A 72089-nucleotide genomic window follows, 5' to 3' on the forward strand; every position below is an offset into this window, starting at 1 on the left:
CAGATTTCCTTGTTTAATATTATACTGAGAATAATTGTCATATGAAAGCATTTTCACGTTGGAACATAATTCCTATTAATTTGGCTTTGTACAAATAAGAGTCACCTCCCCCCCCCCCAAAAAAAAAACTATAAGCAAAATTTTCTAAATTCTTCTTCTAAACTATTAAAGAGATTAACTGCATCTGTGCCAAATATAGCATGAATTCTTGGACGTTTGATTCTAGTTGTACATCCTACCCTAAAGAAGCTGTTTTATCATCTTCCTACCTTCTTGTATTATCTTTTTCCCTCTTCATTGATTATCCCTTTTGTTTTAGTTGGCTTTTGTACTGCTATGAGAATACCCAGTAAGAACAAGTTAGAGGAGGAAATTTTATTTGGGACTCAGAGTTTCAGAGATCTTAGGCTATAGTTGGCCAACTTCATTGTTCTGGGTCCAAGGTGAGGCAGCACTTCATGGGGGAGGGCCCAGTAAAAGAAAACTGCTCAGCTTATAATAGGATCAGACAGCAGAGAGAAAGATTAAAAAAAAAAAAAACGGGTCTCAGAAAGAACAACACTTCCAGGTCTTGCTCTCAGTGACCTACCTGCTCTAACGTGGCTCACTGCTTATAGTCACCACCCAACTCAGTTCATTCAAACTAGAACTGACTAGATTACATCTCAGATAATTAAATAATTTCACCTCTGAACATTTCTAAATTAACAGGAGCTTCTGGGGAATAACTCATATCTAAACCATATCATATCACCTCCATTGCTTTAAAATTGTTTACTCACTCAATAATATGAAAATAAATTCAAATTTTGCTTCAGTAAACCACATCACTATCAGTGAATATCATTATGTCTTTTTTACCATCATTTCTCACTATCCATAATAGAATAATGGACTCAGGACAAAGAAAAAAAAATTGTCTCACTTCATGCCTATAACATTTACCAGGAAGTAGCAATTTAGGAATTCTTCTAAAGTTTGTGTTGTTAGGAAATAAACTTGCTCATAAAGCACCTTTTCTTCTATTAATATAGTCCTAAGTACTGGTTCATGGTTACTAAAAGGGCCGATGTTTAAGTCAGCTTTATCACTACTTTGACAGAAAAACCTGACCAGGAAATTGTAGGGAAGGAAAAGTTTATTGGGAGGCTCACAGTTTCAGAGGTCTTAGTCCACAGAAGGTAGGCTCCATTCCTTGGGGCTCAAGGTGAGGCTGAACATCTTGGTGGGAAAAGTGTGGTGAAGGGAAGCAGATCACATCATGATCAGAAAACAGAGAGAGGGAGACTCCACTCTCCAGATACAGAATATATACCTAAAGCTGCACCCTCCAAAGTCCCACCTCATCCAGCCACACCCTACTAGCCTTCAACTACCACTCAGTTAATCCCTATCAAGGGATTAATTCACTGATTTGGTTAAGGCTCTCACAACTCAATCATTTTCTGCCTGAACCTTCTTGCGTTGTCTCAAATGTCAGCTTTTGGGGGACATTTCACATCAAAACCATAACAGCCTACCTTGTTATTTCTAATATAGTCCTGCTTGTGTAAATCTTTTAGTAATTAAAGAAGTCTAAGGGTATTCTTCCTTCTAAGAATTATCTTAATATTCTTTGTTCAATGTCTTATCTATAGATCTTCTTTTTCTTGGTGGTTCTGTGGATTGAACCCAGGGCCTTGTGCATGGGAGGCAGTAGTACTCTACCAACTGAGCTATATCCCTAGCCCCCTATCTATAGATATTCTTGAAAGTTCCATTTTCTTATTTTTTTAATTCCTTCATGGCTAAATGGATTCCTATAGTGAACTTATTCATTCTTATTTTTTAAAAAAATGTGTCTCCAGCTTCATTTCCAATTTCCAGCATCACTATATAAATATTACACCAATTCATGGTGTTGAAAATAGAATTCATAATCACTCATCTTTGCCCAGATAAAATTTCAATCGTAACTCTTCACATTTATTGCTGTGTGAGTAGTTGAGATAATTTCCATATGTGTTGAGAATTTGATCCTAAACAAGGCAATGTTAAAAAGTATAGAGTTCTCTAAGGGTTGTATTCTAGTGGATGGTCATTAGGAGCTCTGGTCTTGGATGGGATTACCATAGTTTTCTTGTGATCCTAGTGAGTTCCCACAAGAGAGTTTCTTATAAAGGAGCATGACTGACCCTTCCCTGATCTCTGGCTTCCTGTCTCCCCAAATGTGTCTCACACACATGCCATACACTCCATACCATTACAGAAAAATCGGCCACTGTATTCATGCCCTAGAGTTTTATGAAGCACCAAATCTAAAAATGATGAAAAAATGGTGGAAGAAATTTCTAATCAAAATTCAGAGGGATTATGTCTTCTCTTTTGACTGCTTTCAACATAATTTGAGAGCAAAGGGAAATAGAGCAGAGATACTAGAAAAATCTTTAACCTTTCCAGGGAAAGAGCCAAAAACCCCAAAACCAAAAATCAAAACAGGTGGCACGTTTGGGAAAATAAAACAAGGATTTTTCCAAAGAATCCCTTGGTAAAGAAATTAGCATAGATAGAAGGACACGTGCTAAATAGTAAGGCAATAGGAAAAAAGACCTTAGGGGCATCTCCCACTATGTTTAGAGAATTATAAATATGATTCAGAGTGAACCCAGGTCACCTTCTACGCTTCCCAGGGCCACCTTATGTATTTTTCTCCCTCCTGTCTGATTGTAAAATGCTCCAGAGCTTCAGCCATGATTCAAGTACTCTCAGGTACTGCTCACGTTAGTGGCAGAACTTGGTGGCATTCCCATGGTGCTGGTTTTGCAGGTGCACAGAATGCAAGAGTTATTGTGTCATTTCCCACCAAAATTTCAAAAGAAATCCTTGAAGTCCAAGCAGAGATTTGCTGCAGGGATGGAGCCATACCCTTCTCCTTAAAAGGTAGAGTCATGAGCAATATTTATTGCCCACTAGAGAGAGTTGCAGGTACTTTATAAAGCTATCCAAAAAAAGTAACTGTATGGCCTACTATAATGAAAGTCCTAGGGCCAGCGCTACCCAATGCTTTGGGGATTCACTCCCTGCTTCATTGTGCACAGGATGTTGAACTTGGAGCTTCACGGCTTAATAGAGAGTTTTAGGATCTGTTCTTCTGGGTTTGACCTTGCTTTGAGTTGGTTACTTCTATTTCCATATTTCCATTTTTCAGAATAACTATCCTATCCTTGTCCTAGCATTTCACCTTGGAAGTATGTAACTTGTTTCTTTTATTATTATTACTTTATAGGGATTTGTAGTTGAAAGAATTTGCCTCAAGTCTCGGAAGAGACTTTGGGTTTGAACCTTTGAGTGATGCTGGAATGTGTTAAGATGTTGGGGACTACTGAGGATAGAATTAACATTTTGTGAGATGTCATGAATCTCAGGGACCAGGGAGGAAATGGTATTATTTGAGTATGGTTGATTGTGTTCTCTAAGGGATCATAAGTGGCAATATTAGAGGGGCATGAGCCTGTTATACATTTATTTCAAACTTCTAACCACCAAAATAGAATAAATTTCTGTTACTTGAATTAATCCAGTTTGTGGAACTTTTGTTATAGAAACCTAGGATAACATACAGTTCTACTTAAAGCCTCCAAAAAGTCAAATTGCATAAGGCCAAATTCTATAACCAAACTTTCCTAATAGTCTCTTACTGATACGCTGCATGACTGCATTGACTTTGCGGCAAAAAGACAATAAACTTAAATTTGTCCAATGACTTAGTGGACTTTAACTAATGGAAAATGAGAAATCTTTCCTCTCATTCATGAAACCTTTTACAATTAAAATTGCAGTTGTAATTTTACACAACTAAAATGTTGTAGCAGCTTATATTATTATGCCTTAAGTTTTGACTGCATTACTTTTCTAATCTTCCTATTGATTAATCTTCCTAAGTATGTTCTGCAGAGTTCTGGTGTCCCTGAATGGAACATAACTCATGCACCAGTGTAATCTTCTCTCCCTGAATCAGTTCTGGTCCTGAGATGTGCTTTAATCAATAGAATGTGGCAGAAGTTATGCTCAGTTCCCAGGCTAAGTCTCAGGAAGATTTAGCTTCATCTAACTCTGCATTCTGAGGGAAATTGGCCAAGGTGTGTGCAGTCTGAATTCTCAAAAGACATCATTTTTGTGGGCAAGAGATATAAATCAGAATAAATGAAGACTCACTTGCTACACTTTTAAATATTTAAAAATTATTAATCAAGCTAAAATACATTAATAAAATATGTCTAGCCTCCAAGATGTGGAAATATAGCTTAATTGTGTATTGGAAGGCCAATTTTTAATTTTTTTAATTTTCATAATTCTTGGATTTCTGTACTGGAATTGGGTGATATGGGATTCCAAGAACTTGGCTGCTGATCATTATATCCCTAGCACTGGGCCTTTTATCTTCCCTTTTCTCTTGACATTGTCAGTTTTGTCCTGCACTGCAAAAGGCCTCAGATACAGGCAAGAGACTTCCCTGTCCCTGTAAAAGAGTTGCCATATTGGTCAATGACTGGCAACACAGCAGGCTCTCAGGAGGATGGGGAAGGATGAAGCATGTGGAGGCCTTAAAACAGGCTCAGCATCATTTGGATGCTCATCTGTATGTTCCAATTATCTGTTAGTTTGGTAGTCTCTAAAGTCTGCTAATAGGAGTCACATTCTGAATCAGTGGTCTGCTTCGAATGTGAATGATTCATCATATAGAACAGTAAATAACTGAAGGAGAGACAAGAAAATGACTCCCTAAATTTCAAATCTCAGGGCTAGACTCTTAATAAAGGGTATTAGGCAGTACTGAGTGTACTTTTCAAATTGACATGATAGAAAATATTACCTTAGTGATTGTGTAAAATTTTCTTTTTTTCATTTTTATTTATGTAGTTTGCTTGACAGAAATTTTGTATTATAGACTTAATATAAATTTTAAATTATAGACTGAAATGGATTTAACAAACCCTGAAATTTGTTCATAATATTTCTTATTTCAGCATAAGGATTTTTATTATTTGCATAAATATACTTATTTATGTTGTACAAAGTCATATTTTGATTCATATATATAGGGTGGTGATCAACTGATTGTAGTTAACATACATTTCAAAGACTATCTTGAATTACATATCCTCTTGGTTTCTTAAAATTATAATTTAAGTACATTATTAAACAACTAGTATGCATTAAATTAATTTTACATGTGTTTAAATGATTTTCAATATTAATATTAAATATAAAATAACATTAAAATTATTAAGAATTTTGTCAGAACATAAGATTACATGGTGTCAGATATTGTTCAAGGTATATGTGCTCAGTGAATAATAGATTGCCTGATGCATAAATTTGTTTTTTGTAATCACATCTTTGTTCTAACTCCCAAATCAGTCTATAAAATTGAACCCGAAATTAACTTTGTCAGTGGTAAACATGGTGTCATTTGAGGCTGTGCTATACTTTTCTATTTTGCGGGGGAGGTGTCATGCATTCTCAGTGATAAATGAAACAAAAGTTGTTTCATTTCATTCTTCCTTCCCACATAAAACATATTTGCCAAGAGGTGACAAAACACAAGCTAGCTCAAACTCTAGATAGAAATTGCTCTTGCAAATTGTATGTTGTTACTTTCAACCATCAAACATACAATTTGGTAAAGTTATTTTTCTAAAACTTTATTTTGTTGTATTATTTCCCCAAATATATTAGGTGTTATTCACTTTGTAGATAGCACAGAAGCTTTTTAGAAATTACCTTTATCTTACATTTCAAATTTTTCAAATGTATGTGAGAGCATTTATTTCATCACTTCTTTCGCTGGGACCTCCAAATGATCTACAGCACATTTGGTGTGCTTAGGATCAAAACTTTATTTTTCCCCAAAACTTTGCTGTAACCTAAAGATATTAATATAAACTAATAATAGTTGACACAATTTAGATTCTATACATTTTTAATACTGTCCTAGAAAAATTAAAATTTGAAACATGTAAGAAAAACTACACACAGTTATATTTGATACATTTGTATTTAATCTTATGTTGAAAACACTCTTACTAAAATAATGAATTATATACCTAAAGAATACATTTCATTATTATGTGTTGCAGAATTTAAACTTTATTCATTTATGTATTTATTATTTATTGGCTCTGTGTATTGATCCCAGGGTGCCGCCGTACCACTGATTTCCATCGCAGTCCTTCTCACATTTTTAAATTTTGATTGAGGTTCTTAATGAGTTGCCCAGGATGATCCTGAACTTATGAACCTTCTGCTTCAGCCTTCCAAGTCACTAAGATTAGGGATGTGCCCATTGTGTTCCACTTAATAGAAATAATTTATAAACAACTTCATAAAATATAAAAGAAATTAAATATAATCTTACTTGTATAGAATTATAAATCAGCATTTACCAACATTTTCATATAACAAGTGAAAATCTTGCTGGGCATATTGGCACATGCTTGTAGTAATTCCAGAGTCTAAGAAGGCTGAGACAGGAGGCTCTGAGACAGGAGTTCAAAGCCAGCCTCAGTAATGTAGAGGTGCTAAGCAACTTAGTGAGACTCTGTCTTTAATAGACAAAAATAGGACTGGGAATGTGGCTCAGTGGTTGACTTTCCTGTATTTGAGCCTCATCAATTGAAAAATTCTAAATTAACTACATGGGCACTAATGAATTAAGGACTAGAAGAGTGTGTGGTTTATAATTATAGCTCTATAAGTAACAGGTAGTGTAACTACTATGATTATTATAGTCACTGTAAAATAATCATTTTTAAAATCACATATTTAGATTTGGTTTTGATGATTTGGAACAGCATAAAAGAAATTTTCTACAAGTCTTTCAAAACTCATCTGATCAGAAAGTATAGGGATTTGCAGACACATTCATCTATTATTTCAAGCTCTTATTCATTTTGAGAATGCCAGGAGTATAACATTGATCAGGTGGACATTGTCCATATCACTGTAGAATTTATATTTGAGGATGCCTGTATTTCTAATTAATGAAAACTTTAATTGATTTTTATATGTTAATTTTAAAAAGAGCTTTTTTTCTTGAAAGTAGAGATGTATTTATATATGTATAAAATATCTAGTTGACTGTCAACTGGTTAGGGAAATGTATTTTTTTTCAGTAGTCAAAAAATATTTTTTTCTATTGTATCTATAGTGTATATCAGAAAAATAATAGTTAACAATTAATGAACTTATTCTTCTAATAGTTCAGATCAAATATTATAGCAGACCTTTAAAATATATGGTAGAAAGGGAGGTGAGTCACTCTGAAATATAGAAAGTTTGATAATTGTAAATTAATTTTGGAATTAGCATATTATCCATCTAATATAAAATGCTGCATCAGGTGATGCTTAACATGTTGCTCATAAGTATGAAAGTGAAAGTAAGTACAATGTGCCTTACACAGGATTATACTACATCGAATGACATTTTCTAAATTTCACTTCTAATGTATATCTTTCAAGATAATGATTAAGCAAATTGCATCAAACTCCCAGTATACGTGGCATGATGTTTGATAAAGATGACCATGTCATCTCATTGAATCATAAGCTAGAACTTATAGAAGCAGCATGCTTCTTGATTATGTGCATCTCAGATATCAAACCTAATGTGGTGAAAATGAACATGATTTATGAAAGTTGTAAAATAATAAAATAATTTAAGGTTCCAAGAATAGTGATTGTTATCAAAGACTGTGAAAGAACAGATAGATTTTAATATTATCTGTCTTCCTCTTAAACTCTAACTGGCAGAGGAAAATATATGAAGAATAGATATAAGGAGGCAAAACAATCTAAAATTGTCCTGAAAATTATAAACAAAAATTTTGTAACTAGAATTTGAACTTATTGGTGAACCATAAAATACATTCTAATTTTGACTTGAGTTCACTTTTATAGGCCTTGATATATCATGGCTACATACAAGCCTAACACACTTTCAGAGTTCATTATGGTTATAAGCACTCCATGATATTCTAATACAAAGTACTTTGAGAAATTTCTGTTAAGGTATTCCTACATTGTTTTATCTTGTAATTGTTATCTAGAAGTACAGTGTATGCAATGAGCACACTAAATATTTACATGGAAAAAATAAACGTTTAGGTACCATTTTACCATCTGCAACCAACTACATACATTTCTGCTTCACAAGAAGAATGAGAAATATCATAGTTTTCTGATACCATGAGGAAATATAAAACCAACAAGTTGAAGTGCTTCAAATGGGATCCCTTAGGTATTAAGTATGAGAAGGATCTGAGGGAACACTGATGGGTGTCTTTTATAGGTCAGTTTCTTCCTAGGTTCCTTTATAAGCTTCCTGCTCACATTCTATTGTAATATTTTCTATCTTGTGATCTTGTGTAGAAGAAGAAAAAGGTAGGGAAAAAAACTGGGGCTATTTATGATTTTGACCAAGGAAGTTTAGATCATATTTTGCAAGACACCTCATCAACCATATTTTTAGGATCCATGGTTCACACACAGTGCAGGGCCTGACTACCAAAGTTGTCATGTTGGAAAAGATACATTCTTATCTGTGTTCCAGAGGTCATTATATTTAGTCGAGACTGATTTCACAAACTGAACTCACAAAAACATAAAATATATATTGAAACTGAAATTAATGTACTAATTTATAGAACCGTAACACATACCTACATATTAACTTTATTAGTTTATGTGGCAAAAAAGACAAATCAATCAGAAATTTTCATTGCAATTATTCCATTATAATAAGGAAAGTCATTGCACATGATTCAAATATTAAATAATAGTCTTACAGCTTCATTTATATGTCTGGTTATCTGTCACAAATACGAAGATAATTAAATTTTAGACCACGACTCTTTCTCTGCACACTGCTGAAGCCAAACAGAAATTCTGCTTCCTGTTATTTATTTTCTTATTTCTGACTTTTCTTCCTTCTCCCCTTTGTCCTCATTTTCCTTATGTGTGACCTATTCTCTTATTTATTTGTTTATTTATTGAGACAGGGTCTCAATAAGTTGCTTAGGGCCTTGCTAAGTTGCTGAGGCTGTGATCCTTCTACCTCAGCTTCCGACTGGGATTACAGGCATGTACAGCCACTTCCAGCTCCTATTCTTTTTTTTTTTTTTAAGATATATGAAGATCAACAATTTAATTATTATCATGTCTAATAGTGTCCTATGGACTGATCTAATTAGTCAAAGAAAAAAATCTCTTTATGTGTCCTTTTAGTTTATTTTTCATAGGGTGTAAGATTAGCTTCAGTTTCCCAAAGGCAGGAGAGAAAACGATGGTAGAATGTTTTTGGACATAGGCAATTCAAGGCAGGCACAGTAACTTCATGGGAAAATGAGAAAACATTTTTGTAAATTACTCTTTTTATTGAGGTTTCATCATCAATGTTACTTCATGGCTCACAATGAGTATTAGAGAACTAGTAAGAATAGTACTTTAAAAACTACACAGAGGTGTACAAATTTTACTGTGATATTTGTGTGAAAAATATGGCTTGGTTTAACTTTCCTCAATTTGTCTAATAAGGTATGTTAGCATGAGCTTGGAAGAGGCTATGGAGGTCATTAGGAACCTAAAATTGAGATCAGTCCTTCCACTATAGTTTGTATTAATTGTATAATACTACTTTCATAGCCCCTATGACCTTCAGTTCCCTTTCACTTGTAATATATGAAATTCAACTGTTTAATGAGAAATATTGAGAAAGATAGCATGAAAATCTTTTAAAAACATGTAATGCAAAACAAGGCAAATGAATTTTAACTAGACATGGTTTGAAAAAATTACTTTTATTTTTCAAAAATCTAAAATTTTTTCTGAAGCAGAAAAATGAAATCTTTTTAATTCAGAAAATACTTAGTCATTTTCATAACTAAACTGAGGTCAGAATGTTCCCATCTTAATTTTCTTATTTCAGTTATGACCAAGATGTGGTGCTCTTACATTAATAATTTATCCGTATTAATTAGCATTTGACAACTTTACTTTTTGAGGTATCTAAGGTTTTTGGAGTGTTCAATTTCTCTCCAATTTTTGACCTTCCATGATTAAAGAATCACCTCCAGTATTATTCAGTATCTAACCTCTTGACTCTTCATCCATGTTTCCTTGCTTAATAATTATTACTGCCATGTGATCCACATGTTGTCCAGATAAGCTGGAAGAACTCATTCCAATTCATACCATCCATATATTTATAAGTTATATAGGTCAGGATGTAGATTGCAATTGTAACTAAAAGACATGATTTTTTTCAAAATTATTGTCTGTACCATTAATTTTCAAAATATATTTTGAGACTGGAAATATGAGACCAATGTGAATATTGTGGATTAAATTTAATTTGTAATGTTTTGTGTGTGTTCGCCAGGGTCTTGAGGAGTGATAAGGCAAATGACATGACTGTATGATTTAAAAACATACACTTGTATTGCAAATGTTTTCTACTATATATGTTAAAGATACTGCTACAGAAACAGTAGGAGTAGTACATTATCGGGCAATTCATTATTTTCACTAAGTTTTTAAATTCTCATGACTCACAGACAATAGTTAACCTACTAAGTAGGAAGGTGGGAAATCAAATGTGGAGCTTGTGTGTGCTAATAGCATATTTAGTGTATAGTGTGAATTTATATACACATATAAATGTTTATTAATAAAATGTGGACTATTCATGAAATTGGCACAAAAGCTGAAATTATGGGTTAAGCATAAATTTTAGTGAAAACTGAAATTTTAAAAGCTTTTAACTTACATTTTTCATCTTGTAATTCAAGTGTGAATGGTCCAAAACACCTTAGTTCTATAATATCCCTGTTATTTATCACTGCAAAAATAGCTGACATTGTCCAGTTAGTCCAAATTTTAGGACAGAAAAAGAGTAATGGATAAAATTAATGGAATTGTTTTATCCTTAATACGTATACCCTGAGAATCAATTTTCTCATGCCATGTTATGTTCTGTGATATATGAGCAACTCAGAGAAGCCAACTAAAGAAATAGGAATATTTTCTCTGTTCCCCCTTCAACACAAAAATGAAAAGTTTCTTTTATATCAGGGCAACATTCTCAATTTCCAAAATCTATCAAATGTTTAAAGAACAAGATCAATCTAGTTTTTCCCACTGCCTGTCCTATTTTGAAAACTAATTCTTAAGGCACAGAATTAGAAATATCAAGCTCACATAGGTGTGAACTAACACTGACATTGTAAAATGAGTTATTGCTAATGTCATACGAGGCTGACCATCCAAACAAAAAGCTTTTATTCTTTTCTTTTTTTGAAGCATTAATAAAAACCTTTATGTATATATGTATACAACATTTACATATATATGTAAAACATTTATAAATATTAATAAAAATTAATACAAACATATATATATGATATTTGAGTGTGTGTGTGTGTGTATATATATATATATATATATATATATATATATCAATGTCTACCGTGTGTGTGTGTGTGTGTGTGTGTGTGTGTGTGTATATATATATATATATATATATATATATATATATATATATCAATGTCTACCAGGTACCTTATCACTGAAAGTATTAAAAAGAATATATTTTCTTATGCTACATCTTAAATTTATTTCTTAAGATAATTTGAATTTATTATACTTACAAATAAAAGCCTTAGGTTATAGAGTTTGTGCAACTCACATGAAATTATTTGTAACATGTTATGTGTGTGTGTGTGTATGTGTGTGTGTATATATATGTGTATATATATATAAGTTTTAATAAGCTGTCTCTGATTCTCAAATAGTTTTGGGACTCATGTACTCATGTCATCAACTAACTTGACTAAGAACTGTATTTTACAGAGAAAATAAATGTGTAGCAACATTAAGCTAATTTATGGCAGAGCTAAAGTCTTCTAATAGCTGACTCAAATTAGCATTATACTTTTTCTCCTAACTGCACTAATTTTTATGTGTCACTTGATGTAGCTCTTTTGTAATCAATGCATAACACATTTTTCAAGAACAATGTGCTTGTGACAATCTAGTTTTCATGAAATTAATTTTTTCTTAATTCTAAAGACACAACCACAATACTGTTTGCAGCCTTTCTCAGCTATGTGTGGCTGAAAAACAGCTCTGATGAATGGAATTTGTGCCAGTGTTGACACTTTTCAAGTCTGGCCCATGACAATCACTCATATGAGTTTTTAAATTGTTCTTTGTCTCATCTGTAAGATAATCTTTGATAATAGGGATCTTTAGAATACACAGATAGATGGAACAACTTCTATTGTCTTGAGAATCTAGATTCTATTGTGAAATAGAGATTACTTCAATTACTCATCCCAAAATATCTATTTTATAATTCATATAATAAAGAAAACAAACATTTTTGAGTTAATCTGTTCACATTTGTGACTCTACTACAGAATTTTTTCTTAGTTGTAGATGGACACAATATCTTCATGTATTTATTTATTTATTTTATGTGGTGCCCGCATGGAACCAAGTGCTTCACACTGTGGTTGGGACAGATGAGGCAAAGCACTGAAGATAGAAGATAGCAGGAACCAATTTTATTTGGCTGCAGCCAGGTTCAGAGGGCACAGCTTTTGCTTAACCAATTTATCTCCTGAATCCTGAGTTCAGGTAATTTTAGAATTTTATACCCAGCATGTAAGGAGAGAAGTTCAGAAGTTCACAGTCTTCAGAAGTTCACATAAAAGCAGTTTATTCTTTCACTGTTTTGGGCAACTTAATCCTTCAAGGACAATACCTGAGAAGGGGAGAGCTTCTTCTCCCCTTTCTTCCCTCCCCCTGCCAGCTATTACCACAGAACCCAATTGGTAACTTCTCTTATCTTAGAAATGTAGACATCTCTGTGAAGCTTCAGCTCAAAGCAAGAGACCTTGTTTACACATTTCTACCAACTGCTATACTGGATAAATGTTTGTGAAAAACTAAGAAGGGGTGTCCAGCACCTGAAGTGCTAATTTCTTCCAGGCTAGTGGCCAAGTAGAATAGGGCAACATGAAAATAGAAAGTTTATCTACGTTGGACTTTTTTGTAGAGACTCTTTTTATTTTAAATATTTAATTGATCTTATTTTTCAAATACATGACAGTGGAATGCAGTACAATTCTTATTACACATATAGAGCACAATTTTTCATATCTCTGTATATAAAGTATGTTCATACCAATTCATGTCTTCATACATGTATTTTGGATAATGATTTCCATCACATTCCACCATCATTGCTAACACATTATTTGATACAAAAATTTGATGATTCAAATAAATAATAGTTTGCTGTATTTAGGAATTCTTACTATATATAAATAGTTGCTATTAATTAATGGTTTATTTATAAACACTGGAAAACACATATGTTCTATTGCTTTTATCCATTAGTAACTGAAACATATGTTAGCTTAGGTGTTCTGAAGTGGAGATCTACTGTAGATAGCAAACAGAGGCCTAAATGAACTCTGGTTTAGAATACCTCTGGAATCTGGATAGTATTTCCTTAGGTCTTGAAATAAGTATTAGGTATGCATTTGTCTGAAAGAGTCAACAGTGGTGAGAAGCTTACCTCTACTGAGTACCTGATATTCACATTGTCACTAAGTAGAAAAAGCAGCAATGACAAATGATAATGACTAACAAGTTATAAGAAAATCTAGCTTCCACTTTTATTCCTTGCTTTGCTTTCACTTATTATTGATTTATGCCTAAATTATCTAGGATTCCCATACATTGTGCACATATACACCCACACACACACACAAAACCACATGCACCAATATTTTTGGGTTATAATAACTGTGGTCAATGTGTAAGACTAATGCATAATAACATAGAAAAGTCAACAAAAATATAATTAATATTGAAAAAAGAATACTTCTTATATATGTATATATATTTAAAGATGATCAAATAACTTAAAAGAACATCTAGAATACTCAAAAAGAATATTACTTTATAAGACACACAAATTAAAAAATATTATAGTGTTTTCATTAACAAGGTAGAATGACATATAGTAATTAATATTTAAGTAAATTGCTCATGGAAATAATATAGCATTGGATATTTTTTAAATATACAACAAAATATTCTAAAAATTGTATTAGGAAAAGTGATTCTTATTATTCATTTTGCCTCTTTGTAATGTGTTTTTGCAACTCCACACATTAAAAGAAGAATTCATATGCCTACCCCTTGAATCTGATCTATAAAGTGGAGTTGACCAATGATTGGAGCAGAGATGAAATGATGACAACTCTCAGCATAGAGAGGCCAACTCCCTGTGGGTAGGGAGAATAGGACTTACATCCTTTTAGTCTTTCTTGGATTCCTATAGGTGTCATGAGAATAAACCTAGGATAACTTTCTGGAGGATAAGACACCAGGAAAAATATAATTGAGACAATTGTCTATGTTGAAACTCAAGCACATGAAAAAGCTCAGTAATATCAGCAAGCCACCAAATTATTCTACAGCTGACCAAACACATGGAATAAAGCCTAACTTTTTTGAAGCAGTGAGTTTGTTACACCATATTATTGTACCTATATATAATAAAAACAACATCTTATACACTCTATAACTATACTGAATGTCTGAAGAATCTTTAGGCTTATTATGTACACTACACTCTGGAACTACAAACAGCATAATTTTAAATATGAGGAACTCTTCAAGAATTTACTTTATTCAACAAATGCATTTTTTTAAAAAAGAAAGTTATCATAAAAGGGATTTTTACATTACGAACTTAAGTCACACTTCAATAAAATGTATATGTGACTTTGAAATATAATTTAAAGAAATAAATTATAAATTAAAGAATTATGACACAAAAAGTGAGATAATACTGAAAAATATTCATTTTGGTTTTGCATGTTAATTATATAGTAATGATATTATGACTATGTTTTAATAAAGAATCCTAATGTTTGAGACCAGTGTTACTCAGATACCAAATCCAGACAAGAAAATCACAAGGAAAAAAAAAAAAGACTTCAGGCTACTATGCTTCATAAACATAAATGCAAATATCCTCCAAATACTAGCAATTATAATTCAACAAGACATGAAAGGGATCATTTATCAGTATCCAGTGGTATTTATCCCTGAAATGCAAGGATGATTCAATATATGTAAATAAATAAATAGGATTCATCACATTAAGGGAACAAAGTGCTCTCCAGAGCAGTGAGGCAACAGAGATAAAAGACATTCTGTAGAAAAGGAAGAATAAAAATTGGTGCTATTGGCTGGTGACCTCATCTTATACACAGAATACCCTGAAGATTCCACCCAAAAGTTTCAGAATAAATATAGCAAAATTACAGAGTACAAAACTAACACCTCCAAATCAGTGATATTTTATACACTGATAACGTTCTAAAAGATGTTTATTGGACTATTAGTTGTAGTTTTAATCTGGAGCACCCTCAGATTTTATCTGAAGCACCAGAAACAAAGGTGTGTTTCCCAGAATGGCACTTGATAGGTGGTGGACACTCTAGGAGGTGGGGCCTAATAGGTGCTGCCATCATGATGTTCTGCTCCTCAAAGGCCCCAAAACAACAGGGCCATGGACTGAAACCTCCAAAACTATGAGTCAGAACAAGTCTTTATTTTATAAACTTACTTTCTCAAGTATTTATTACAGTAGAAGAAAACGTGCATAGTATTTAAAGAAGATATGATATGTTTGGATTTTTTTTTCCAAAATAAACCAGTGTGAAAGAGGTAGAGAAGAGTATTATATTGTAGATGACTGCTTCCTAAATACTACTGTGCATAGGAGCAATTGTAAATTTTGTTAAAATACATATTCTGATTCAATACTTCTTTAATGAAACCTGAGTTTCTACCTTCTGAGAAGCTTCTTGATAATGTTATTGGTCCCAGAGTAGCACACTTTGAGTAGTAAGATTATGGATGAAATGACTGGGCTTGAGTTGATAATTGTATACTTGAAAAATGGGTACATAAAAGCTCATAAAACCATTTAATTTTCATAATTAAAATGTTTAAATAATTTGTCTACTTCCGTTAAATCAATATATTTCCACTGGAAAGTGAGGTCCTCTATTGTGCTTTTTCTCATTGATTTTAAGAGTATTAATAATGCTCAAAAATAAACTATTGAAACTTAGAGGAGTGCATGAGGTCTTCAAAGAGGAGGTGTTAAATTTGGTTTACTCTTGATTAATGAATAAAACTTGAATATGAGGAATGAAATATAAAAAAAAAGATGATGTCATGAAAAAGAAACCAACCAGTAAACACATAAAAGCAAAAATAAATATGGTACAATCACTGAGAAGATAACTGCTTTACATGACATTTGAAATGCATTTACTAATTTGCAAGGTCAGCATAGGAATTTAAGAATTCAACAAATATATATAGTTTTCATCCTGGGAAAGCAAAACAAATTAGGAACCTAATTTAAAGAACCACAAGATGGCGCCAAAGCCCCTCCTGAATGTCTCAGTTTGAGATTTCTCCCCAAACACCTCCCAGAAAGAAATCAGAAGAAATTCCAGAATAAAATAGAAATTCAGTGTTTTAAGAAGTAGTTAAAATAATTGAAATTTGAACCTAGCTATTACCAAGAATGATTTAATCATAAGAGAACTCATGCATTTTAATCATATATTAAATGCCTTTATTAGCTCACATTGATGAAAAAAGTACACATTCATATTTGATAAGTTTATTCTTCCTTAAATATCTTAGGAAAATTGCAGATAAAGTTTTATTGGCAGCAGTAATAATCCTGCTAAAATTAATTCTGCATTCTTATTTATTGTATCTACTTTTTTTGCACATCTGTTCAAAACTTATGATTGAGATTTAAAAACAGTTCATGAATTTTCTTTTCTCTAAAAAGTATAAAATTAATGTTATTATGAAAAAATATGTTTTCAGTTTTATATATTTTGAAAAATATAACTTTTAAAAAATTAGATTACTGGCATTATGTTTTGACCACATGTGAATTACTCTGTGCCTATTTATAGCTTCTTCATTTTTTGATGCTAAGTTTTTCAAGGCACAAGAGATGAGGATGATAGAAGTCCTGTTAGACAATGCTGATTAAGAGTTACATGTACAATTTGTGGAAAAATTGCAGTGCCATTGAAAGCAATTAAAATATTTATTTTGAACTTATTATTACTAGGCAAAATGTGATATGAATAATCTGGAAATATAAGTAAGGCATACTTTTAAGGGATGTATGATGAGTACTGTTAAACATGAAAGAACATTCTAGCTAAGCCATAAAAACTTCTGCATGAAAATTGTGTTTGGCAGTGTGTTAGTTTGCTAGTGTTTGGGAATTTCTTTATTGATGACGAGTTAAAAAAAAGTTAGAACAACATGGGTATGGAAGAAAATTTAAGGTGAAAATTGAGGCAGAATTTGAGTACTACTCCTTTAAGAATGGGACACTTAGGGCAGGTGAATGCTATGACTATATCTTAAAGGAGGAAAGCAAGGCAAAGACAGGTTAGAACAAAATACTTGGATTTGTCAGGTAGGTAAGTACTTGGATTTGTCAGTGTCAGTGATAATTTATAAGTTTTGGTTCTATTCATAAATTGTGGCTTAGAAATAAAAAAAGAGAATAAGGTAGAAATAATATATAATTTAATGTTTAATTAAAGATAAAGAAAGCTACATCACTTATACTCAGAAGTAAATCTGTGTTTGAAGCTAAATAAATGGTTTGTAGGCATAAGGTGAAAGTTACGTGACTTGAAATAATCAGAGACAGGTTGTATGAAGGAAGACCATTTAGAACTGGTTTTGGAACTTTTGCAAAGAAAAACTGTACATTATTTACTGTTTTACATAGAGAAAGAGATTTATAAACCATTGCATGGTAAGCACATTTTAGAACCATGTTTCTAAGAAAATGCTATAAATGATTAGTAATCACAATAAAAGTTGCAGGCAATTGGATGTTTCTAATTAATGATAATTTTTATGTAACGTAGATATTTTATTTATCCTGCTAAATTGCTTTAGCAAACATGTCTCATTAAAAAATATTAAGGTAATAAACTGTGCCTCCAGCCCTAATTCTAAATTAGCAGAGACAAATCAATATGTTTTTCATAGAAATATACATGTTACTTCTTTTGTGAGCTATAAGCTTTGGGGTAGTGAAGACATTTGAATGTCAAATGTGAGGAAGTATGATAAAATATGACTGAAATATTAAAAATTAAATTATCTTTTTGCATAATTGGTGATTACATTAATTATAATCTTGAAACAGAGCTCAAAATAACTTTATAATCCCATAAAATAAATTTATGAGGGATTTGTTTGTTTTTGTTTTTTTCAGTGCTGAGGATAGAACACAAGATCTCATGCATATTAGGCAAACAATCTACCAGTGAGCCATATCCCCAGCCCAAGGTTTATGCATTGTTTTGCCTAAAATCATTTAATTTTTTTTCCTTATTCAGTACTAATCAAATTTTAACATCTTTGGTTTCAAGACACCTAGAGGCTGCCTTGGCCAATATGAAAACACTCTAACTGCTTAGAGGAAATTTAATGGGAAGGATCTCTTAAATACAATGAGGTGCTTATCATCTATAATTTTATGATTACTTAGTAGAGAGTGTTAGAATTCTTTCTAGTCAGAATACTTAATGAAAAACTTGCACATGAGAAGTGTATTGTTTGGAGGAGCAAAATCAATACAGAATATTTTAATAACAATGATTTTGTTTTACTGCTTTTGCTAAAACAGAGTTATTATGGTAGAAGGGACATTTAGATGATTTAAATATTGATGGGTTTTTGCCCCAAAATTACAAAATACATTTATGCTTATTTTAGCAGTTGTCAAAATATGCCATACATAAGATAGTTTGAGTTACTCTTAAACTGTGAGCATATTGTTTTGAAAACACATCTTTTAATCAATCACTTTTATAACTGAGAGTTGATTCTCTTTCTAAGAAATAAGGAGACCTAAAATAAATGATTGTTTACTATTTAGAACAAAAATAAATATAAAAATAAAAATCCCTGTGAAAAAGAGAAAATGTCAAGTTTTCATTCAATTTCATTGTCTTTGGTTTTTTTAAATGCTGGGGATTGAACCCAGGCAGGGATATTCTACCACTGATTATATCTCCAGCCCTTTTTATTTTATTTTTTTTTAATTTTGAGACAGAGTCTTCCTAAGTCGCCCAGCCAGGCCTCAAACTTGTGCTCCTCCTGCCAAGTTGCTGGGATTACAGGTGTGTATCATTCACCCAACCCTTTTGTAACTTTAGAAGAGCAATATAGGGAAGCTAATAGAAATATTGTCAATGTTTTCATTCAGCTTCTTAATCACTGTTTAAATCATTTAATTATAGAAAACATTTTTGTACTTGGCAATAACATACTCTGATTTTGTTTTAGAAGAAAAATTTTATTAGCATGATAAATAATATACCTATGTTATAATTTTATTAATCCATTCATTCTATAACCTTTGATTTTTTTTAACTTGGTAATGTAGATTTAACTTTCCAGTGATAAAATTAAAAGACAGTTGCATTGCTAGATATTATACAGATCAAAATACTGAGGATTATTTCACAGTTTTCATCTTTAATATAAAATAATATAACCTCCAATACCACTTAAGTATTTGAATAGAAATATTAATTAAAATTTTATCTCTAATAAGTTTTATTTTTAATGATTATCTTTATGATAAATATTTTACATAGATTTTAAAAAGAATTATCATAAGTCTGTCTCTTTACTCACAACAGTTTCATCTTTGAATAAATTAATTTTCTGATATTATGAAAATTGTTTAATATTTGGAAATAAAATCTTGAAAGATGCTTGAACTTTATGTAAGAAAAGCCTTAGGAAAAGAACAAATTAGATGTTTTTATTACTGTACTAGACATTCATGAAATGATAAATGAATGAATATTCAACTCTTATTTCTGAGCTAGAAAATATTTTATAGTCAAAATTTTCATTTGAAACACTAGGTTTATATCTTATTGATAGCAACAGAAATATCATCCCAAAACTAATATTTTCACTCTAAAGAAAACCCATGTATTGAAAATCATACATATTTTTTTTCTTCAGTTAAAACACCTCTTTAACTAATGTTTGAACTCTTACACTAACATTAATGGTAAAGTGAATTTTAATTGCCATTTGTTGTATTCTTGCTACAGGACATGTGAAAGAATTTGGGGGATCCTAGTGACTAAAATACACATCCTATTAATCATTACAACAGAATTATACTTAATGGTTGAACATTCAAAACTGTCCTCTGAGATTGTTGGAGTTCAAATGACAACTAATTCACCAGCTATTTTATACTATATTCCATGCATTAATAGATGCTCTCAGATTATGATGCATCAGTGAAGAAAACAAAGACAAAACAAAACTGCCACAGAGAGAACACATTTAGCCCCATTATTTTTAACTACAGAAAGGCAACATGAGGGAAATGCTAATCAAGACTACATTTAGATTGGCTTTATCTAAAAGACAAAAAATAGCAAATGCTAGCAAGAACATGGAGAAAAGGGAACTCATACATTGCTGGTAGGAATATAAATTAGCACAATCACTGTGAATAATCATATTGTGGTTCCTCAAAAAACTAAGAATTGAGTAAAATATCTTTCAATGATCCCATTTTGGAATATATATCCAAAGGAACTGAATTAGCATGCAAAAGATATACGTGCACTCTTGTGTTTACTGTTGGCACTATTCAGGATAATCAAGATATAGAATAAACCTAGGTTGGTCTCAGTTGGTAAATAAATAGATTAAAAATGTTTGGTGTGTGTGTGTGTGTGTGTGTGTGAGAGAGAGAGAGAGAGAGAGAGAGAGAGAGAGAGAGAGAGAGAGAGAGAGAGAGAGAACAATCCTTACTTCAGCAATATTCTTCAAGTGTGCCTTAGCTCTGATTTTTTTTAACTTATAAGTTCTGAGAAGGGCTGTTTCTCAAGATCTCAATGATGAATGACAGGTATCCTTTTAATGTGCCTGAAAAGCTCATCTATACACATACAATGGAATATTATTCAGCCATAAAAATGAAGACCTGTAATTTGCAGCAAAAAGGTATGAAATTGGAGGGCTTTATGTTAAGTGAAAGATGCAGAAAGACAAATAACTTCATGTCTGCTCCCATATATGTAAACTTAAGAGTTGATCTGAATATGGAACAGTAATTACTGGAGGATGGGAAGTGATGAAGAGTGAGGCAATAAATGGAAGTTGAATAAGGGGTACCAAAACACAGATAGAAATGTTCTGGTGTTCTGCATCATGTTTGGATGCCTATAGTTCATAATGAACTACTCTATATTTTTAGAAAGATTAGAAGAGTTTGATGTCTCTAAGCATATACAAATGATAAAAAGGAAATACTAATTCTCTGATTTGATCAGAGCATACTCTATGTATGAACTGAGATATCACATAGTATCTCATTAATTGTACAATTAATCCATGCTAATCAAAAGAATGAAAAATATTAGAAAAGAAAATGATAACACCATGTTCTGCCATTTTTTATTTGGGTTATATCAATACCAATGTGGAAATCAATCACAGAATTTCTGGCAAACAACAAAATAACCATAGTTATCAAAATTAGTTGTCCAGAAAAATATGTTGAAAACTATCAGAAATATCTTTGAAAGCATTGTTCCATTTGGAAAATAACAATTATTACAAAAATGTGAAACTTTCTTTCAAATTTAGATTCTTATATCCTTTCAGAATTGAACAAATAATGAATTATTGAATTAAACACACCTTTTACTGAAAATAGTTACATTCACATTGGTTGTACTAAAACACAAATGAAGTATTAAAATATAAAAGACAACTGTGCCTGTATTTAATGGGGAATTTTGAGTTATAAAATTGTACTTTCAGCTACTTATTCAATGTTTTCTAATTCAATATAAGTATACTTTTTCATTTTTTAGTATTAATTGTGCCCTGAGTGCCTATTTCATTTACACATAAATGTTCACATTCCATAATTAATTACCATGTAAAAACATTGATGATTCTCTGGCTGCAACATTTACCTTTGGGGCTTTTGCTCCAGAGTACCAAAGAAGATAATCTAAGAGTAAAGTAGCAATACCTCAAACAATGCCAAATTCAACTCTCTATAGACAACTTCCTGAATATTTAAAGTATAAATTGTATAACATTAAAAGCACTGAATTAGCAAAGTGGTGTCAGTAGTGTCAATGTAATTTTGGAATATGTTCAATAGCCACATGAATGTAAATAGATAGCAATCCTGAAAATACATGGATTTTACATGTAGTGAAACTACATGACCTTGTAGCATCATGAACACTAAACTTAAAGGGGCTGTGGACACATAACTATTGTGCCGCCAGTGTCGCTGTTGGAAGAGGGAAAGGGAAGCAACAGAAAAAAGAAAATGTCGAGAACATCAGAGCCCCACATAACCAATAAGCAAATGTAGGGAAGTCTTGGTGAATCTGGCTGTGGACAGAGCCCCCAAGGAGGACAGATTTTGCTAAATTTAGTGGTGGGTGACTCCAAAGTGATTCAGAGAGGTCTTAAAAGTGCACTTGTCTCTGTAATCTATCAAAAACAATTACACAGTGTTGCCTTACAAAACAGAGTTCTATCTGAATACAAACTGCTGGAAATGGGTTCAAATGAAGCAGAATATAAAGACTTCAGTCTCAAAAGAAAAAAAAAAAAAGGTCCAAAAAAGTTGGATAGAAACAGATAACCAGAAAAAAAATCAGAAAGAAAGCCAATATATTTTCAAATTCTGTGCTATAAAAAGTAGAAGTTAGAAAGGCTATCTTAAACTACAAAGTTTTTTTTTTTCACTTTTACAAAAAATAATTCTTGAAAAGAAGCAACTAATAAATATCATGGTAAATGTGGGGGAAAACAGAAAATGAGGAGAATCACTTCACTACCAAAAATAAAAGTGATTGAGAAGTGCAGACTCACAAAAGAGATGGAAATTAAACCAGATATTGCAAAAGACCATTAAGAATAAAATAAGACATAAAGAACCTTATACATAGGATTTTGACATTAAGAAATGAGGTTACAGAATATTCAGCAGAACTAGAGATGGTAACAATTTCCAAATGAAACAAAAGAATATACCATTCAAGCATTAATAACATCAGAGTGTAAATCCTAAAAATGGGCTTCCTGAAGAAAAAAAAAGAAAGAAGAAAGAAATGAAATACTTTTTAAAAAGAGTAACTAAGATAACAATTAATTCACAGGAGTTAGTAGTAGGGATTTCGTTTTAAAGCAAAGAAATTGAATATTGAAAATTATAATCCATTTAAAAATCTCCTGAAGTTAAAAGAATGACATGAAACTACCTACCATTGGAGCATACAGGGTATCTTAGAATATTGAGCCAGAACATGCAACAAGTCAGGTTCAAGAAATGTTGATATATTTTTAAAGAAAAAAAAAATTCTTAGAGCATCTAGGCAAAAAAATCATGAATTTGAAGAAAAACGAGGTTGCAATTATACTTTTTCACAGCAAAAATTTGTACCAGAAGAAAATGATGTAACATAATTTATGTACTCAGAAAAGAACACAAAAGCCAAGGATTATAAATCCAGCATAACTGGCTTTTAATAAAACTCACAATCTGTTAGAAACATTCCAAAGTTCAAGCAATGTTATTACCAAGAGGCTTTTCAGAGGACTCCTTTGGAGAGAGAGTTCAGACTACCAAAAATAAAACAAATGGTATTAACATAAGCACTAGCTATGAACCTTAATATTTAATTTTGCAGAATATATATTAAATAAAGACGAGACAAGACAGAGGATGTGAGCAGTTGATATTGGCTCTGGAGATACACACACACACACACACACACATATAAATATATTAATATTCATAAAGCAGTTTTTAGGTGCTCTAAATAAATACAGGAATACTCCATAATGATGGTTGAAACAATCAACACTCTCAATGAATTATCAACCAATAGTCTAGCTGGCTTTTTTTTTTCCTGTTTTTCTTCATAGAAACTGATAAGTTGGTCCTAAAATTCATGTGAAACACAAGGGGCATACAGTAACAAAACAAACTTGAAAGAAAGTAGAATAGATATTTCCTGATGTCAAACCCATTACAAAGAGGTATTAAGAGATTGGGGCAATGTTATAATATTATACATTTAGATATGAGTTTTGAGTTGAGAAATAAACCCTTGTGGTGAGCCGTTCCTGCGGACTGTGGTCGCCATTACATGATGGCGCTGGCTCCGCTGTGGTCTGTGAAGGACAACTCCATATCAGAGAGAGTTGGCGTATTGTCAACTCCTTATCAGAGAAAGTTGGCGTGTCGTTTTCTAGCACCCTGTGAGAAGGGTCCACGTGGCAGCTTCGCATTGGGGTTCGAGGTGCTTTATTAAGGCTGAGAGGGGCATCCAATTATTATTCCGGGGATTAGAAGAATTATTAGAAGAATGTCAAGGGCCTGAATAAACTGCTGAAAGAAGATTCCTGAGTCGCGTCTTCCTTGCGGGCAAGGGGGTCGTGACAAACCCTAATGTGATGTCCAATTTATTTTTGAACAAAGGGACTAGATCAATCCAATAAGGAAAGATTCGTTTTTTTTTTCAACAAATTGGATAGGGAAAATTGGATATGCTAATGAATATAAAATAATTTATTATCATCCCACACCATAGCAAATATTAATATGGAGACCTAAATATAAGAGTTCAAACTATAAAATTTAAAGGAACATCTAAACAAACACTAAGACACAAAAGTAAAAACATAAGCAATAGAATAACACATTGATCAGTTGGACTTCATCCAAATAAAACCTTTCAAGCATCAAAATAACATTAAGAAATGAAAACAAAGCAGGAAAAATGTTTGCAAATCCTGTATCTCATAAGAAACATAATTCAGAATATATAATGAATTCTTATAACCCACTTATAAGAAGACAAGTTACTCATTATTTTTTAAATGTGGGAAAAGTAATTAAATACTTCTCCAAACTGTACTATTCCATGCCTACAAAAAGGACTATAATAATAAAAACAAACAAACAAACAAAACAAATAAAAAAGAAGGCATCTGAAAGTGAATCTCAGTGGTAGAGGACAGGCTTAGCATATGGGAAGACTTGGGTTCAAGCCCTAGTATAAAAAAAATTATACACAATACGTGTTAGTGAAGATGACAGGAAAATGGGATTCCGAACATTCGATAATAGAATGTAAAATATTCTTCTTCAGTGGAAAATAGTTTGGCAGTTTCTTATGCTGTTGTACATATTTACCATCCAGACCACAATTCCACTTTCAAGTATCTAAACAGAAGAAAGGAGAACACTTATATATGAACATTGATAGGAGAACTATTCACAGTTCTCATATGTCCACCAAACAGTGAAATACTATGTATTCATCATACAACAAAGAACAATTGACAATAAGATAGAACAAAATACTGATGCATGCCATTAACTTCAAAACTTTATGCTGTGAACAGAGTTAGTAGAAACACACACACACACACACACACACACACACACACACACACATTTCATGCTTTCATTTTTACAAAATTCCCAGAAATGGCAAATCTATAGAATCATAAAATAAAATTATGGTATTTGGGGTAGGTTAGTGAAAGATAAGTGACAATAAGTGGCACAAATTTCCTTTTCTAGTATTGGTAATTAGATGGTGGTAAGAGCTGAACAACTTTAGAAAAGTACTAAAAATCATTGAATTTCACATTAGTGCAAAAATGAATTGTATTGCACACCAGTGCTAAATGAATTTTTGGTAAATTATACCTTGTTAGAGCATTAAAATACAGAAAAAAATGTGTTGATAATGAATGTTATATTCATATATCACCGAAATCCCCTTTCTTCTCTGATATTTCTAGAGAGCATATGAAGGTGAAGGGAAATGTGCCTGTTCAGTGCAAAGATTAGACTGTCCTAACACCAAGGTGGTGGCCAATGTTAGAATTACTAATGAGGGAACCTAACGTTATGTATCTACTAACATAATATATGGAAGTTAATTATTGAAAAATAAACATTTATAAATGGTAGAGACCTCTTCTTAGTACGATGGACTAGGTACCAATCAGACAAACTCGCCTGCATGCAATTATAAAATCAAAATTAATACAAAGTAAGAAAACTACCTAAAGTACTAGACAGTGAGGAGAAGCAGATAGAATCTGGTAGTGATTTCAAACACATTGGGAGAGAAAAAAAATTGAAGTTATGAGAAGAATTTCTCATCTCCTTTTTTTTTTTAACATGGAGTTGAGTATGGTTTGCAGATTGTGCAGTAGCAGCAGGATTTTCATGAAAATACACAATCTTTCTAGTTTAAAAACCAGAAAAATAAAACCCAGATTCTATGAAAGTGCAGGAGTCTCTGAAAGAAAAGTCAGCTGCACTGTCCACAGCTCTGATGCATCTCTGAACAGACTCAAAGCAAGTCAGATCTTGGCAGAAAATCTGACTGGAGCCCTGAACCACTCTCCTAAAAATATTGAAGAATGATGAGAAGCAGGCTGAGAATGGTGGGGGCTACACTTGGAAAATAGGACGGGGAGAAATGAGTTACCTTTTCCACAGCTTGCAGTCTAGGGCTTAGTGCAGGTCTCAGTGGAGTAGAGAGCTTGTGTAAGAGCCACAGTCCTCATACTTTGAGGAATGAGAAATTTGAAGCCAAGAAATTCTAAATGGTAAAGAGATTAGTGGTGATTTTTTTTTTTTAAAAAAAGAATAGGTAAGAGAAATCCCTTAACTTGGTATGCACACATCTCTGACTTAACTCTGAGCTGGCGTGCAAACAAACTCAACATAGCTCAACTAAAAACACAAATATAAAATGACACAAGAGTTGCTGTACCAAAAGAGAATTGGAAGTCTGTTATTGGTCTGAATGTGCCTTCCCCCAAAACAGTTAATTCATTCAAATATTAAGCTCTAAGGTAGATAGTATTAGATTACTACCTCATGAGTGCAGAGCCTTCATAAACAAGATAAGTGCTGTTACAAGATGCTGAAGAGACCTAAATTCTCCCTTGGCACCATGTGGGGACACAGCTAAGTACTAACTGAGAACAGAAAGCAGGTCTTTTCCAAAGACCAAGTTTAGCACTTGTTAGTGTGTAGTTTGTGAAAAATATATTTCTGTTCTTTATAAGCCAGTTTTTAGTGTCTTGCTGTAATAGTCTGAATGGGCTAATATAGTTTAAACCCAACCAAGAAAAATACATGCTTAAACAAAGGAAATCACTCCAACTCAAAAAGTCCAGCATTTTCAAAATGTTGAAAATCATATGAATACACCACAATGAATCTCAACATCCTATACAACCACAAGAATGTGATATTAATTAGAATAAATTATATTCCATGTATGTATGTCAAAATATACTCTACTGTCATGTATATCTAAAAAGAACAAATAAAAATTAAATATATAAAAAAGTTGAAAATTGAAGATGAACAACAAATCTTAAAATATCAAGAGAAATATCAGTTTTACAAGGCACAATGATTGGATTATGGTTGACTTCTCTTTATGAAATATGCCAGAATAATGCTACAAGACATAGCCATCAACCCAGAAATCTGTATTCAGCAAGAATTTAAGAATATAGGTAAAATTTATTAATGGAGGAAAAAATTATTTAAAAGAATATCAAGGTGCCAGTGGATAACACTGTAATAAATATAAAAGGAAGTTCATCAGAGTGAAGACAAAGGATACCACATGATAATTCTTATCCTCCAAAAAGAAATATTGAAAACCACAGAAAATAATCTGGGTATATTTAAATGACCAGTCTTGATCTTTAAAAAGAAAACTTTTTACAAGTTTATTAATAAACTAAGAATTTAACTAAATATGTGTAATGGAGAAAAAACAATGATCAGAGGGAAAAATAAAGTCTTAAACACCAACGTATGAAAGGAAGAACTATCTGAAATCAATAATCTGTGGTTTATCCTTAGCAAACTAGAAGAAGAAATATAAAGTATTTTTAAAGCAGAGACAGGAAAGGAAATAATAAGACGGGATGTCAGTTAACTTCAAAACAACAATAAAAAAACAAGAGCAGCCGTCAATGAAACTGAAAACACACAAAAACAGTTGAGAAATCTGAAATCTAGCCAATTGTTTTTAAAAACCATAAATTGAGCAATCATCTAGACAGATTGATTTTTAAAGTAACACAAATTAGCAATATTAGGAATTAAAAACAAGTTAGCCATATAGGCCCTTAAGAAATTAACAAAAAGAATGCAAAGAAATTAAGAATGGGCAAAAATTTAACAGATATTTCACAAATGAAGACATACAAATGGCCAATGAACAAACAAGAAAAATACTTAACATCATTGGACATCAGAAAAATTAAAAGCACTACTGAAATGCTAGAAAAGCTACAAAGGATGTGGATGTTTGTATACTACTGAGAGGAATACAAAGTGATATGTCGTTTTTAAAAACAGTATAGTGACATCATATCAAGTTAAGAGGACATTTATCATGCATACTGTCAACTACATTCACGTTCGTTATCATATATATATATATATATATATATATATATATATATATATATCTTCACCAAATCAAGTGCATGAATGTTGATAACAGTTTATTCATAATAGCCTAAAACCAGAAACAACTCCATTGAGCAGTTTCTGGTCAATAGATAAATATATGTTGTGGTCTACTTCTATTGTGGACTGCAATAAAAAGAGCAAACACCTGATGTTCATGCAAACACAATAAAATATCAAGTGGATTATGCTACCTGAAAATATTCAAATCAACAATAACATGTAGTATATGATTATAATCATACAGAATTCTAAAAAAGGAAAACAAAAATATCTTGATAGAAGAAGATCAACAGTTATTTAGCTTCTAGAGTATGAACAGAAGATCAAATACAAAAGGAGAAGAGAAAAACATTAGATCGGGGCATTTGTCTCTATCTAATCATAGTTGTTTCAGTCAGTTTTATCATCACTATGACCAAAAGACCTGAAAAGAAAAACTTTAGAGGAAAAAAAGTTTATTTGAGGGCTCACAGTTTCAAAAGCCCTTGTTTGGAGATGGCTGACTCCATTGCTCTGGATTGGAGGTGAGGCAAAACATTATGTCAGAAAGATGTGGTAAAGGACAGCTGCTCGGAATGGCCACTAGGAAGCAGAAAGAGTAAGCTCAGCTCACAAAATCTCTCTCTCAAAGGCACACCTCCAATTACTCAACTCCTCCAATTACCTGCTTTCAGTTACCACCCAGTTAATCCCTTTCAGGAGATTAAAGCACTGAATAGGTGAAGGCTTTCCTAACCCAATCATTTCACCTATAAGTTTCTTGCATTGTTTCACACATGACCTTTGGCTGGGGACACTTCCATAAAGCCAAAATTGTGGTTATACAACTGTATAAAATTATGAAAATTCATTGAACTACATATTTTAACATAGTGAACTTAATTGTATGTAAATATTCCTAATGAACAAAAATAAATAAATAAATACAAAGGTTAGCTTTTGATTCTTTTAAGGATTATACTTCCTGGAGCTGTTACCACTTTTTTGAAACTAGAGATAAATGGGACTAAAACAGCAAACATGGAAACCAAAGCAAAGTGCTTAAGGTATCAGTGAAAAGCAGGAATTTTCTCTTGACCCAGAGAATAGTGTTTACCACTGGGCAATGTGTTGGGGATTTCTAGAACCACAAACCTGTGTTTCTAGGAAATTATGAAAATTTGAATCCTTAGTTTGTTTTTGTTAAACAGGCATTTGCTTTATAATAATTTAAGAAAAAATTTAAAAAGTAATAAAATGACAATTTTAAATAATATGCTTATGAATTGTTTTTAAGTATAAAATCATGAATTTTAAAAAAGAGAACGTATATATGTGTATTGTAATATACACACATGCATTTATGTTCTGTGTGCATTTATATAAAACAATGCATATTTATATAAAAATTAAATTTTAGAATATTAAATTTAAAAGTTCCTAATAAGAAGGTATCAATAATTACTACCTCACATTGCAAATTAAATGCATGCAGGGATTCAAGCTTCATTTCACTGTATTTTACAGGTGAAGTGCAAGATGGACATTCATGACTACCCTAATATTCTAAACATTATAATAAATAGCTCTTTTATTAAACAAAAATATTATTACCTTAGTTTTAAGGATTTAAAAATATGTGGTCTTTGTTGTTGTTTTTGGTACCAGGTATTGAACCAGGGACTCTCAACCACTGAACCACATTCCCAGCCCCTTTTTATTTTTTTAGTTTGAGACAAGATCTCACTAATGAAGTCATTTTTAAAAGTGTATGTCTAGTAAATTAATGATGATACTTCAAGTATAAATCAAATGGCTTTAAAACCCAAGTCTTGCTTTATGCACACATGCACACATCAACCCAACTCTCCTATTGTATGCAGAATAAAGTTGATCTTAAAAAATGTTTCAATATTAATTCTCTTTTCTAGTGTCCTATCCTAAAAATGATAATTTTTATTCCAGAGATTATGTTTTATTTATTAATCTTTGGGCATGACTTCACATAGTACCTACTTATTAGCCATAGTATATTTTTCAGAATCATGTTCATACAATACTCATTTAACTAAAAAGTAATAAAATTATCTTTTGATATTGTATTTTTCTTGACCACATCAAACTCAGTTCTCTCCAAAAGTCTAAAATATTTTCATTGTATACAACCTTAGCTGTTCTTCAAATAAATTATTCATCCCAAATCCAAAGAGCATAGTTAAAAAGGAATGTGAAAATAAGTTTATATTATTATAAAAAAATGAAATTAATAATGTGAAAGATCAACAGGGTTTGCACAATTGGTGCAGGTCTTCAAAGGATATTATTTATTGGCAGTGATTCATGTAAATTAGATGAAAGGAAAGCATAATATGGCTCCAGTTCATGAAAATTTATATCCCCTTTAATAAAGAGTTCTTAAATAATGTTGGCATAAAATGTCTTAGTATTGAAATATTTACATAGGATAGCCTACAAAATGCTTTTTGGATGAATTTGTTTGAGTTTGTGTTTCCTCAGGGGATAGATCAAATTCTTTTTTTTTTTTTAATCCACAAGTTAAAGAGAAGAGAAAAAAGTTTTTAAAAGATATTTCCCTTTAAGTAACTCAGAACTTCAAAAACATGCTAGAAAAAAAATGTTTGATGTCTCAGTCTCGTTTCTTTACATTTTGTTTCACATATGCCCACCACAAATTTGTATTAAGCAGTGAATCCAAATACAATTTTTAAGCAAGGTGAATATAAATGATGCTTGAACATATAGAAGGGAAAAAGTCGCTATTAGTGAGTTTGACTTCTCAATACCAGGTGAGAGTGGACATAGATGGAAGAAATGTGAACACCTTGAAGTATGAGGACTGGAAAATGATTAAATGTGCATATTTCTTTAAAGCAATTCAAAGGATGCTCTGCTGGCCCCACTCTTTAGCATTTTTCTTAATTCTAAAATAACGCTGATCTCCTTTGGGTATCCTTATGGCCCTCAGCACTGTATGTCTAGAGAAGGCCGCCCCCTGCATCTCTGGTTGCTCCTTCTCACCTTTTCCATTAGTTCTCTAGGAGCCAAGCCCATTCTATGCTGGTCCTTTCCCACAATGAGAAATCCTTTTAAAGGCCTCACTGTCCTCAAACACCTAGCAAAGAACAGAATGGTCTCATTGCAGCAGCTTGGGAAACAGGTTAATCAACCACTTCTTAATTGTCTTCAGTGTTTCCTGATCAAACAGGAAAATTCTTTGCAGTTTTAATATCTGAGGTACAGGAAATACTCAAGGCAAGTTTCTCCCCTCATGTGGGTGTAGCATAGAAACTCCCACAACATCAATAGTTTCTTCTACAGAGGCATGTGTCCCCTTGTCCCCTTCCTCACAAAATCCTTTATTATGCCTTTCATATGCTTGATGTACCTGAAAGGACTTCATGCGCTGTCTTTAGAAGTGACTGCTATTTGTTTGAAATGGATTTCTCTTGGTCATACGTTACACCTTAAAATATTCTGTTTTAGAATTTCATTCCAACATGAAGCAGAAAAAAAATCTGATTCTAAAATCATTTTTGATGTATTTATTTAAAAATATTTTAAATGGAAAACGGTGGAAAATACTCTAGAATGAAAATTCAGATAATTCCCAAAGTACAACATATTAGAAAGAAGAAACTGATGTGCCAGAGGCTGCATGAACAATTAGAATAGGGAGAGTATGCAGACATAGAACTTTAATTCCAGAAGAAGTATGTTTAGATTTGAAGAGACTAATTAATATGCCTTGAGAAAATTTTTTTCAAATTGTATTACTTTTCAGTAAATGTAATGGTGACAATCATTATATTGAAATGATGTGAAAATCATTTCTACTCATTGCTCTCTATAGTAGTATCAGAGTCCAAAGATAACATTAATTCATCATCTTGTAAAATCAGTGCTATAATAAAAATCCAAAACTTATTGCCTCTTCCTCATTAATCAGTATTAGTTTGCATTAATATTTGGGACTGCATATGTAATAAGACAGAGGTGTTTTTTAAATCTTATTTTTTTCTCACAGATTACAGATAGACACACATATACACGTGAAGTGTTTACACACCAATCACAAAAAAATTGCAATATATTTACAAAGGTTTTTTATGATTTTTAAAAAATATATCTTCTAGCAGCTTACACCTATAATCCTGGTGACTAGAGAGGCTGAGGAAGGCAGGATCACAAGTTCAAAACCAGCCTCAGCAGCTTAGTGAGACCCTAAGCAACTTAGTGAGACATATCAAAATAAAAATAGAAAAGGCTGAGGATGTCGCTCAGCAATAAAGTGCCTTTGGGGTCAGTATTAAAGTGCCTCTGGATTCAATTCCTAGTGCCAAAAGGAAAGAAATGAAATAAAATCTTACACATCAAAAAACTTTATTAAGCATCATTCAATCTCCCATATTAAGAAAATTTTTCTTGAGTGTTGTTTAAAAATAAGAAACTTTTAAATTAGAAAAGTTAGTAGCAACACAAACCTAAAAAACAGGAGTGGAGCAAGATGGTGGGTGAGTAAGAATCCTCCACTGGTCGTCTTCCCACATACACACCAGACTGAATAGCTATTCATTGACTGAACAACCTTCATAAGAATTAACTATGGAAGCCATGTAAGTGACCACAGTGGCTGATTTTAGTGCAATAAATAGATGCTTCAAAGGTAACAGAAAGGAAAGAGTTACCCACATTACCTCTCTTAATTCAAGACCACAGTGATGAGTGAAGGATACCTCCCAATGGGAAAGGAGGAAGGAATTATGTCTAGGTCTGAGACCTGAAGCTCAGTACCAAGCTTGCCAGTGAAACCAATGCTAGTGTTGTCCCACCACTCCTGTGCCCAGCTATGACTGACATACACAAAGCTCCTGGAACAGTCAGAGAGAGTACCAAGGGAAGGGATAGGGAAATGTTAATTGATAGGTACTGAGATATAGCTGGATAGGAGTAAGAAGTTATGGTTTTTCATTACATAATAAGGGTAATTAGAGATGATGATAACATACTGTATAGTTCAAAAAGCTAGAAGAAAAGATCTATGCATAAATTCTGACCTGGGTATAAGGATCTTTATTTGATGCCTGATGCTGTGTTTTACTGTGCTAGTTTCTTCAATGATCTTCAGGGCAAAGTCCTGTCCTAGCTTGCATGGCTTGCTCCCCAGTGGGTAAATTCTTGCTCCCTGCTTGGTGTCTGAGGCTGAGTATGGATTGGTAGAGTCAGTCCTATGGCCAACTGACTAATGATGTTCCACCTGCTTGGTCTGTGGGTATATTATCCCAGAATGTTGTTTAAATTGTTGTTTTGTTAGTGTAGTTAATTTCACTATGCCTAATTTATAAATTAAACATTATTGAAGAATTTGTATAAAGGATAATATATTTGTATATATATATTTTAGTAATATCTGTTGTTTCAGGTATCCACTGGGGGGGCCTGGAGATGGAATCCTCTGTTTATAAGGGAGGACTCCTTTACAGTGAATTTTGCCTAGAGGCAAAGTTTTATTTTATTATGTTGGGAATGGATTTTATTTCATGAAGTTGGAAACCTGTGGAATTTAATTTACAAGCAAGTGGAATCTACTTAAGCTGCTTTATCAAAAGATTGACACAGACAGAAATTTAAGAAAAATGACTACGAGCACAATAGAGAAAAGTAAGATATAAAGACAAAAGATTGGGAGACAAATTAGGAACATATTGCTGAGACGTGCAGAGGCAAAAAGAGTCTCAGGTGTTAATAGCTATTACATTATTTTGATAATAAAAAGAATGAGGAATGGTATTGGGAATTTAATAGAAACTTTCATCTACTTTACTCCATTGAAAATCAATGATGCCAGTGGGAGACAGGAAAGGCAACTGTTCTCATTCAAATTTTTAAAAAGAAAATTGAGGCTTAGAAAAATTAAAATGCTGGTTTAAAAATCACATGACTGACTGGTACACCTATACACTAATTTCATTGTTCAGACAGTAATCTTAGTGGATTTCTATTCCTTTATCTTTCTGCTAGCACTATTTTGTGTAATGCCTATATACACCCAATAATATACAAATGGAATGACATCCTGGGTCAAACAATTCATGGATCACTGATATTGTTTTCAAGCAGCCATACATGGTAATCCTGGTGTTTTAACTAATCAGTTTCCTAAATTACTTAAAGTATGCAGTATGCAAGGATTATCTAATCTGTCTTATTTGAAAATGTCAGCCCTTCCAATTATCAATGACTCATTTTCCTAGCCCTGTAAATGTTATAATGACTTAGAAATATTTCTTTTTTACTAATGCATGATTAAGTGTGCTCTAATAACTTGAGTTTTTCAAAGGGTTTAACATCTCCCTAAAGGATCTGTGCAGTGATAAAATAAACTTTAAAATGAAGTCAAGATTGGAGAAAATAATTCTATTTATGAAGGTGTGTTTCAAGTGCCAAGTGAAACAAGTGAAAGCAGTAACTCTGAAAAATTCATTTCCTCAAATATTAGTTAAGTATATTGCATCACAGATTGACTGAAATGGGTAATTACTCAATAGCCAATGTGTTGGGCCTTAATATTTTAGCATTTCTATTGTAGAAATGAATGCAAAATAAGTAGAAAATATGAATTAATTATTACTTTATGTTTCACTATTTAAAACATATTATAATGGTTCATTTGAATCTAGACCTCACATCTATAATATGTTTTTAATATCAAAAGAATTTGGAGAAAAACAGATACTAATTATGTGGGAAGTATATTTAGGTAATATATTTCTTGAAGTGGAATAATGGAATGGGCAAAAGAAGCAATCTAAAATTTATTCCCAGATTTATCAGACTAATGTGGTTATTAACTAGAAGTAAATAAAATCAATAACACAATCTTTTCTCCCTTTCATCCATCATCATATCTAGTAATTATTGCCAGAGACAACAAAGAGATTATGGTGCTTTATTTCTCCCTATTTCTGTTTTCCTCTTTTTCTATTTACTTCCTTTGTTATCCTTTGCTATTGATATCTTGCAAAAATATTTTCTTTATAAATTTTCACTTATCTCTAACTTTATAAATAAAAATCATATCTATGCATAATATAGGTGTTCATTAAGATTTATCACATGATATACACTAATTGAGTGTTGATTCTCTTGATTTGTTGATATTCTGCCATTTACAATAAAATTTACAAGCACCATAAGCATATTTAAATGTGGAATACACACTTTTCATAGCTCAGTGAAATTATGAAAAGGATGTTGGAAATTTACCATACATATACACTTCAAATTTCTTCTTTCTTGAGTGTGAGGTAACCCACAAACTATGAATGAGACAGGAAAAAAAAAAAAACTACTACTGATTCAGTAGAATTGGCTATGTCTTTAAAGATTTGAAAAGACAAGTAAGTTCCTGAGAAAATATTATGCACAGTTTTTTTTTTTAATAGAGCAAGAAAAAGAGAAATAAGGTAGGAGAGAGAAAAAAGAGAGTGATTTCAATTCTCAGTTAAAGGGGTTTATAATTTAATTCCAAGTGTAATTAGAGATCAAAAACTAAACTCATCATTTTGAGGTCAGTTTTTCTAAAAGGATAAAAATCATAGTACAGTGAAATTATGAAAAGGATGTTGAAAATTTAACATAGAAACAATTCATAAGCTGTCTAATAAGTGAAGAAAATAGTTAGAAATATTGTTTTAAATATTTCTAAACATAGGATTTTAGAAACATGTTAAAAACATTGTACTTTTGACTAAGTTATTTCACAACTATATGTATCATTTTTAAAATAATTAATATAACACAGTTTACATTGTTAAACTAAAATTATTACATGTAAACTGTATTATAAATAAGTACTTTAATTACTTACTGCAACATGTAATGTGGCTTTGTTAACTTTTATTATTATTAATCTTCATTAACATAAAAACATATGTAAAAGTTTAAATTTGAAAATTTTGTAGTCCTTTTCACCAAAGCATATTTTAAAATTATAAAATAAAGGTACATGTCAATTTCAAAATATTGTAAGTAGCTTATTTCCCAATGTACTTATAAGGTACAATTATATTTTATATACAACATTCATTATACAAGGTTAACTGATCCTAAATAACCAAAATAATACAAATATATGCAAAATATGTGAAAATATTTAGTGTTAGTGGCACTAAACTTAAAACTTACAATGTATTTAAGTAAACATTGATTCTTTTGATTTGTTGATGTTCAGTCAGTTATAATAAAAATTACAAGAACAATAAGTATATTTATACTAATGTTGATTTTTCTCATCTGGATCTGATTAGTGTTTGCTCCTATCAAATACTAATTATTGAGAGACATAAAGATCTTTATGATCATAATATAGCCATTCATATAATTCACAAGGTTTTCTATTCTAGATTGTCTACAAATAATATTGACTCTATTAATTTCCAGGGCCACTGAATACAAGTGATTGCTAAGGGATTATGGTGTCATGGCCTTGTGTAAATCATGTTCTCTGCTCCACTGGACAAGGCCTCTTAAAATTATATTGGAATCTATAAATATGATCTGGACAAAGGATGGAAGCATTTATGTCAGGGTAATGAGAGAGTGATAATAAAGCAAAATAACTGAACCGGAAGTCAAGAGAGCTATAGCCTAACTCCATTCTTTTACTAGTTGCATGTTCCTGGAGATATACCACTTACTTTATTGGATTTCAGTTCCCTCATTTTGATAGGTTTATACTGGATTTTTAAATAAACTTTATAGTCCTAAAAGCAAGTTGTAGTTTTACATTATATTTTGTATGCAAATATAAGATTATTGATTAGTTCCATTAGTTATACTCGCATTTTAATTCACTGAAAGCTTACCCATATTGACTTGGGATAGTTAATTTTGTGAAAAGAATCTAGTAGCTTAATTGGGATTTAACTTATACTATATTTCTTAATATAGAAAATCACCTTTAAGTTGTCAGTTTTACTTTAAGGATATTTTATGCCTCAGTTTGGTTAGTTTCTGGCTTTACTTTGTGGGTATATTAATTTGCTTTACTTTGTGGATGTATTATTTCTTCATGAAAGCAGACTCGCTGAAAGGTTAAATAAGATTCGTTTTTACATGAAGCCAGTGATGTGGTTATTATGAGTATTTATCATACTGAAATTGCAATATATAGCCCTTGCAGGAAAATTTTATTTCAAAATATAATGTACAGAAAGTAGATATAATCCACAGAAACCAAAACTTGTTATATTCTTTTGAAATGTGATAATTATGATTATTGTTTAAAACTTAATTGAAAGAGTATAATAAATTTAATTATGATCCTATTTATACCTAAATAAACTGAAATTGCTATCTACATATGTATCTTTAAATATATTCACAAACATATAAATACATATGCTATATATATTAGTATCATTTTAGTTTGAATATTTCTAGTGATTCTTAGCTCTTTATTTCTGTTGCATAATATTTATGAGAAAATTTTCTATCATGCTTAAATTATCTTTTGAAATCTAGGTCTTTCAGATAGTATACGGTTATTGAGTTAAAAAAATTATTAAGACTCTTAAGCAAGATAAATCCAGATTTAATCAAATTGTTACCACTTTTTAACTATGTAACCAAAGCTGAATCTCCAAACTGCTACCCTTCACATCTCACCAATAAAATGTAGATTTGAAGAGTACAAAATCTATAATAGAGTTTTGTGAAGATAATATAATTTTATAATAAGTGATCAATAAATGTTTTGAGCATACTGAGAGCTGAATTCACAAATGGACAATGGAGATTACATATATATATATGTGTGTGTGTGTGTGTGTGTGTGTGTGTGTTTGTGTGTGTGTGTGTGTGTGTTTGTGTGTGTGTGTGTGTGTGTGTATTTAGATTTGATAATATAACCAGCATCAGTTGCTCACAAAACCAAACACTTACCATAGTAGATAACTCAGGAAGCAGGCCTACAAAATGCCAGTTTTGTAAAAAAGTCAGATTGCTATCTCTAGTAACAATACAGCAAGCTAAATAATTTCTGTAAAAATCAGTCCCAATTGGCCAACACTTGGTTAACGACTGGTTGCTTTAATAGCTGTTATTCATCTACAACTTCCCCATACCAATAGCCTCAAATTAGGTGTAACTGAAGCCATGAATTTTTTCTGACTATAATGTTTTTTCCTTCCTCTACCTGCTTTTGAGTCTCTGCCAAAATATGGGTGACAATGGCTGTCTCCCTTACTATAGAAAACTCTGAATAAATTGCCTTTGCTCTTCTGAGTCAGTTTTTGTTTTTGCTTTGCATAATGAGATAATATAAATCATGATATTATTCTGTATTACATGGTATATGACAATGTATACATTGAATATATTTTCGAATAGCATTTTTGTATAAGCATGATTTAATAAATATGAACCTATTTCTATAATAAAAGATAGTGTACATAATTAACTGAACCTAAAGACAGTGGAATTTACTTTATATATTAAAACACATTACTCCAATTAATCACCTATATTATACTCTGATTTTACCCTGAATTATACTTAGAACTACAGGTTGAAGCTCTAACTAGCATAATACAACTAACAAGTTACCATTGATTTGTTTACAGATTTTTTTTTTTAGAGAGAGTGAGAGAGGAGAGAGAGAGAGAGAGAGAGAGAGAGAGAGAGAGAGAGAGAGAGAGAGAGAGAGGGAGAGAGAGAGAGAGAGAATTTTTTTTAAAATATTTTATTTTCTTAGTTCTCGGCAGACACAACATCTTTGTTGGTATGTGGTGCTGAGGATCGAACCCGGGCTGTACGCATGCCAGGCGAGCGCGCTACCACTTGAGCCACATCCCCAGCCCTGTTTACAGATTTTTTAGAAGCCAATCCTATAGGAATGTCTCCATAATTTTCCTGTACCTTTCTTTTATACATTAATGTACTGTTAAATTTTTTAAGAACTATTATATTTGTGCTAGATACTTTAGTATATAATTGTACCTGTCAATAAACAATATAAAGTTTGGTGCTCTCATAGAGTATATTCAAGAAGAGAATATAGATATTAAATATTAATACATATTAAACTGGGCATGGTGGTGCTTGTCTGTAATCCCAGTGGCTTGGGAGATTGAAGCAGGAGGATCATGAGTTCAAAGCCAACCTCAGCAAAAAAGCAAGGTGCTAAGCAATTCAGTGAGGCCCCCTCTCTAAATAAAATGCAAAATAGGGCTGGGATGTTGCTCAGTGGTCAACATGAGTTGTTGACCTAAGTTTAATCCCTGGTACTCACCCACCTCCCAAAATTTATATAATTAATATAGTTTAGCATGTTGAGATGGACTATGTTCTATACGTAGGAAGCTGATTCAAAGTAAGGGAAATAGAGTATGCTTAACATGGAAGCTAACACTTTACCAAGAATCATCAGGATGAGTTTCATACAGAAGGTGATATTTGAGCAACTACCGAATACATAATAGATATCAATGCTGATGAGTATTTCATAGAGGAATGTTTCAAGAAGAGAAGGCAGCAAGAAAAACGTACCTATGATGGATGGCTTCCCAACATGAGCAAAGGAGAATAATGGAGGCCAGGTTGGCTGAAGGAGGTAATGTAGTAGAACTTAAAATCAGGAAAATGAATGGAATATGTATGATCTGAGGGAACTGTCAAATCTATAACTGTAATTTTGAATGAAGTGAGAAGACAGATTGCAAGGTTTGAAGTAGAGAAATAATTCAATAAGGTTTATATTTAAAACTGATATCCTTAATGGATGAAGAATAGACTAAAAGAGGCCAAGAATAAAAACATGTTCAAGACAGAAAGTCATTACACTAATCCAGACTAGAGATAAAGGAGTCCAAGACCAGACTGATAGCTGTGAGGGTGATAAAGGTAATCATTTTTTGAGTTTAATTTGAATACGAAGCTAATAATATCTGCTGATATATTGAATATGTGATGAGACACAAAGTAAGGACTTAAGGAAAACACTTAAGTTTTTTATTTGACATATTGGAAGGTATTTGAAATAGAAAATATAGAAAATCCTGCTACCTGCATATTTGAGGAAAGGACACAAATCCAGAACTTTTGTTTTTCTACTTTTGGTGATTTGTTGTTTGTTTTATTTTGTGTTGTTTGCTAAGTGTTGAGAGCCACAGCCAAAGGGGCCCCAGCAAACTTCCAGCTGCCAACAAACTTCCAGCTGCCAGCTGATGATTGACTCACAGCGGCCCCAGCAACATCTAGCTGATTGGCTCCTCTGCAGTGATGTTCATTGGGCTGTTTCCCTTCCCTTCAGACTGCCAGCTGATGATTGGCTCACAGCGGCCCCAGTAACATCTAGCTGATTGGCTCCTCCATGGAGCTGCTCATTGGGGGACTTCTTTGGCTCCACCCATGCAACCCAGCCAATCAGCCTCAAGAGTAGGAGGATTGTGGGAGGTGGAGAGGCTGGTATGGGGGTGAGAGGCTTGTGGGAAGCCGGTGGTGGCAGTTGGGTTCTGAGGGTTTTTTCCTGAGGAGCTGTTTTGTTTGGCATTTGTAGTTCTAAAAATAAAGTTAGTTTCTTTTGACAAGTGGCTCCTGAATTATGCCCAGCCAGACTGTGGCATCTGGTGGCCCGCACGGGGATCAAACCTGCGACCTTGGCGTTATCAGCACCAATCTTTCTCCCTCCCTCATCCCTGACTTTTATCAGTATTCTCTATCATTTTAAGGTTACTTAAGATTATAGTAAACATAATCTTAATTTTGTTTAATTTTGGCTAGCATAATTTGAATTTCTAACATGATTCTAATTTGCTCCATCCTACATTATAGCAAGTGAACAAACAAATGCTACTGAAAGATTAATTACATCTGTCATTTACAGGCTTAGAATACCAGCTATGTGGTCAACATCAGCAAAATAATCAGACTGGTAGACAAGTGTGTTTTAGAGAGAACTGAATATCTCCTCCAATCTGTCTCCCAGAATTCTACTGGGACACAATGCTCATGCTATCCTTAGCATCCAGAGGGTGAGGGAACTTCCACCTGGTAAGAAATGAGTAAGAGAAAACCATAGAATTGACTACTATGGCTATTAGCTAATGCTTCTATTAGTAATCTCTGAAAAGTCAGAATTACAACTCTCACACATAATGTATTATAAGAATGTTTTCAAATTAAACTTTGTATCTTCAATTTTAACTCAGCCCTCCAATCTTGGATTTTCTTCAGTTTTTCCATTCTTGATAATTAACTTTTCTCCTCACTCTTTGGTTCAGGTAAAAATATTAAGATTTTTTTCTTTCTAATTTTAACACTGCATACATAATCAACATCTAATGTTAATATGAACGATAATAATATTAGTTACTTATTAAGTTTTATGTGTCAGGCTTATAATCTCATTTAACTATCTAATCAACTCTGAGATAATTACTATTATCATTGTGGAGATAACAACAGCTTCTGCAATAAGTAATTTGTCCAAGAAGAGAGAATTCAGGAAGTACAAAATGCAAGGTGCTGGATTTTATGGTTTGGATGTGGGGCGTCCCCCCAAAGGTCATATGTGAGACAATGTAAGAAGGTTCAGAGGAGAAACAATTCTGTTGTAAGGGTCTTAACCCAATCAGTGATTTAATCCCCTGATAGGCATTAACTGAATGATAATGATAAGTGGTAGGATGTGGCTGGAGATGGTAGGAATTGGGCATAGCTTTGGGTGTATATTTGTATCTGGAGAGTAGAGTCTCTCTGCCTCCTGGGCACCAAAATTTGAGCTGCATTCTTCCACCACCCTCTCCTATCATGATGTTCAGCATCACCTTGAGTCCTAAGAAATGCAGCTGGCCTTCTATGGACTAATACCTCTGAGACCATGAGCCCTCAAACTCTTCCTCCTCCACAGTTTTGCTGGTCAGATACTATAGTCAAAGCAGAGAGAAAGCTGACTAAAACACCTGACTTTATTACATAATATGGTCTTCCAAAGTTATGTCAATTTTGCCACCTAAATTTTTATTTACTTTTCAACTTATCTATACCTCCATTACCACAACCTTAATTCATATCTTTCTTAAGTAAATGCAATGGTTTTACCAATTGTGTTCTACCTCTATTCTTGCCCTATCTTGCATTTTGTACATAGAAAATATAGATGTCTTTCAAAACCAGCAAATTAAACCATGTTTATCCTTCTGTGTGAAAGTCCCTCATGCTATCATATTAACTTTATTCTTAACATAAAAGTCAAAAGTTTTTAGTTACCTAGGCATATATTTTTTCCATACACTTAGGTGCCTACACTAGCTTTGTAAGTCCAGTGACTCATATTTTAGTAAAATCAGAACTAATCAGGAATTCTAATTTACGTTAAAAACGTATGAGACTTCCATTTAAGGAAGATCTTTTAATAATTTAAAATTTAATTTATAAATGCCAAATAGAGTGCTTTGGCCTATGTCTATATTTTTTATTATGTAAAAATGTGAGAGAAGCAAAATTGTCATGATGATACTCTTTCATAAATATAGAATTGGTTATTAAGGATTTTGCTGTATAACATAAGGATAATGTTAACAGAATATATTGATCTGTTGAGCACAAATACACTTATCAAAAGATCAGCTCATCATCTTCCCCTGAAGAGAGTAAGATACCACTAAATATTTCTTTTTTGCATTTTCAGTTCTTAACACTGGCTATCATAATCATGTAAATACATTAAATTTTAGAATAAAACTATAACTTAAATTCATTTTTATAATTTATAGTAAATTACTCATACTGAATCTCTACTTTTATCTTTAAATTATCAAAATTTGAATCTGACTTCAATAAAATGACTTAAAAGCCCATTCACAGTATTTTTTTTTTAATTAGAGTTTTATAGTTTGAGTTTGTTGGGATGAACCCAACCACTATTACATGCATGGAATTTGATTTCACTTCATGATTCCCCTATTTCTTTCTCCCTTTCCCTGAACTTTGCCCTCCTTCCCCTCTCTCGTTCTCTTTCCTCTACTGGACTTACTTTGGCTCTTTTATTTATTTATATTTAATCGGTTATTTCTACCTATGCATAAAGGTGAAATTCCTTGCCACTCACAGATTATTATTTGGGGTAAATTAATTTCATTTTTTTGCTTAGTTATTTATTTACTAAACAAATAATACATACATACCAAAAACCTCCTGGCTTTATGAAGTTTGCATTCTTTTAGAAGAACATAAATAGTAGCTAGTAAGCATTAAGAGTAACTTATAAAGTCTGTTTATAACTTGGGAATAAAAAAATATATAAAAGTAAGGTTAGGAGTATTTAATAGTGGTGGATATTTTAAATGAAATCACAAAAGCAAGCCTATTTGAGGATAAGATATTTGAAGGAGGTAAAACTGTTGGAGATGCAGAAAGAAGTGATTAGCATTGTAGACAGAGGAATTACAGAGTAAAATCCTTTCAACAAGAGTATACTGATGGCTGTAACCAGGAAACAGAAATGGTCAATGTGTTTAGGGCAGAGAAAAGAAAGAAGAAAACAGAAGGAAGTAATGATGGGTATGGGAAAGTCTTAGAAGCTGTTTTAAACACTTGAAAGTTGAGTCTGAATAGAATGTGAGACCACTGCAATATTTGGAGCAAAAAGATCACTTCACCTGGCTTGCATTACTTCAGTATTACTCTGGTGACTATTTAGCAAACTATGAGGGCAATTTTGGAATCATGAGACCATTTAAGAGACCATTGCTACAATGTACAGAAGACATAATGTTGACTTGTTCTGGAGAAGTAGTGGTAGAGGTGGTGAGAAGGAGTTAGATTTTTTTTTTTTTAAAGAGAGAGTGAGAGAGGGAAGAGAGAGAGAGAGAGAGAGAGAGAGAGAGAGAGAGAGAGAGAGAGAGAGAGAGAATTCTTTAATATTTATTTCTTAGTTCTCGGTGAACACAACATCTTTGTTGGTATGTGGTGCTGAGGATTGAACCCGGGCCGCACGCATGCCAGACGAGTGCGCTACTGCCTGAGCCACATTCCCAGCCCAGGAGTTAGATTTTTATGTATTTTATTTTATGCCATTTGTAATTGCTGAAAAAAATGTCCATGGAGTGTAGATGAAAAGAGAAGTAAAACACTCCTGAAATATATTTTTCCTCTGTGGAACAGCAAGAATGGAGTTGCCTTCAACTGAGTTGGGAAAATATCAGAAGAAACAATTTTTAGGAAACAGTTAACAGGTCAGTATGGTCATGGTAAAATCGAGCTTCTCCCAGAAGCTCAGTAGGCTGAGGCAGGAGGATCACAAGTTCAAAGTTCGCCTCAGCAACTTAGTGAGACCCTTCTCAAAATAAAAATAATAAAAAGGAACTGGGAATGTGGCTCACTGGTTAAGTACTCCTGTGTTTAATCCCTGTTAGAAAAACAAACAAAACTGGGCTATCTATCAGATTTTCAACAGTACATATAGGAGGAGTCCATAAAGGAATGAGATTAGAGGAGATGTTTTAAAATCAACTTTGGTGATATTTACAAACAGAAGGCTAAAGGAAATTATCAAGATAGTAAATGTAAATAATAGAAGAGTTTCAAAAATGAAGTCATAAAACACTCCTAAATTAAAAAGTTGAAAGACAAAAAAGCAAAAGGAAAATAGGAATAAAAAAAGGGAAAATATATAGGTCAAGTAAGATGGAAAATGAATAGACCCATTGATTTCAGACTATAAGTGTTAATTATAACCTTGAAAAGTGGAGTAATTTTTATGAATTGGTATGTCTTCAGGTATGATTGATTTTAAGCATGCTGTTTCACTTTGTTTTCCCTCTGTACTTACCACATATTTTCACTACACAGAAAGACTATGATGAATTTTGATGGGATTTCTATATTGTACATATTTCAATTGAGCACCTTGACACCACAAATCCACATTTCTAAATCCCTGTTCCAGCTATACTGAACTTTGTAGAGATTTATTGAGGTTAAAATGGATCAGATGTATATAATGTTTATTTTTCTCTACCTTTCTATGCCTTCCTGGTGACTGAAATGTAAATGATGGTAGAAATGGCTACTATGGACCATGATTTCAAGGCCATTCTTAAAGAAAGAATGAGGAGTAATGAGTAATAAGTCTTACCTATATCATGAACATCTTGGCAACACTGCCATTTACCTAGAGTTTTTCATGAGAAAGAAAAATTTATCTACATAATTTAAATTATTGTTTTTGGTTTAGTTTATTTTTTCATTTGAATTGAACTGAAATCTAATACAGGGGCTAAACCAAAAATCTTTTCCTTTATATTACATAAGAATTAAGAGAAAAAAAATCAAAAGAAATTATAGAAAGAAAATTCACATTAAGTATAAGTGAAGTAGAACATATATGTTATATAACTACAGAGAAGTGGCTGAAGGAAGTACAACAATGGAAAAGAGGCCCAGACTGGCCTCAGAAGAGGATATTCAATCAATCAACAAATATATAAAAAAATGCTCAGCATCTCTAGCAATTAGAGAAATGCAAATCAAAATGACTCTAAGATACCATCTCACTCCAGTTAGAACAGCAGCTATTATGAAGACAAACAATAGTAAGTGTTGGTGAGAATGTGGGGAAAAAGGCATACTCATACATTGCTGGTGGGACTGCAAATTGGTGCAGCCAATATAAGTGGTATGGAGACTCCTTGGAAAACTTGGAATGGAACCACCATTTGACTGAGCTATCCCACTCCTTGGTCTATACCCAAAGGACTTGCACACAGCATATAACAGGGACACAGCCACAACAGTGTGTATAGCAGCACAATTCACAATAGCTAAACTGCGAAACAAACTTAGATGCCCTTAAATAGATGAATGGATTTTAAAAATGTGGCATATATCCACAATGGAATCTTACTCAGCAATAAAAGAGAATAAAATCATGGCATTTGCAGGTAAATGTATGCAGTTGGAGAAGGTAATACTAAGTGAAGTTAGCAGTCCCCCCCCCAAAAAAAAACCAAAAAACAAATGGTGAATGTTTTCTCTGATATAAGGTGTCTGATCTGATTTGGGTGACAGTCCAAGTTCTAAAAAAGAAGTTGTCTGTGATTTTGATAATTAAAAGTCAATATGTCTTATTAAAAAAACAAAACAAAACAAAAGAAAACAAAAAAAAAACAATGGAAAAGAGAAAAAAGCTGAGAGTTTGGATTAAAGCTCTAATGTTTTATTTTAGGAAAAATTCAAAAATCTCCTTGAAGGTGATGCTTAGGGAGGCTTCTTTAAATATGGACCTATATGACTTCCTGTCCAAGAACATGATCCCATATTGGATGAATTAGCTAAGTGTTTCTCAAAACCTGTTCTCAAGGTTATCCTAAAGAGAGGGGCTAGAAAATCTTACATTATTTAATTGCTTTCCAGAACAAAATTTACATTGGGCCAGTTGGACTAATAAAACATTTACTGAGCACTGAAAATACTACTTTTATTTAACCAAGAACCTTACTTTCTCTGACTCCCAACATCTTTAACATTGTTATAAAAATTTAATGCACAGTTTAGAAGTAATTTGGTACACTAAAATTTTAGGTAAATCTATCTTTATAGAAAAAAAATCATGTCATATATTAAATTAGTATTAGTTTTAATAATTCAGTAGCTAAAACTTCTTTGCAAAACTTACAACAGCAAATAGGAGTTCATGTTCTGAATTCAGATCAAGTCTTGCTTTCTAACTACCTCCTGGGTTTCTCCCTTTCTATCTTTGTTGAAAAATAATGATGATGATGATCAAAACATATCTTTCCCTGCCCAGAAGGTTCCTAATGAGCTGTATTTAAAAAAATAAAATAAAAAATTATTCATTTCTAAGCAGCAAACCTATTTAATACTTCCCAAAACATATCATCAAGTAGTAAATATTACATTTTAACTATAATCAAACAAAGGTAGCATGATAAATTAGGTGTGGAGGTAACTAAACAGAATTTGCCAAAGTCATTATTGAATCAAGAAAGTAGTCCTTGAACTTAAATCAGAGGAGGTAGTTCTTTCATACATATACATTCATCTTAGAGCTCTGCCTTGGTCTACTGGCACATGCTCTGGAAGTGCTGAATCAATGAGCAACACTCCCAGCCTCATGCACATTCATAATGCACAGACAAAAATCACAGCAATTTTAAAGAGAGCTATTTACTTTTAAATGTTTATATTTATAGTTTTCCTATATATCAGCCAAATTTATAGACAGATAAAACTTTATGTAATAGTTTATAAAATCACAAACTATCACATAAATAGAATATTATAGAATTCTTTCTATTTGTACTGCAAAATATTTAGATAATTATTCATGCTATAAATTAATCAAAAGTCAATGATATTGATTATTAATGGCTTATAAATGAGTTATATTAATTTCTGGTAGAAAAAAATCTTTGATTAATATACAAAATCCAAAGCAAACAATTAAATTTTAATTTTAAAAATATTTATTTAGTATTGCCTGTGTATTAGTCAAGATTTGCTCTAGGTAATAGGAATAAAAGGATGAATAAGACACCATTTCAATTAGGTCATATGCTTTTTAGCAATGCACGCCTACTCTAGTTCAAAACAGATCACCTAGAGATGGCTGTTTTAACTAAATTAATAGCATCTGAACGGAAATAACCAATATAAAAATTTATTATCATTATCTATGTTTTTTCTTATTGTTTATTTATTCTGTATCTGCCATTTTATGTGAAAGCAAATACATATATGCCTATCAGTTCATAACATACAATGAACATTTAAAATACTCAATATTGGCATGGCATTTAGCTTGCATAGTTTTAGGTATAAATTTGATGTAAAATATTCCCTCTAGATAAGTTTTTGGAGTAGCAAATGTACCAAAATTACATAATTTTTCATATGTTACAATGGTTATATAATAATGAAAACAGCAGATTTCTTTATAACTGATCATAATGATTTAAATGTTATTTCTATGTCCATATTTATTACAGAAAACATAATATAACCTATATTTCCAGACCTCCAAGAGCTATATATTTATTGTATCTCAATTCTTTACAACAGCTCCATACATAGTAAGGTATCATTCACATAAAACTATTAGTATTGATATTCTATTCCAAAACACAACTTGGTTTCATTATTTTCTAGACCTGACTTTGTCAAGTTTTGAACTCTTGATAGCTTAAGCCTCGTTATATGTTATTGTTTCTTTCTTCTTGTTATAACTATTATCTGGAGCTATCTTATTATTAGAATTATTAAAAATATTAACTTAGGGAGAAAATATTTGTCATTTTCAATATTTAATAGGTTTCAAATAGTTGTTACAGAGGTTGGGTGGATAGATCACTATTTTATGAAATTTGATGGTGAGGTGGATCCATAAGGATTATATGAGGTCAACTAGTAAAGATATAAAGATGAAGATTAGAATTAGCATCCCTAAAATTTATTGAAAAAAAAGTTTATCTGCTCTTGAATAAGAGACAGATAAAACTTAGTTATGAGTTAGTTGTATAAGTTATTAATATATAAAGTTATGAATTATATAAGGCTAATGGCAAGATTTGTTGATTGGGGTAACCTTAATTGAGATGTTGAACACAAAATTGATCATGTTGGATAGAAAGGAAAAATGCACTCAGTTACTGATTTTATTTTGAAGTTTATTGTATCTTTAAACAGTCAAGAAATATCTATTAGTCTCTTAGAAATAGTTTCTCAAACCGAGGAAAGGCATCTGATCTACAGATGAATATTTAAGTACAGCCAGGTATCTTTTAGGAACCACACAAAACTATGCATTGTTAAATACTGGAGAATGAATTTCATAAATGGGATCTGGGAAATTATCCCTCACAGAAAAATTTGTACAGAAATGGCACCTGACTGATGAGAGTGATTCCTAGACTTCACATTTATTTTGTGAAATAGGAGCTAATCTCATCACCAGGAGAAGACTTGAGAGAGGTGTGGTTTAAACTGGTTTACAAGCCTTTTAAACTGTAAAATTTAAAAGAGACATAGCAAATAATTAATTCCTATGTGCAATGTTCTAGGTGGGGTAATATAAAGATATATGGAAAAAAAACATTGTTCTTCTCTTCTAAGCATTCATTTTTGAGTTAGGAGGAACAAATGGAAGCAATTCAAGAGGAAATCTTATAAGACAGAGGTATATATAAGATGCAGTGAGAAAACAAAAGAAACAAACATAAACAAAATGGATTCTCATCAAAATAAATTTTCAGTAAAAACTATTTTTTAAAAGCTATCTTTAAAGGATACTGTCTACGATCTCCTTCAGTAGGTTAACGCATTTTGTGCTAGGCTCTTAAAACACTATATGTTGTTAGTTAATAACAATCAGAGTTGCATTTCAACTTTTGTTTTTGTGATTATGTTCACTAATGTCTGTAAGATCCAGGAGGCAGTGTGTTATAATGACAATAGCGTGAATTTTAACACCAGATTGGCCTTAATCCAAACATGGAATTTTCACATATTAAGTATGACTTTGAGGAAGTTCTATCTTGTACATCTTCATGTACAAGATAGAAGCAATGCTGCATATTCAATGACATTGTTAAGATTAAGTGAGGTGATGACTCTAAAGGGATTGTTTCTTGGTAATCAATGTATTTATTTTTCTGTTGATCAGTGATTGTTACATTGTTTTGGGAAACTGAATCAGGGTTTCAACCACAATTCCAAGAGAACGGAAGGAGAGCTAGAGGGTAGATTTGCAGCCACTACCATTCTGTATTCTGAATTCTGTCCTTTGGAGTATTGAATTGTCACACCTATCTCAGCTTATAAAAAATTATTTTATCTCCTTACTGGGTAAATTCTGTTAATGCTTCATTTAATAAATAGTTGATAATGTTTATAAGGCATCATATAGGAACTGCAATAGTATTCTGTCTTTTTTAGAGTAAGATTTCATAAGAACAACACATAGAAGTTCTTTTTAGCATCTATGCAACAGAAGGAAGTAGATACTGCTGTTAAAAGTAAACAATTTTACTAAATCAGCATTTTGGAAATATTTGGACATAATGGTACTGGTTAATTTTCTATTTGAAAAAGTCATAATTAGTTATGAATCAAAATACTCTAATATTATAGTTTTTACTCCAATTGCAAAATATAATATTCATAGTTTCATGAGCTTTTTTACCTTGCTATACTTAAGGTATATAAATAATCTAATAATTATATAAATGCCTTTATGTCTACATTATGTGTCAGACAATCAGACTACAGATGCTTTCCATTCTTAAAGCAGGCAAGTGGTTTAGGCAATAATAGGCAATCAATAACTGGTGATCATTGGGAAAATCAACTGAGTTCATCAGGTTAAGCACTTTAATATATGTATTCTGTATACTAGATATACATTGGAATTATTTAAGTATATTTAAAAAGATCATGGATCTGGTCCTTTACCTTGACTGTATACCCAAAATTAATTGGGTGTGGACCAAATGCCTGAGCATAAAACCTAAAATTGACATTTCTAGAACACATTGTAAAACATTTCTGTGAAGTAAGCAACATTCTTAGATAAAACAGAGAAAAATATGGATCACAAAATAGCTGGATTTTATAAAACATAATTTAAATTTTTCTTTCCAAGATACTATTAAGTAAAAAAACCAAGCCATCAACTTAAAGAAATACTACAGGGCATATGTCACACAATAGATGTATACTTAATATACATATCATTCCTACAACTCATTAATCTAATTATTTAGCAAAACATTCTAAATAGTCTTCATAAAAGATGATAAATATCAATATTCATTGGGGAAATTGAAAGTATGACAATGTGATACAATTGCACATATACTAAGGTTTGATGAGGAAGTTACTGAAATTCTCAAATACTTTTAACTCATAGCATACCCAATTATTAGAGTTTTACACCTGTAATTCATTTAATTTTCAAAACAAATATTTAAATTTTGGGTGAATACATTATATCCACATTACATTTTTAAAAATGAAGCATGAAAATATTAAACAACTTACTCAAAGACTATTTTAAGTAACTGAAAAAAGATTCCCAGGAATCAAACATTACTATTATGTTCAGCTATTTTTATTTTAATCACTATATTTTAATGTCCATGAAGATTTTGAGTGTGATAATGTTTAGTCAGCTTTTTTGCTGCTGTTGACTATAGGATCTGACCAGAACTACTATAAGGAGAAAAAATGTATTTGAGGGCTCGTGATTTCAGAGGACTTTGTCCATAGAAGGCTGGCTCCATTCCTCTGAGTTCCAGGTGAGGCTGAATATCATGGCAGGAGAATGTGGCAGAGGAAAAGTAGCTCATATCAGGAAGCAGAGAGAGAAACTCCAGCTCTAGCTACAAAATATATAACCCATAGCCACGCCCCCAATTAACAACTTCCTCCAGCCACACCCCTAGTTACCACTCATTAACCCCATCAGGGATTAATTCACTGATTGGGTTTGACTCTCACAATCTAATCATTTTTCCTCCGAATCTTCTTGCATTGTTTCACATATGAGCTTTTGGGGACACCTCATATCCGAACAATAACAGATAATGATGATGAAAATTAGTAATTTACTTTGTAGATGCAAAATTAAACTCAATCAATAGAGTTCTTGTCAGTCTAGATGGTCTACAGATAGGAATTATCTGATGATTTTTTTAACAACTGCTTGCAAAATAAGAAGACTGAAATTATTAGATCCCTTTGTTTTTTGTGACACATGTCAACCACATATCTAACTGCCACTAAGTTTCTAAGATTTCATGTTTAGAATAGTGCATGTGTGATCCCATGTATTTGGAATTATAGAGAAAATTTGACTAGTTTGTTTGAAATGATTATTTCAATGAGGAACAGGTATACCCCTAACACCAAATCAGTGTTTGGCTGCTTCTCAGTTGACCACAATTTAGTTAAAATGATTCAAGGGGTAAAAATATTGTATTGAATTGCCATCTCTGTTCCAATGGTGCCAAATGTTGCAGTTGACTTTATACAGACACAGCTGGAAATTAGCCAAAGAAAGATATTGAATCTTTCTGTATACTTCAGTATGCTTCTCTACAGTGACCAAGGATGGCTACCTACTTAGATTAGTGAAGAGTAGATCTATTTATATTTGTCTTTCTTGGATATACTCAATGAGTCATTCTCAATGTGGGCACAACATCTTAACTCACATAATATCACTGAAGATATAGCAAACTTTATGATAGTAATTATTCCCAGTTGCTAATAAAGTATTCCATATATTCATATTAGCATTACCTCAGTTTTATTCAATAACATTTGGACTTCTTAAAACCATCCGATTATTATTTTAGTCTTCCCTTTTTCTAAGTGGATGCTCTTTCTCATTGGAAAGCAGTTCATTTATGACTTTTACAGTTTCTACACTGTTAATTTGCTTAAAATGCCATATAATGTCTTTAAAAAAATTTTATACTGTCACTTTACATACAAGTGTCAATTACATAAAAGGTGATATAAGACATCTGGATTCTGTTAGGTTCCAGAAAAGTAGAAAGAGGGTCATTTCTATACTAATAATAGTAAAAATCTACATTATCTACAAAATCATTACTTTTTGAAGCTTTCAGAGAGGTGATACAGCAAGACAGTAAACTAGCCTATAATATAATGTAAGGTAGGTATCCTTAGGAGGGATGACATATAAACATGGTGTTACTTATGGCAAGGCTCCCAAAGAATATTAATCCATTATTCATAAGGATAGAGAATTCAAATAAAATTTGTGAATGGGTTAATAAAGTCTTGGCTTGTGTGAGCATATGAATATAGACCTCATCAGAGCCATTATTTCAAAAGGAATTTGTACACATTCCAAGGCTTTTTCCAGAGACCATTATAGGTTGGCAATAGTAACAATGTGGGCAGATCAAGACAGTAGAACAAACCTCTACCATTAATTCTTATTCCCAGAGGAATCAAAATCATTTATGAGGGTTTAAACAAAATGCATGTATCCTGAAAATTACTCTCAACCAAAAAAAATAAAATAAAATAAACAAAATACTCTCTGTACATGATTCTAAAACACAGCCCTCATTGTATGTTCAAACAGCATATAGTTATGAATAATACTGGGAAGTCCTCCTGTTTCTGTATTAAAGAACAAAATCTTAAACCTCAGTAATCACACCCAGGACACAGACGAAGAATCTCACTGCCTCCGGGAAAGATGGAAAGTAAATGAATTTTTAGCTCTAACAGAATGACAGGAAACGGTTGTAGGTCTTGACAGAGATTCTTGCTGTTGAAAGTGGGGGAACTGCCACTGAGAAAGTCCCAGATCTGAGAACTTAAGGATGCAGATCCTGCCTGAGACTCAGGCTGTTCCAGGACAATAAACCATCCCAGCCCCTGTACCACAAAGTTAGAAAGCACTAAGCAACAGTTAGTTGCCTACTGGAGGAAGGGAAAGAGCTTAGAGAAATACTGCCTTTGTTGTGTAGTCACAGAAAGTTGGTTTAAAACTGAGGTTAAAGTAATAACACTGAGAAAAATTTTCATAATCCAATCCTACCTAAGCCCAGAATAAGACCCAAAATACGTGAAGCCCATTTGTGATTATAAAACCAGACACAGATACTAAGAAAAAAACTACTGAGATGAGACGTTAAAAAAACAATAATATTTCAAAGAATGGTGCTAAAAAAATTCAGGTATTTATTACAAAAGCTAAAGAGTATTGAGCCTTAACTAAACTCAAAAACATATCATACACTTAAATTTAAACCTATAAAACTATAACACTTAAAGTTATTTGTATTTATATAAAATGGAGAAAATATTTGTGATTTTGTTTTAGGCAAATGTAAATTGCAAAGGGGGTGAAATATGTAAATAAAATTGACAAATTTAATGTCCTCAAAAATTAAATAATTACTTGAAGAAAATATTTCCAAAATTCATATTTGGTAAAGGAATTATACTAGAGTATTGGTGTATGTATTACATATATAATTTATAATACAATTAAACATATAATGACTTTTAAAGTAGCTTTCCTACTACCAAGTTATTTATTCCCATATAATGCAAACTTTTATTATCACAAGAGCCTATAGAAAAATATACATATTAATAGGAATTGTTGATATATTGTCTTATGTAGTATCTTCATTGTTCTTTAATTTAATAGGTTTACTTGTTGTCTCTCAACATTGCTTATAAATCACATAAGAGAAGGATTGTTGGCAACAAAGATCAAAATATCTTCCAATGTAGGAAATAACAAGACTCAATTCATGATAAATTAGAAAGCATTGTTTTGACTCTTATGAAAAGTGACTATGTAAACTAACTAGTGAGATCATTCCCAATTAAGGGAGTGGTCCCTAAGAGGACTATTTAATTTGATAACAGATGTTATGCCAAGTGATAACATCCTTAAATGACAAGATTTTACCCAAACCTCTTTTTGGGTCATACATTATAATTCAATATTGGTGTACAATATTTCAATTGTAAGATTCTTTAAAGAACTGTAACATTTAAAAATATTTTGTATTTATATAAAATAAGCATGCAATGCTAGTAAAATAAGATATTTACATGTATTTATCACTTAAATAATGAAATTCAGATCAATAGGGGCTGGGCTGTGATCCAATGGTAAAGCATGTACTTAGCATAAGCAAGGCTGTGGGTTGAAATTTTATGACCAAACAAACAGAAAAATCAGGCACATAGATTAGCTATATACCTAGATCAATTTTTCTGCCAACTACAACAGATTTATGAATTTCAGAAAATTACTAAATCCAAATATTGTATATATGCTTACTACCATGATCTAGTTGTGATCCAAGAAAGGGATTTAAGAAACTCTGTTTGACTTCTACTTTTACTGTGACTCTGGAGGAAATTTAGAGATATTTGTGAGATCATTAGATAATGTGGTAGAGAGATCTTGACTTGTCTAACCAGCTTTAGGTGTTAATATTATTTTGGTTATTGGTATATAACACTAATTTAAGAAATGCCTTACTTGCAAATCATCTATCAGATTTGAAGCTAGATAAAAACATAAACCTAAGGGCTTAGAAAAGATCACAAAAAGTAAACAATTTTTTAACTTAAATGCATTCTAATTTTATTTAGTATGATTAATCTTTGTCCAATTAGATCACTTATCTTAAACATTGCTTAATACATCAAGACATATATAAAAAAAGTTGCACAAATTTAACAAAACGGTTTTAGTAGATATCCTGAATGATTGCTATTGAAAAATTGTCATTAAAGCCATTTTCATTTTAAGACAAAATTTCATAATCTGTTTCTATTCTCTTTACATCTTGTAATTTACTGAAAGCTCAAAATTTGAATTATTTGAACACCTATTTTGACAATAAAATTATTATTTTTATAGAAATCTATCTCCACATACTTCAATAAATAAAAAAAGTATCTAGAATGGAAAAAATATAAAGTTATCAGAGTATGCTGAAAAATAAAGTATATTAGTCTATGTTCAAGCTTAGTCTAGAGTATGGTAAACCTTTAAGAACTTTATTATGGTAAAAATCATAGAGTAAGTTTCACAAATATAACTTTCTACTAAAATGAAACACATATATTCTATTAGTAATGACTTTGTATAGATAATTTAGCTACACTGAGAGAATAAAAATATCAATTCAATTACATTTATTTTCTTTTGAACACCCAAATTCTTTATTCTTCCTAGTCTAGATAATGCAAAATAACCTAAAATAAAGATAAGACATAAATAATGATATTGGCTAGAAATTACTTTTCTCATAGAATGAAGAAAAAAAGTAAATTAAAAATATGGATATTTCAGGGCTGGGGTTGTGGCTCAGTGCTAGAGTGCTTGCCTGCCATGTGTGAGGCCCTGGGTTCGATCCTCAGCACCACATATAAATAAATAAAATAAAGGTATTGTGTCCATCTACAACTAAAAAAAAAGACATTTCAAAAAGAAGCAACATTAAAACCAATTTTTAAATCAAATGCATGCATATTTGTGATATATATGCACACAAATATGTTTGTATAAACATGTGTATATATTTCTACACACACATATATATACACACACACATATATATACAAATATATATACACATATATGCTCTATACTCTCTCTCTCTCTCTCTCTCTCTGTGTGTGTGTGTGTGTGTGTGTGTGTGTGTGTAGTGAGACAGAGATAGAGGCAAAATAACAGAGACAGAGAAAAAAAAGCATGAACAAAATTAACCATTTATCTATAGAAATTGCTTTATTTGGATTTAAAAACAGGTTTCAAGGAAATCTTAGAATGGTATAAGAAAGAAAAGAAGAATAATATAAATTTAATATGTTATTAGTATTTTGTTTGGTTTTCCTTCCTTTCTTTTCTTTTTGTTTTTCCAGTGATAGGAATCGGAAACCCATACTAGGTAAGCATTGTTCCACTCAGCTACAGTCCTTCCTTGCTTTTTTAAACAAATATATTCAAAATAGATTCCATTGAGAATTCTGTATTAGACAAGTAAGTATATATGATATATTTCTTAGCTGGTATATGATTATTTTAAAGCAGATTTTAATATTGTTGACTTTAATTATAGCATGGACCATATGTTCACACTTAAAATCATCTAGAATAATTAACAACAAAGAGATTTAATAAGAAAAGAATTAAGGTGGTAAATGATAATGGAATGCTTGTGAATATATATTTTATTGCAGCATTTTTCATTATTTTCCTATTTACTGGTTTTAACTTATTATATATATACTGTTATTTATTTTTTTCTGGCTTAGACTTTCAGTATTTCTTACTCATAGCAATAATTCCAAGAAATTTATTATTTTTCTCTTATTTTACTTTGAATATTTGCAATAATTATACTATGTTCCTCTATGTTCATTACCTATATATACATTGTTATAAAAAAGAAGACCTTTACCTTGAGCCATGTGGAAACTGGAAGTGTACCCAGATGAAGTTAAGAATACCTCTGATCTCACAGATGATTTGTCTCAGTGCATGATCACCATGCTGGTAATAGGTAGCCTAAGTTATGTCTTTCCAGTCAGTGTGATAGTGAACTTCCACCTTGAGATACATTTATTTGTTCTACATTTATTTTTAATAGAAGTGATATTTATGGTAAGAATTTATGCTATTTGGAGAACCATTCATAAACAGCAAGGGAAGTTTTTTTTATTTAAATAGCATAGGCATCTATGCAAAATGCTATTTTATGATTAAAATAATACATTTTTTAAAAAAATAAAGAACATGGGTAATAGAAAATGAAAATGATATATTCTGTGAAAAGCTTCAGAAGGTCACTTTTTAATTCAGTAACTCAAAATGGTAAGAGAATTATATAGGTTTTGTTGTAACACTATGGATATTTTGAGAAGATTTAAAGAAATTGGAATGTATATGTATATATATATATATAATTCTGCATATATAAATCATATATTTATTCAGATAGAAAAGCAATAAGTATGTGAAGGATCAAATAGATGGATTTGAATATATTTTTCTCAAATTAAATTATATTTTAGTTGTTAGTGGATTTAGTAAAAAAAGTGCAGAAGAGGAGTTAAGATTAAAAGATTGTCTTAAAATGTAGGCAAAATCCTGGTCCATTATGTTTTCTATGAATAAATTAAGTCCTATGGAACTTGAACACCTTTGATTAATACAAGTCAATTAAACAACTACTTGTACATAATATTTCTGGCACCTGAAAAGGTTAATTTACACAGTTTCAAATTTACAAAATTGATTCTATTTCCTGAAGACTAAGAAAGAATGCGCTTTAAAACACCACACAAAACTATGTACTTGAACCATCAGAGGTGTGGAGATATATTATATCCTACCAAGATTTACTTTTTATTGCCACATCTCTTTTAGAGAACAGGCTTTGCAGGTGAGATTTCTTTCAGAGACCAGAATACACAAAGCTGTATGAGTTTTTTAAAGTTTATAAGTCTATGATTTCCATAGTATATTTAATACAAGTGATAATGTTTGGCTTCTAGGTGAAAATGGAGAGTGTTTGAAAGTTAGAGTTTTATCTTGAACCTGGTCCCAAGATTAATTTGTGATACTTATAGGGAAATTTCTGAAAGTCTGAATTTCTAAATTTACTGATATATTTGGTTAGGGTCTATAATTACTTACCTCAAAGAATATCCTTAATTTCCAAAATTCTAATTATTCTTTTATTTCAGAGAATCACAAGAGAGGACAGAGCTCCACTGACTTGGAGAACTTCACAAATCAGCTTTGATTTCTTTAGGATATACAGAGATTTTTGCAGCTCTCTTCTTAAATAAGCTATCAAACTTAATATTTCTACCCTAATTATCCTATTAGTCAATGAAAATATTTCATATTCCTGGAATTACCCAGAGAGCCACTTTATTTTATGAAGAATGAATGTCTGATTATTAAAATTTGTTTTTTTCTCTTTTTAGTATTGGAGATTAAACCTAGGGCCTCACTCATACTAGGCAAGTGCTCTACAACTGAGCTACATCCCCAGCTGACAATTAAAATTAGAAGACCAACGTTATAAATGTTATTAAGTACTCAAATGAGTTTACTGGTGGCATGTCTGAGCATTGTGTTTGCTGAATGAATACTATATTCAGGAAACATGATATAAATTAAAAAGAAAAATGTGAAAATGCCATGAAGCAGTATCAAAGCTCCTAGGTGGTCTCCCAAGAGACTTGGGTTAGATCTCAAAATTTCTCTTGCATTTGAGTTAACTATTCCCTGCATAATGTGTTCATGAACTTAATTTTCTAATCATTTAAAATAATTTGTTTCTAGAATAGGTTAACACTCAATGTTTAAGAGGAACATGAGAGAAACAGCATTTATAATTTGATGTTAATTTAAATAAATGTGAGGCATTATAAGGACTCTTATGACATTTTATTACAACTTCGCATGACTTATTTTTCTCTAAGTTGTATAACAAATACAGATAGAAAGAAAAGCAATAATATGTGAAGGATCAAATAGATGCATTTGAATATATTTTTCCCAAAAACATTTTATGGGATAAATTTCAATATCAATCTCATTTAAAAATATATAATTCTAGAAGCAAAATTTTAAAGTCCACAATGTCTGTCTGCATTGAGCCATTATTATCTCTAGTATATTCATCAAAGTCTTTCCAAAGGATTATGAAATAATGTATTTTAAGAGAATGTGTTCTGCTGTTGGAATGTCTTGTTTAAAGCTCTGGTTTTACCACTGAATGTTTCTGGGAAACTAAGCAGGTCACTTAGATTTGTCTTTTTATTCCTAAAATGGAATAGAATAATAATAACAGAAAACACAGAGAAAACATGACATGTGTGGAGAGAAATTTAAAATTATATAACTATAAACCTGCATCGTGGCTATTGTAATCTTTACCCAGCCACTACAAAAATATCAAAAACAAAATATCCACACGTAGTTTTCATTAACCATTCTACCCACTACACATATTTCAAAACCTAAAGGAAACTATTTGTTTTATTAGAATAGAAAAATCGCAAATGTGTGATATGATTAAAAATTAAATAACTCTTCTGCTGCATGTGTGTTCTGTTTTCACATTTCAGGTTTATTATACTCTTAAAACTGCTCTGAAGGTTCACTTTGACATTTTATAATATCTAACTTTTTTTTCCAGGAGAAAAATAGCATATATTGTGTATACACTCAGGTACACACAATTATGCATGTGTATGTGAACTTAAATATGATTAAGGCAGTAAATTTTCATTCTTATTTATATCATAAAAATAATAAATTAAAAAAACTTTGTGTTCTTGGTTGTTTAGACATCTGGCCTCCCCCAGAAGTGGTAATGAAAATAATCTTTTTTTTTCATTTTGAAGTGCTTACAGGGAAAGCCAATCATTTCACCTGCCTCACTGAGGATGAGTCCTGTATAGTTAAGAGGAAAGAAGCAGCAAAAATGAAAATTAAAAAAAATTACCCTTTGATAATGAGTTATAATTTTTTTAGGAACACATCTTCGGTCTAATTAATTTGGTGTTTTTGTTTTTGTTTTTATGTTAAAATGAAAACATTTGAAAAATCATGTAAATATACCAGCCCTTTTGACATTTAAAGTATAATTCATGGATATGTTTAGAGAGTGACATTTTTAATGTATAACTGCATTTGTATTACAAAAAATTGTAAACTAAATTTGAAGCTTGGGATGAGATATTCAAATATTGTGAATGTTAATGTTCCAAGGAAATAGTTAATTGTAACAGAATCATCTGTCACTATTTAAGTGTAGGGGTAATAGTTAATGTCATCAATGAGTGTGACTTTAAAATAATTTTAACCTGATTTTGCATAAAAGAGAAGGCATAAAGAAAAGTTCATTGGATTATAAACAAAAATAGACAATTTTTTTAAATTTCATTTTTTAAAATGAATTAAGCACATAAATAAGTCTTTCAGAAGGAACTCCCAGTAACCTAGATAAATTTTTGAAAAGAAACTGGAATTAAAAACTTATATAAAAAACTTAATACTTACTTGAAATAAGTAAATCATTCAATTTCACTCCTTTTTATTTCCCTTAACCTTAATACACAAAATTGATGTTTTCTTCTTTTGACGTGGTCACCATTATGAACTTAACCATTTTTATCATTAGGAAGTGTTTTGAAAATTTATCCACCAATAAACTGGAAAATCTAGAAGGTCTAGATACCCATGACCTGCCTAAAGTAAACTATGAAGATATATAAAACCTACACAGATATGAAGCAATGAGATTAAAGTAGAGATTAAAAGCCTTCCAACAAAGAAAAACCCAGGACATGATGGAGTCCCAAACATGTTCTATCAGATCTTCAAATAAAAATGAACACCAATTCTACCTCCAATTATTAACAGAAAGTGGAGGAACACTCCCATTTATTCTATGAAGTCAGTATCACCCCAATACAAAAATCGAACAAAGACATGCCAAGAAGAGAATACTACAGATCAATATCCCTGATGAATACAGATGCAAAAGTCCTTAATTGGCAAATCTCATTCAAAAACACATCAAGAAGATAGTACAAGTGGGTTTCATCCCAGAAATGCAAGGTTGGTTCAGCACACACAAACCAATAAATGTAACTCACCACACAAATAGAGTTAAGAACAGGAAGCATAATATTCTCAATAGGTACAATAAAAACATTCAACAAAATTCAGGGTCCATTCATTGTAAAAATACTAGAAAAAGTAGGAACAGAAGGAGTTTACCTCAATGTTATAAAAACAATATATGACTAACTCAGGGCCAATATCACATTGAACAGAAAAAACTGAGATCATTTCCTCTAAAACCTGGACAAGACAAGGATGTACCACTTCTATTCAACCTAGTTCTTGAAAGTCTAGCCAGAACAATCGGATAAGAGAAATTAAAGAAATACAATTAAGAAAAGAAGTCAAATTATGTTTATTGATGACATAATCCTTTATCTAGAAGACCACAAACCTCTACCAGGAAACTTCTAGAGCTAATGAACAAATTCAGCAAGACATAAGTTCAACATACATGAATCAATATCTCTCCTATACTCCAATAATCAATTTTCTGAGAAGAAATCAGAAAACTATCCCATTCACAGTAACCTCAAAAAAGAATTCTTGGAAATTAATCTAACAAAGAAGGTGAAAAATCTCTACAATGAAAATTATGAAACCATGAAGAAAGAAATTGAAGAAGACATTAGAAGATAGAAAGGCCTCCATGTTTTTGGATGGGCAGAATTGATATTACCCAAATAGCCATAGGATCATTTTTTTACAGACTCAATGCAATCCCCATCAAAATACCAATGACATTCTTCACAGAGTGAGAAAAATGTGTTCTAAAATTCATTTGGAGGAAAAAAAGTCTCAGTCTCAAGTTGAATATTACAGAAATTCACCCAAACCAATCATGCAATTATCTCTCCAATAAGAGAGAGAGAGGGAACTTATGAGATCATTCTTCTCAAACTTTGAGCTTCAGAGTTTTAAAATATTTGAGTAATTAATATTATTATTAATAACTCCATACATAAAAAGAAAGAAGTTATCAGCTGAATGAACATTTCAGGTCAATAGGTAATTCTTCATAAATAGAAGTAGTTTTTTTTTACATAAAAGCAACATATGTTTTATTTTATTTGTCTCCTATTGTTTATGATTATAGATATTGTTTTTACAGAAAAATTGGTCAATGATAATAAAATATATTTGATCTATAAATTTTACGCCTATCATTCTCCTATATAGTCTGATTTGAGAAAAATATTATTATTTAGGTGAAAAGCTGTGCTTCAAAAAATTACTGAAATTCATACTAACCTTGTTTCTCTTTAACTATTCTAACACTCATGTAAACTGTCACCTCTTTCTGGCTGCCCTCCTACCTGTTGGGTTAGATTGAGTCTAAATCTGTACTTATTTCTTGTAAAACATATAGGATGTAAATAGCACATCTCATACCACCAGATAAAAGAGAAAATAGGTGAGTCTTTAAAGAGAGAATTTCAACTGCAATATAAGACACTCATGTACTCTTTTATTTAAATATCAGGTTAAAATTTACAGAATGGACACATTTGATACTCAAACTATCAAATATTATTAAATTTAGGTTTTTATATTAAATATAACATTTAATTGGAAGATATATTAAATTTGATATATTAAATTTAGATATTTAATAAATTTAATGTAAATATATATATATATATATATATACACACACACACACACACAAAAGGGCTATGGATGAGGCTCAGTAGTTAAGCACCTCTGGTTTCAATCCCTGGTACTAAATAAATAAATAAATAAATAAAGTGACATTTATTTATAATAAAGTCAGCATTGCTTGGATTTTCTATTTCAAAAATTTAGAGCAGTCAATTTGACCCCAAGTATTAATCAGACTCATTTATAATGGCTTAAACAAAACGTCGCCTGCTCTTGCCTTCGTAACTCTGAAAAAGTACCCTCAACCAAAAAACAAACAAAATACACTCTGTTCATAATTCTAGCATAACCCTTATTATATATATGAGTAGCATATTAAATCATAATTAACTTAATGGACTTTAATGAGGATTCAACTTTTCTACCATTGCCATCATCATATTCTTTCCATTAGAACCCGTGGTACATAGTAGGTTCTCTATAATTATTTGATCAGAACCAACCAAAGTGGAAACAGCTTGCTTCCTTCAGTGGGAGAGTAAATAGAGTGGCAAATTCACTCAATGAAATACTTCTCAGGAATAAAGAAATAGTGAAGTGTTGAAACCTGAAAAAACATAATGTGAATCATAGAAGCATGATGTTAAGTGAACCAAGCCAGCCAATACAGCTTGCTTTTTTACCTATATGGAAAACTCAAAATGACAAAAATTACAATGACAGAAATCAGTGGTAGAGAGAGGTTTGACTCAGAAAGATAGCATGAAGTAACAATTTGAGATGATGGAATTATTCTGTGTATTGATTATTGTGGTGGTTAAATGAACCTATAGACATTTTAATTCATAGAACTATATAATAAAAATAGTTAAATATCCTGTATAGATGTACAACTTAACTTCTTTTGAAGTATATCCCATCATAAACGTGTAAATATGTAGATTATTTACTTTTCTGCAATGTCCAAATTTGCACACAATTTAGTTGTCATGTAATGCACGTGGAACTCTGGAAATAAAGAATGTCGAAGACCTAACAAATCCACCAGAACTCTTCTCGTATGATGTTCAGATTGAAAAATCAGTCACTACCCTTTAGAAGTTTTGAAGTGACAGAGGAAGGGAATAGAAATGCTCTATAATTACACTTTCAAGCTGTCTTTTTTTTGTTTGTTTTTACAGTTTTGTTCATTGCTTTCTTATATCTAGTATATTATAAGGTACACAGGACCGCAATTAGTAATTTTCTGATATTTTGACTGAGAATCCTGGAGTAGAAATTACTCAGTTCAATTTAACAAATATTGAGTACCTAACAAGTAGTGTATGTGTGTGTGTGTGTGTGTGCATTAATCTCAGAAAGCACCAGCGTCTGTTCTTGTTATCATTACACTATGCATCTTCTGCCTTCAGATGTTTTCATATATTGTAAGAAATATAATAATGTTCAGAGGTTTTATAATTCAACCATTATAATTTTCCAAACCTGCAATATATCAGTATGGTGCTAACTTAAGCCAGTAATAGAATAACAGGTTGACTTTAGTCAAAGGAAGTGGGAAATATACAGGACACAAAGCCCATGAGAAGGTTATGGCATTTTTTTGAAATACTATCTTTGGGAGAGTTGAATTAATTTTTTCCTAAATTTCCAGATTACATATGTTATTAGTAGTTATTTCATAATCTCTGTATCTTGAGTGTGACATAGACCTGCCCTCACACTTATCTCTGAACATGTTACTTCGTCCTACTTTGGAATCATTATAGAAACACTCTGCTTTCACTGCAGCAGAAAAGACTTGCAGAAGGCAGAACTCAGACGGCTAATCTCTGTTGCCTGGTGTAAAGTCTTCATGAATCTCTGCTTCTGAAGTACTTTGGGTGTTTGTTCATAAAGTTTTCTGCACTAACAGATGGCGAGTTTTCTCTTCTGCAAACTCTCAACATAGATGTCTCCTGCACTTTTCATTAACAGTAGGGTGTCATATTGTGCAAATATGCCTGCACAGATCAAGAAACCAATGTAAGAAAACCTGCTGTATTGCTAAAGATCTGTCATTGAACCTGATGGCACTGGAGCTTAAACAGAGAGAAGTATATTTCCAGGAAATTACACTGTTTCAAAAGGTAAACCTATTTTCTAGTGGCTTCCAACCAAGGTTGGTTTATTTGTTTGTTTCTGTTACTTATTGCACTTTACCACTATTTTGTCTTGCTTCTGGCCTTGGCAATATATTCCTTCTGATAAGATTGCTGTAATTTTCAGGTGCAACTTTTATCCTTAGCCCTGTCTTCAGTAACCATTTATTTTTTATTTTTATTTTTTTTGAAGTTTAGTGGCTCAGAAGAATAAAGTACCTAAATAAAAGCACTACACAACCCCACACATCCAAGGAGCTATTCTGATGTGTGTAGGTTTGGTTGTTTTGTGTGCACACACATAGCCTCACTTTTCTAATCTAATATGGCCTGGTTGAAAAATACTGTATATTATTTTATTTTGGACATAAAATATGTTGGCATTTCTGAAGTAGACCCACTAAATTATAATCTTCTTATCTGACCATATATGAATTAGTCAATAAAGAAATTAAAGATGGAGGCTGCTACATAAACTTTACTGCAAATAAAGGCCAGGTTGGAAGATATTGTTTACATCTGTGAGTTGCTTTGCAGAATTGGAACAATTTATTACTCAATCACAGGCAGCCTTTCTTTGACTAGGCTTCTTGATATGTAGAAGTCCCCAGTACGATTTACTACATGGACAAGCTGGAAAGGAAACCCTGAGCCGACTTCTTCTCAAAGGAAGAATGAGCAGTGCCCAATATGCACAGTTATTTTTGTTGATTTATCAGTCAAATAAGTCACTGGTTTTCTGATGCCATGTATGAAGACATTTTCTACACAAGCCCTCTCAGCTTTGGGGAATTAATGATAGATGGGCCACATTTTTTTCCAATACACTCTGTTGTAGGTATTTGACTGTGGAAATGTACAGGGAAGCATTCCTCTGGTGAGCAAACTCCTAAGGGGTAACAGGTTTTCTGTCTTCCAGTATCTAGGTACTATGGTAATGTCCTTAGACAAAAGGAAAAATGTCTTAATCAGTTTGAACTTTGATCTCAGTTATCTAGCACCTGGGATTGAAAGAATATTAAATAATAATGTACTCATGATAGTAACAACTGAATGTAACTTTTGATATAAATAAACACCAGCTGCTTGGAGGGGCAGCCACTTCTTTTCCTGCCTCTGCATCATGTCATCTTTTGCTTACATTCTGTGATGATCAGAACAGTATTCCAATTAACTCCATGCCGAGGCCAAGTGGTACTCCAACCTGGAAGTATTTCCTTTTCTATTTTCTTTCCCACATTCTTCAACATATAAGATACTAAGTACATAGTTATCTACGCATTCTTAGAAAAATGTAAAAAAAAATATCATAAGAGAGCAAATTATCATAGCAATGCATGTATCTAAATTTGCTTATAATGACTAAATTCACAAAAATTATTAAATTATCTCTGAAGCTCTAGGAATACAGAACTGCATGCCCACCAAGGTCTTGTCTCTGTTGTAATTACAATTTGGAACAACAGTTACCACCTTTTTCAAGTCAGGCAGCTAAACAGGACAGTAACAGACATAGTTCAAAAGTCATTCTGTAAGAACACCCTCAAAGCTCTTTGCCTTGGAGTTTTAAGCAAAGCACACATAAAACTAAAAAAAATAAAAGGCCACTTTAAAATAAAATCAATAAAGGTAGTTCAATAATCACATGCAAACAACATAGAGATGAAACCAATTTTAAATATGAATACGTCTCATAAATTTCCGAAGGAAGAATCTGTTATGATAGTAATTCCCTTTGAAAATTAAAATCCAAGGATCAAAGGAATTGAACACTTCAAGATCATTTGCTATAAAACTTGAGTATCAAAAGCCTTACATCCACAATTCTAAATTAAATAAAATCCAAAACAATGATAGTCAATTTCTTGTCTAGTTTAGAGTGTGCCAGGGTTTTCTTGATTTCTGAAAGGAAATTAGGCTACCAACATTGGCATCTGGCCTAAGCTATCTTGCCTACAGAGCAGGTGTAGTTCTTTTGGCTGGGAATTATAGTAATTTGATTGCAAATTCCTCCTTTCCTTTATTTTTATAGGTTAAAGCCTTAAAAGAACATTTTAGCTTGACCTAAGACTAGCAGCGGGCTCAAGACCTGTACAATTTACAAGGCAGTCCAATCCTTAGATTCTAAGATAATTATCTCAGGAAAATTTATGCTTGTAAAATCCAATATTCAGTACTTTTAGGAACCATAGTAGAGACTAAGTAGTATTAATTACAACAGAAGACCAGATGGTCTGCACCTGCTATCCAGTATTCAAGGCTTGTGAACTAAAAATGAACTGGAAAATTTCTGAGCAAGATGTTAATTTTAGTGTTTGCATATTTATTGTATTCCTATTATTTCTGTAACCAATTACCACAAAATAATGTCTTAACACAATGCAAACTTATCAAGTATACTGTTGGTGGTTCTGTCTGAAATAGGTCAAATGTTTCTAAAATCAAAGTCTTGGTAGTCTTGTGTTCCTTCTAGAAATTCTAGAGAATTTATTAACCTTTAGTACTTTCTAGAAACTGTTCCTATTTCTTGTCCCGTGGCCCTCTTCCACATCAAAGGCTGCAACTTGTCTTTTTAACCTATTTCTTCTCCTTCTCTTACTCAGATTCCTCCATCTCTTTCACTTATAACAATCCTTCTGATTACACTGATTATACTCAGATGACCTGGGATAATCTTCCCACAAGAAGAGCCTAATATCACTGTACCTGCAAAGTCCTTTTGCCACATACATAGGGCAATGTACTAACAGGTTCCAGGATTGAGGATGCAGAAGTCTCTAGGGACTATTATTCTGTTAAATTCAATGTTTCATATCTCATAGAAAAGATATTTATGATTAGTGTTTTCTTTCATAGACTATCACTGGATAGACATCGCTGCCTTTATTACAAGCTTAAAATTTCAGTAAAACCTCCTTCAAATGCTAGGTCTCATTTTAGGTATTTTTCTTAAGTCAGTTTTTTCAAAATCTCACATTTTCTAATTGATGCCATGATTCTCAAGACACTACTGCAGAGGCAAAAGCATCAATATTGGTGTTAAATGCATGATGCTTTTAATTTAGATCATGCTAGTAAATAATTCTCACACTTGTTCTTTGTTGGATGTTAAGTCAAGCAACACTTGTGATTCCATTTTCTTATTGCTATGATTGGTTATGAGTTGTAAATAATCAAAGCCTTATAAAAAACACCCAGAATGGTGCTTAAAAAAGAAAGAGATCAACAAGATCAAAAGGTTATAAAAAACATTACTATTGACTTTATATCTATAATTACAACAAGGATTGAAGATGGGGCTGGGGATGTGGCTCAAGCGGTAGCGTGCTCGCCTGGCAAGCATGCGGCCCGGGTTCGATCCTCAGCACCACATACAAAGATGTTGTGTCCGGCAACTTAAAAAAAAAAAATTAAAATAAACTCAACTTAAAAAAAAAAAAAAGGATTGAAGATGTTAACACTACTGAAAAAAATTCTGTCCTACTTGTTAATCTCTAACTCTACCACCTATCCTGTTCATGGTGTCCACTCTTGCCACGGAGACTCCCTTATTCCATGTTGCCCTAGAGTCCAATGTTAAGTCAAGAAATCAATCTGTTATTATTTCCTTTAGATAGCAGCTATATTAAACTCTATCTTAGGACAAATACTTAGATTTCTTTTCTCTAATTATCTCCCTCCTCTCAACAGGGCTTAGTTTATTTAAATTATTCCACCAATATGATTCACTTAGCAAAATTATTAAGCGTGTCAAATATGTTTCAAGGCATGAAAGAAAATTCAAAACCAATAATACTAGATATAGTCTCTGACATAGATGAGATGTCCCAAAATGGGCACCTGTATATAAGTGTACAGAAATGATTGTGTTTTGTTGAGGAAGGTTCTAGAAATTCAGAGTTAAGTAATTTATTATTATAATCCCCACTGTTTCTTAGAAGAACCAATAATACTTCATCATCCTTTTTAAAAAAAGTGAAATACCTAACAATAAGTACTGAATTTCTCCATTTTCAGGACTAAACAGGATTTCATATTTAACCTTCCTTCCATAAAATAAAACACATTTGTGATAGTATTCTTTCTTTTAACTGACTTATATTTTCACAACTCAACAAGTTTTTATTAATACACTGCTCCAGGGTGACACTTCATATCTGGGAATTTCATAGTACTTAGTAACCTACTATTCTCAGAGCACCATGTAGAACCATTAGCATCATTCCCATTTTATAGAGCAGGATATTAAAGCAAATGGTGCCAAATCCAGGTTCATTCACTCCTCCCTGATAGTGAAAATAGAATTTACAATCTCCAGTTGTCAAGACTGTCAAATAACTGCCTGTATATGATTCTTCTGAAATATTTAAATATTTATTGCTACTTATATCTTCATTGATGCATTATAGAGGGAGAATAATGACTGCTGAAAAAATGATTAATTCCAATATATACTATGTAGTAGTAAATTACCAATTTAAATGCTGTAAAAAGCCGTAGATTTTGTAGCTGAAATTACTGCATGCAGTTTTCATTTGCTTCAAATAGATTGTAAATAAAATATTTAAAGTTTACATTATATAATGAATAGTTATGTGACATTTACTTAAAGTACTTAGATGTAATTCAAGAATACTTAAATGTTTGTTCTCAAGCAATAATTATTTTTTAAGGTACTGTAGAGAACATTATTATCATGAAGGAAAACAAAAACAAAAGATACAGTAATGTGAATGATTATTAAGTACTAGATTCTGTACTAAGTACAACCTTCCTAAAACCCTGCCAAATGTATATTGTTTTTTAATGACAACATTTATCATTCTGGTGTCATGATTACTGAACAACCTTGAAACTTATTGAACACTCAAATAGATATTTTTAAGTGTAAATTATATTTTTCATTAACAAATGCATAAAAATTACAAGGAAGAATAATTTTAAATATTTGTTAATTCATTTAAAATAACAATAATAAGCACATTACATGTTAACAAAAAACAAATTTATGTGAAAATAATTATAGTTAAAAATAAATTGTAATAAGTGATAATAGCACTGTTTTACATTTTTTGCAAATCTCTTTAAATCTGTCTCAATGAAAAGCTCCTGGGTTTTTTAGTTGCTTTTCCATTCAGTGTGTTATGATATACTGTTTCTTTGATGTATATAAGAATTTTACCCTAAATCAGCTTTTAAGAAGAAAAATATTTTAATAGCCTTTCCTGAAAATCAATTTATACATTACTTTCTGAAGTCTGTTTTTTAGTAAATATGGTGGTCACTTTTAATTTCCAATGGAAAAAGTAAATTTTATTTTTATTTCTTAGAATTTTTTTTTCTAAGTGATTGTTATCTTATGTGGGGAAAATATAAAGCTATATAATTCAGTAAATTAGTATATATTTTACTAGAGTTATCATAAAATATAGTTGGTAACTACAGAGTCAGGAAATGGGACTGCAGATAAAATTATCTACAAATTTTGGTAGTGTATATTATAATTGAAATTGTATTTGTTATAAAATAGTTTTGTGAATATATTGGAAGCTAATTTTGCACTTTAATTTCTTTTATTCTTATATATTTATCTATTGAACCAATTTAATATTCAATGCTGATATTTTATCCATAAGTAGTTTCAAATTTTTATTTATTTATTTATTTTTAGTAATTGTAGATGGACTGCATGCCTTTATTTTATTTGTGTATTTTTTAACATGATGCTGAGGATTGAACTCAGTGCCTCCCATGTACAAGGCAAGTGCTCTGCCACTGAGTTACATCAACAAACCTCAAAAGATTTTTACTTAAAAATATTTTTAAGTAATTTTTATTTTAATAAAAAAATATATTTTAAAATAGTATAAACATGATTTATAATTAGAGTAACATTATAAATGTAACTGCATTGGAGAATTGTTAATCTTGAATCAAATTTTTCCCAAGCAAATAAATGGTATTGTATTCATTATTTAGATAATTTTATTAATGTCCTTAAAACAGTGTATAGAACTTTTAGATTTGCTCTCTTATCAAATTTATTGCTTGATAATTTGCTATCACGAATTTAATATTTATATTTAATTTCCATTATTTAATTATTGTAAAAATAATCCATAAATTGACTTGGTTATTTATTTATTTTGTATGCAGTGACTGTTATGAAATATCTGCTGTTTGCAAGTGTCACTTTACCATAGTTTATAATAAGTACACCAACTATTTTATTTTTTAGTCTTAACATATTCTCTAAAAATCATAAAGAGCAAATACAAAAATAATTAAAATAATTTTATTTTTTTGCACTCTACCTTGCTAATTATTGATATTGTTTTTTACATTCCATCTTTAGAATGATGCATATGTTCTTTCCTTATAGAGAGACATTCCTATGTGTATATACATTACTCAAATTTTACCTA

The sequence above is a fragment of the Ictidomys tridecemlineatus genome, chromosome 6 (genome assembly GCF_052094955.1).
Source record: "Ictidomys tridecemlineatus isolate mIctTri1 chromosome 6, mIctTri1.hap1, whole genome shotgun sequence".
NCBI lineage: Eukaryota > Metazoa > Chordata > Mammalia > Rodentia > Sciuridae > Ictidomys > Ictidomys tridecemlineatus.